The 72089-nt window shown below is 36.7% G+C and overlaps 1 protein-coding gene across 2 annotated transcripts; it reads left to right on the top strand.

Moving 5' to 3' along the window:
• The first annotated feature begins 53696 nt into the window (after positions 1–53696).
• LOC131070444 (transcription factor GTE9) lies at positions 53697–59234 on the top strand. Of its 2 annotated transcripts, XM_058005985.2 has the most exons (11): positions 53697–54485; positions 54630–56451; positions 56531–56582; positions 56685–56840; positions 56977–57050; positions 57149–57218; positions 57472–57549; positions 57642–57757; positions 57937–58003; positions 58114–58244; positions 58379–59234. In XM_058005985.2, exons 2-11 carry the CDS (start codon positions 54832–54834, stop codon positions 58646–58648), a joined length of 2634 nt encoding a protein of 877 aa, XP_057861968.2. In that variant the 5' UTR covers positions 53697–54485; positions 54630–54831; the 3' UTR covers positions 58649–59234. The 2 variants fall into 2 exon arrangements, with proteins under 2 accessions (XP_057861968.2, XP_057861969.2); XM_058005986.2 differs by having other exon boundaries at positions 53697–56451; positions 57149–57209.
• The last annotated feature ends 12855 nt before the right edge of the window (positions 59235–72089 follow it).

Genomic DNA, 72089 nt, shown 5'->3' with positions numbered 1-72089 from the left:
ATGCATCTGTGATGACAACAAATTCACCATATGGTTTGGGTACTTTTAATATAGGAGTTTTAGTCAACCTCTCCTAAAGTTGGTCAAATGTTGCTAGACTTTTTTTCGACCACCCAAGCTACTTCCCTTTTCTTTGTAATAAAGTAATGGGAAAATATATCTTCGAAAAAATTTCTACGAACTTTCGATAATACCTAGCAAAACCCATAAAACTTTGAACTTCTAATATATTTCTTCGTACTGGCCATTCAAGTACTGCTTTTATCTTTGCAGGATCAACTGCAATTCCCTCAATTAAAATCACATGACCCAAATATTGTACTTTCTTCTAAAAGAATGTACATTTAGAGAGTTTTCCATATAACTTATGCTCTCTTAACCATCCTAGAATAATTTCCAGATGTTGAAGATGCCCCTCTTCATTCTTGGAATATATAAGAATATCATCCAAGAAGACCAACACAAATTTATCTAAACAATCCCTAAAAAAATTATTCATCAAGTTCATGAATGTTGCAGGTGCGTTCGTAAGTCCAAAGGGTAAGACTGTGAACTCATAATGACCATACTTAGTTATGAAAGCTATTTTGAAAATGTCCTCATCTTTGATCCTTAACTGATGATATCCTGATCGTAAGTCAATTTTTGAGAGCACCACTGCTCCTTGCATTTGATCAAAGAGATCATCAATATGTGGTAACGAGTACTTTTTCTTTATCATTGCTTTATTAAGCAATCTATAATCAATGCACAAGCGCAATGTACAATCTTTCTTCTTCACAAAGATCACTAGCGCTCCCCAGGGTGAAACACTGGGTTTAATCAATCCCTTTGACAATAATTCTTCCAATTGAGTTTTCAACTCCATTAACTCAATTGTAGACATCCTATATGGTATTTTTGATATAGGTTATGATCCTAAAATGATTTTGGTGGAGAAATCAAACACTCTTTTAGGAGGCAATCCAAGTAATTCTTCTGGAAATACATCCACAAAATCCTTAGGCATGTCTGACTTCCTTGGTTCCCTTATCTCACATTCTTTAGCTTTTTGACAGTCTTGAAGTCCATAGTACATTACATCATCTTGAGTTATGAAGTCTTTGCTTTCCTCAAGTTTTTCCATCTTGACAGTGAAAAGTTGACAACCTTTCTTCTTTGCTTTGTGCATTTGTACGACAGAGATTTGTCGCAACTTAACTTCTCTAGGAGTTCCTTGAATAGATACCCAATTTCCTAGATCATCTAAACATTCTAAGGATTTGGCATGACAATCTACTTTGTCTCTATGTTTCCATAGCCAATTCATCCCTAAAATGACATCATATGAACCTAGGGGGGCTACATACAAGTTCACTTCCATAAGAAAAATTGGAAGTTCTACGCTAGCTTCAAATAAACATTGCTCCAGCTTAGCTCCCATCTGGTTTGCATACTCAACAATCCAAGTTTTTGCCATATAACCAACTTTTATAGAAATATTACTAGCTATTCTAGGCGAAACAATTTTTTTTGTAGTTCCAGTATCAATTAAAATTGAAATGGGTGCTCCAAAAAAAGTACCTGGAACTTCTATGTGAGTGATTTAATACCCCACCTATCAATTGTCTAGAGCTGCATGGATCTTCTGTTGGAATGCTTCTCATTGAGAGGCTAAAGGATTTTCATGTGGTTGTGTCCCTAGTGATTTGTTGGGATATTGATTTGTGTAGTGATTTCCACCACATGTGAAACATCCTCTTAATGGCTCATTCCTAGTCATAGACTTTCCATTCAAGTCTTCATTCCTCCCCATGTTGTTGTTTCCCTCGTGGTCCTTTCTTGATTCATTCCTATTGTTGTGATATCCCTTTTCTCCTTTCCTTTGAAAATATTGTCTGTCTCTGGGCTTCTTAGAAAACTGATTGTCTTGTTACCACTTAAACTTTTTTTGACTCCTTTCTCAATAGCTTGAGATAGACTTAAGCCTTTTCTCTTGCTTAATAGATTTCTCATACACTAATTCTATGGTAGCTTGACCATGTATGTCTACCTCTCCTCTGATTTGAGCATTAAGACCATGATAAACTTCCTTATGTGAAACCGCCCATCCTTTTGGTACATAGGTACATACTTCTGAAGATGATTGAATTTCTCCCAATACTCATTCACCGAAGAGTCGTGTTGCCTTAGGTTTTGGAAATCAATCAGTTTTTTATCATAGAATAGTTGTGGTAACCACCACTTTTGAAATATTTCCACAAACTCACTCCAAGTAAGGCTTAAGGAACTCAACCCAAGCTCCATTTTCTTGTTCATCCACCAATTGTATACTTCACCAGCCAGTTGATAAGCTCCCCAAATAAATTTAGTAATCTCAGAGTAATTCCTAATCTCAAATATTTTTCCATTTCTATGAGTCATGCTTCAGCTACATCCCCACCAATGGTTCCTTCAAATTTTGGAGGAATGACTTTCTTCATGTCATGGGATAACCCACTTGCAAGTCTTTTCCTTGTACTCTTCTCCAACCTAGTTTGTGATTCATCATTATCATGATCACTTGATTGTGATTGGTCATGAGAATTTTCTCCTTCCTCATCATCAACAACTTTTTCCTCTTGCCTTTTTGTTCCCATAACCCTTTTCTCTAGATTATCAATCCTATCTTTGCTTCCATTCATCATAGCCAAGATGCGATATAATTTAGCCTCAGTGTTTTCCACACCTTGGCCTTCTTATTGGCTACCCTCCTGGTTGGTTCTTGTCCTAAACATTTTTCACAAATTTGATTCACCTGGAGGTTTCATTCATATTAGCTCCTAGGAAAATGGTATATATACATAGCATCTTTTACCCAAGCATATAAGTTCTAAAGAAACTTAGGCACATATTTTGAATCCAAAAGTTTATTTATATTTCAAGGATTTCAAATATCCTATCATTTACATAGAATGACTATTCAAAAAGTCAAGAGAGTACCCCTCAGATTCATTCTCAGATACATAATCACATAGAATATATTCCTCTTATTTTTGTTCATATTCATGATTGATGGGTATATATCCTATAGACTCATATTTAGATACATAGCCATGGGGAACATATCCCACCAATTCATTACTAGAGGAAATAACAACTATTTTTGACAATGTGGGTATACAAGGGTCCCTACAAATCATGTCAAGACCAATACTCCATTTCGCAGGCATATCCCTAGAAAGTGGTAAGGAGTTTGACCTGGTAGGGAAGACATGAGGTAAAAAGTTAATTTCTTCTTGCATCCTCTTTTTCTCTTGATGGACATGAGATAAGGCATGACTAAAAGTCCCAGTGTCACTCAGCCAAATCGTGTTATCGTGATTGGTTCCCTCTATGGTTTTCATAATGGCTTCCTTCTCCTTCTTGACCTTGAGGTGGCACTCATTTTTTATTAATGACTTCCTAGAAGTTTTATTGAGATGCACCATTCTAGCAAAGCAATTCTAACATTAGATTCTTTTAATGTTGGTGGGAAAGTATAGCGAGCACATAGGTTCCAAAGCTAAACCCAGTTGCTTTGATACCACGTGTAACATTCCCATTGATCTACCCATACAACTTACTAAGTTTTAACACACAAGTGAATGAAATAAATTGTCAACATATAAGTAATAAAAAATTTCCTTTTTCCACTTCATAAATAAGATGCATATTTGAAATAATTCCCATTTCAACTTTTTCATTTCATCATAAATCATATATAATATCATTTTCATAAACTTATGGAAGTATTTACATTTTTCATTTCCAAACTTCCATTTACTTTGGGAATATTTGAATATATACAAAGCTTCTATGAGCTTAATTAAACATAAGAAAAACAAATGGTCTAGATGTCCTTGTTGGCATACATCCTCAAATTTTGGCCACCAACTGCATGAGGAAGAGCATCACTCAAGTGCTTTTCTAACATTTACCAAGACTTTACAGTCCCTCATTCCTCTTCTAATAGAAGTGACCTGACCCTTCGACGAAGAGATTGGTTTGGTGACCTCAAAATAATAACCTTATGAGCATAGTGTTGTGTCCTAGATAACTAGAGCTACCATACATTGGCTACAAACCTACATGTATGACGTTCCTTCCCTAGTATGTAAAATTGGATCACAAAGAACCAATAGTGTAGATAGTGGCAACCTACACTACTTTGGCCAAAAAATGCATCACCCAGTTCGAGTGTGAGTCGTATGTCCACCCACTTCATTTCTCTATTTGGTAAACTGACCATTTATTATATTCCCATATCATTGCCATAAGGTTAATAATAGAATGACTAACTAGGTAATTTCTATCCATAGATTGACCTAACCCCATGATTAACCAATTCAGTCATTCCAATATATTAAAGATACAAATCATAGCACAACTCTATCTTAGCTATTAAATACATGTACGTAAATCTATTCATAAAGATTATCAATTTTTTATCAACTCAAGGATGCATAATCTACAAGTAACACAATCTCAATCATTGCTTTAATTAAGCTTCTACAATAACTTATTCTATATACATACATATCGCAATATAAAAGAAAAGATAGAATAATCATGTCTAGTTTATAGCTTCCACACAATATCGATTCCTTCTCACAATCATGCTAGCTTCACACCTTATCCACTAACATAGAAATTCACAAGCTCTCAATGATAACAACTAGCCTACTTCCTCACAATAATTGAGTTATCCTCTTTCTCTCACTAATGAAGATCAATGAAAAGAGATTACGGAGACGAAAATATGAGATGTGATGAGATGAGATGCTCCAAGAGATCTCCTCTATTTATACAAAAGTTTGAGAGACTTAATGCTACAATTAAGTTCTCTTGATTTCTACCACTCTCTCTCTCTCTCTCATTGTCACCACTAAGACTATGTGGCTTCTCTTCTAATTACAGAGGCTGACACATAACAGTCCAACAAATACAACTACGAATCATCCTTAATATTATACTTAGTCAATTATGATTAGTTATCATTAATCATTTAACTAAATAAATAGGCTTATAACTCTAAATACTACTATGAATAAAAGTGTTTTCCTTAATAACTAGGTTGATGCCTAGTTAACTAGTTCACATTGCTATCCACTTATTATAGGCGATGCTAACACATGGCTTGCTTCCCATTTGAATGGGTCTAGTGACCTCCCTATCGTTGTGCTCATCCCTTATTAAAAGGGGGGGTTGAAACTTACACTTGGCATATCCAATACTTATGTGTTTCCCCCATGGTTAACACTTCCCTTTAGAATAGGGTGCGCCACCTTTATGGTAGTTGCCCCCTTACACATGTCGACCACCTCCATACTCACCACTATGGTGTTTGACCAATTTGCATATTGTATACGTGGGATTAATAAAATGCAGGCCCACACACACACACACACACACACACATATGATGTAGGAGCATCCCCTGTCTATGAGCAATCTTGCATCAACCAAAAATATTTTCTTAGTTTTGTTCTTCTTCAGTTCATGTAGTAGTTTTTTGTGTTTCTTTCAGTGTATTCCGGTAGTTGTTTATCTTTCATTGCAAATCAAATTTTTGGGTTCTAGGCGTGTTATTGTGCATTATTCCAGATTTCTAGTTCATTTGGGTTCTTTTCTGGTGAGTGTTCCTTCCGAAGTAACTGTTTCTCTGGAGCAATTTTGAGCTTACCGTCTAAGTTGGAGATTTCTTCTTTTCCAGAGCGATTTCTTGGATTACGAATCAGTTTGGTACCACACTCGATATTCTTAGGCCCTTGGTCGACTTTCCTTTATGGTCTGCACTTCCAGATTGTTCTTGGCAGATGAGATCTTCACGTTTTACAGTCGACCTGTCTTACACGTTTCATTTTCCTTCCTTGGTTAGTGCAATCTTTTGTGGCTGACCTAGATGTGTTTCGGAGGATATATATATATATATATATATATATATATATATATATATATATATATATATATATATATATATATATATATATATATATATATATATATATATATATATATATATATATATATATATATATAGTTTTATGTAGTCATTAGAGGGACATCGATTAGTACAAGGTTCTAGATTCTTGATTAGAGATCCGAATAACTCTAAGAGTTCCGAATGGATTGTAATCTGGCATGTTAGCCTACATGTGACCAATTGATTACCAGATGTTTTATGATAAATATATGATTCTATAATATTTCTACGTGTTGTTGTTGCTTCCATTATGTTACTCTTGTTGCATGACCTGGTCAGTTCTCTTTGATGACCCACCAAACCATCGCTGCATCAAGTGGTATTAGAGTTGGTAGTGAACCTTCGGGCATTCCTTTGGGTGAATAGATTGTTGAGTGGAGGCAGGCTACGAGTGTGTTCAATAGATCGTCGATTGTCAGGCAATTGAAACCTGCAGTTAGATCATTGAGTTGAGGCAGTTGCACCAAAGCAAAGGAGGAGATGTCACCTAGAAGGATGAACCCTCAGAGGGTAGAGCAGATGATGGAGGATTTAAAGATTGAGATGAGGAACGAGATCCTGAATGAATTGGCTAGTTTGTGGAGGAATCCAAAGTCATGAGGATGAATATGAAGAAGCTGGAGAAGAGCTTGAGGCAGAAGAGGCTGATGGATCAGAAAATGGGAGAGAGGAAAGTTTTTTGAGAGTGGTGGCACAAGCAAGTAAAATACATAAAGTGGAGATTTCAAACTTTTCTGGGATGCTGAATCCAGAGGATTTGATTGATTGGATTGGAGAGTTGGCGGACTACTTTAAATTTGAGGATATTAAGGACTCGTAGAGGGTTAGGTTGGCACAAACTAAATTGAAAGGGTGTGCTTCCTTATGGTGAAAAGAGTTGCAGAGAGACAAATTGGAGAATGGTGAAATGAAGATCACCTAGTGGAGACAGATGGTTGTAAGATTGAAGGCTAAGTTCATTCTGGGAGACTATGAGTTGGAATTATTCAAGATGTTGCAGAACCTGAAGTAGAGAAACATGAGTGTGAAAGAGTATACTAAGGAATTCTACAAGGTAATGATCAGATCTAGACATAGAGAGATGGATAGAGAGAAGGTGGCTAGATACATAAATGGACTTGCATTTAACATTCAAGATGAGATGAGTATGCTAAAGATTACTATGGTTGAGGCTTACCAATATGCTTTGAAAACTAAGGTGAAAGTGAAAAGAAGACAACAAGATAACCATAGAGAAAAGAGAGATATAAGGGGTAGATGAGTGACAATTTGGAGAAGCGAAAAGTGGATAAAGAATCAGATCAGAAGAGAGAGAGAAAAGGAAGTGGCAGTGGCGGTAGAGGATTTTTGGGCAGATGTTTCAAGTGTGGAGAGACCAGACATAGATCTTATGAGTGCAAGCAAGGGGTGGCAAGAAATTGTGTAGCAAATGAGGATCATGAAGCTAGAGTCACTGAATATGAATGTGCACCAGAGTAGGGAGAATCTCTTATGTTTAGGAGAAACTTGGTGGAGCAGAGCAGTGAAGATACCAGACCTACTCAGAGAAGGAGTCTTTTCCGGACTATATGTAAATTAGGTGGTAAGTGTTGTAAGGTTATTGTGGATAGTTGAAGTACTGATAATTTGGTATCTAAGGAGATGGTGGAGAAGCTTGGATTGTAGAGGCTTAAACATCCTTATCCTTACAAGGTAAGTTAGTTACAAGATGATCAAAAGATAGAAGTGAAGGAGCAGTGTTTAGTGCATTTTAATATTGGACCTTATAGAGATGGGGTCTTATGTGATGTTGTGTCTATGAGTGCTTGTCATGTTTTGTTGGGTAGACCTTGGCAGTTTGATAGAAGAGCTATTTATGATTGTAGAAGAAACCTGATCACTATTGAGAAGGATGGGCAAAAGTTCACTTTGACTTCCTTGAGGGAGAAGGAGAAAGAAGTGAGAAATTTGAGTCTTGGGAAGAGTTGTAGTAATGAGAATCCAGTTGTAGAGGCTACACCAGGTTGTGGCATGGATTTGTAGAAGGATTTAGTAGATAAGTCTGATAACATGATGGAATCGGATGGTCATAAGGTTATGGTGGCAAACCAGATGAAGTCTTGTGGCAGAAATAAATTTGAGTTATAGAGTAAAGAGAGAGGCAGTAAGTAGAAATAGTGTGCAGGTAAGAAGCAAGGAAAGAAGAATAAAGAGAACCTGAAGTTGGAGAATATGGATGAGGTTCCGGAAGAGGAAAGGAAGTGGTTTGCAGACAAGGAATATGTTTGGATCATAAATGAGCATGGGGTTTATATTCTGAATCCTTTTCGATGTTCATGAGTTTCCATTCATGGAACATCTCTTTCTACCTAGGGTGTATGATGCAAGAGCATCCCCAATCTATGAGCAATCTTGCATCAACCAAAAATATTTTCTTAGTTTCGTTCTTGTTCAGTTCATTTAGCAGTTTTCTGTGTTTCTTTCAGTGTATTCCGGTACCTGTTTATCTTTCAGTGTGGATCAAATTTTCAAGTTCTAGGCGTGTTATTGTGCATTATTCTAGATTTCCAGTTCATTTGGGTTCTTTTCCAGTGAGTGTTCCTTCCAAAGTAACTGTTTCTGGGTACTAGACCGGTTTTGAGCTTACCGTCTAAGTTGGAGATTTCTTCTTTTTTGAAGTGATTTCTTGGATTGTGGATTAGTTTGGCACCACACTCGGTATTCTTAAGCCCTTAGTCGACCTTCCTTTGTGGTCTGCACTTCCAGATTATTCTTGGCGGATGAGATCTTCACATTTTGGGGCTGACCTATCTTACACGTTTCATTTTCCTTCCTTGGTTAATGTAATCTTTTGTGTCCGACCCAAATGTGTTCCGGAGGATATATATATTATTTTATGTAGTCATTAGAGGACATCGATTAGTACGAGGTTCTAGATTCTTGATTAGAGATCCGAATAACTCTAAGAGTTCTGGATGGATTGTAATCTGGCATGTGAGCCTGCATTTAACCGATTGATTATCGGATGTTCTATGATAAATATATGATGATGTGAATGTCTGATTTTGTAATATTTCTATGTGTTGTTGTTTCTTCCATTGTGTTGCTCTTGCTGCTTGATTTGGTCAATTCTCTTTGAGGACCCACCAGACCATAGCTATACATATACATATACACGAATATATATATATATATATATATATATATATATATATATATATATATATATATATCTGTGTGTGTGTGTGTGTCAAATAAATCAAGTATTAATATAAACAATTAAACTATATGTATGTATGTATGTATGTATGTATGTATGTATGTGTACATATGATGATATGTAGATATGTATGTACATATGATGATATGTAGATATGTATGTACATATATGTACATATGTAGATATGTACATACATATGTATATGTGTATATGTATGTATGTATATATATACATAGACATAGACATATACACATACATATACATACACATATACATATACATATACATATACATATACATACACATACACATACACATACACATACACATACACATATACATACACATACACATATACATATACATATACATATACATATACATATACATATACATACACATACACATACACATATACATAGACATATATATAAATATGTGTGTGATGCTAAGAACGTGGTATATAAGAAAGGCATACACATATAACGAGACAATACAAACATAATGGAAAACTTAATTGAAAACTAAATTAAAGATGCAAACCATAAGCCTTCCTTGAAATGTCCCATTTTCCTCTATTCTTGAGGACCTTGAAGGTGTTGGATTTATTGGCTCTCAATGGAGCAATGACCTCCAAAGTGGCAACTCAAGAGTTGAGTAGCTATTTGATCATGATTGATTATGAAAATGATATGAAATGCATGATCTAAGAAACTAGATTAACATGCTATGATTAATCCAAAATGCTAATTACTAGATAATTGAAATGTAAATTGCCTATAGTAATGATGCTAAGAATATGAATGCAATGGATCCTTATTGCTCCAAAATGGGGGGTATTTATAGGAATTCCAAGGCCAAAGTTGAGGTGGCAGGAATCAACGGTCCAGATCTGATCTGAAGATATCAAGGGCCAAGATTGAGGAAGTTGGAGAAGAGGTTGGAGGAAGGGACACTTGTCATCTCTGTGGTGACAAGTGTCAAGGAGCCTTTCTCATGAGAGGGCAAGTGTCCAAGGGAGGATACATGTGGCAAAAGTTCCATGTGTCTCAAGGGAAAAATATCCACACCATAGGAGGTTAGGATAAGGAGGTTAGAATGTGCAAGATAGGATAGGGTTAGTTAAACCCAGGGTTAGGTGGAATGTGGTAGGTTAGGGGATGGTTAGGTTAGGTGGTTAAAAGTTTGGAGTCATGTGCTCATTTGAATTTAGAAATTCAAATAATAGGAAAAGGCTAATTAACTTTCAACAACTCATAAATTGATTTGTTTTAATTAATTAGGGGATTAGAAGAAATGAATTTATTGGGGGGGGGGGGAAAGGGGACTATTTAAATGAACTTAATGAATAAATCCTAAGATTTATTGATAAGTAGATGAATGGGGAATTAATCAAATTGCTAGTGAATTCAATTAAATTGGAAAGGGGGATTAATTAAATAATTGATTATTTAATTAGTTATCTTCAGACCATTTTTAGGTGTATACATTTTGCCCCTCTTTGAAGTGAGGTGTGATGACACGTTGATTCAAAGAATAATCTCAATATGATGATGTTGATGTGATATTGGTTCAATAGGATGCCCCAACCATTGATTGCTAAATTGTGATACGATGATGCCCCCTCGGGAGATCAATTGAGATAATTGACCTTTGGAGTTTTTGGATCTTTGCGAAATTGATTTCCCAAAAGATTATGATTTGATTTCTGCAACATTGATTGATGAAAGTGCAAGTTATTTGATCACTTTGATGTGGTACTTGATGTGATGATTGATAGAGTTTGATTGAATTGATAAGATTGATTAGATTGATGAGATTGAGATCAAGTCTAGTTTCAGGAATGACACCTCTTGTATAAGACAAAGATGATCAAAGCGTTTGGTTTCAAGAATGATATATCTTGTATAAGACTTGATCAAAACGTCTAGTTCCCATAAGGATTCATCCTGAATAAGACACGATAGAATGGATCAGATGAGATGGATTGACATAATTGATAAAATTGATTGGATAAAGAATTGACATTTTGATGATATCCTGTTGCAGGAAGATTTAGACGCACTAATGTTGGTGCATTCGGGGGAATAGCATAAGATTCGCTTTGGGTTGACAAAATATGGAAAGAGATTGAGTCATCATTTTGATTGTGTATACACCTATGATGATACATTGATGATTCTTGCGATAGATTTGGCCTTGAATAAGATGGACTTTTGTGATCCTATGCAAGCTAAATGCAAATGTGAATGAAATGCAATGCGGCGATCGGATCGGTCATGTGGTCATTGCTTTGTTTCATCATTGAGCCTTTAAAATGTGGGAAGTGAGTGCAAACATTAATGGTATAATTGAACCATGATGACCTGAGCACTACTTTCATGGGTTTTGATATTGCAAGTTAGCACAAGCATCGAGGTATGATTGAACCAAGATGACCAGAGTGTTGCTTGCATAAAACGGGCAGTATTAACTATTTCTATATGCAAGTTCAAAATGTCTTCTATGATACTCTGATGATCATGTCCTTAGACAACTTTGCACATATTAACGATTAATTTCAGACAGTAGACGAGAAAAATATCATGTTCCTTCCTTGTTCCTCTAGTCAAAGACATCCTGGAGTCACTTAGAAATCATGATAGCGAAAATCAAGATAAAATAGTTGAACCATTATTGTCAAAGTGTTAAAATCATGAGTCAAGATATATCATCCATTGATATGTGTTTGTCATGTTTAGACTGGTATGTGATAGTTGATGGTTGACAATGTGATCTTATGTTCAACATTGGATGTGTTTAAGTTTTTTGCTTGACAAGTGTTTTCTAACTGTTGTTCTACCTATTTGATTAAGCTCAAAATGATGAATTTTTTTTGCCCCCACCTAGGTTTAGGATTTTGCACCTAGTCTAGAAACAAACATTATTATGATATATACAATGATCCAAACCATGACGAGAAAAAACTTGGGATGCATGCGTATGTACAAAGGCTTTATGATGGATATGAACAGCGCTGAAAGAAATGAATGCAAGTGGAAGGATGCATGAACCAATAGATGGAAGAGCTAGCTGACAGATAGCGCCTATTTGCCAGGTTTTCACCCTCTATTTTTATTGCACTTTTTCTCATATTTGATTTTTTTAATTGTTTTTGGATTTTTCTGCTTTTTCACTATTTTTGGATTTTCTGTTTTTTTCACTGTTTTTGGATTTTTCTGCTTTTTCACTGTTTTGGGATTTTTCTGCTTTTTCACTGTTTTGGGATTTTTCTGCTTTTTCAAACATAAAACTTCTTCAGATGCATGCTATTGATGGGTTCCTCAAGTTGATCCCTGTCCTGTGTTGATAGTTGATATGTTCCTAACCCAAATACTGTTGTGACCACAAACGGACCTAACCAGTTTGGTTCAAACTTTCCTTTCTTTTCTCGATTTGGTTGATTTCGTGGATTTTCCTTTTGTACTAGTTCTCCAACTTGAAAGACTCATGGTTTGACCTTGTGATTATAACTTAGGCACATTCTTTGTTGATATACCTTCAAATGATCAAAGGCATTTTGTCTTCGTTCATGGATCAATTATAACTCTTGCAATCTAGATACTCGTTGTTCTTCATTTGGGATAAGGCCTTTTAATGAAACTCGTAGAGAAGGTATCTCTACTTCTATTGGCAGTATTGCTTCTGATCCATAAACAAGAGAGAAAGGTGTGGCACATATTGGTGTCCGGATACTGGTATGGTAGGCCCATAGAGCAGGGTTCAATTGAATATGCCAATCTCTTCCAGTATCATTCACTGTCTTTTTGAGGATTTTCAAAATAGTTTTGTTTGATGCTTCAGCTTGCCCATTTCCTTGTGGATAGTAGGGTGTGGAAATTTTGTGTTGGATCTTGAATTTATCACATAGTTCTTGGACATCCTGATTCTTGAATAATCGTCCATTATCAATGATAATGGTCATGGGTATTCCATAGCGATAGATGATGTAGTTCAAGATAAATGCAGCAATTTGTTTTCCTGTGATATTTGTGAGAGGTATTGCCTCAATCCATTTTGTGAAATATTCTGTAGCTACAAGGATGAATTTGTGACCATTGGATGAAGAAGGATTTATCTCTCCTACTATATCAAGACCTCATTGACAGAAAGGCCAAGATGTTTCCAAAGCATGAAGTTCTTGTGCTGGAGCATGAATCAAATTCCCATGGATCTAACATTGTTTTCATGTTTTAGCTATCTGAAAAGAATCTTGTTCCATAGTTGGCCAATAATAGCCCAAAGTGTATGAGTTTTTTTGAAAGGGTAAGACCACTTGAATGAGTGCCATAAATGTCATTATGGACTTCATGTAAGGCCTTCTTAGATTCTTCTTGTTCGAGACATCTTAAAAGTTTACCATCTAGACCTCGTTTAAATAGGGAATCCGCGACAAGAGTATAATGGGAGGATTGGCGAATAAAGTTTCTCTTTTGATTCTTTGATAAATTAGGAGGTAGGGTGTTATCTTTCAGGTATGTATAAGTTTGGCCATAGCGGGAGGAATCATGTCTAATAAGGTGATAGATAGTTTGGGAATCAGGACAATTATGAGCAGGGTAAAACAACTTTTCCACCAGGAATTCATAATGCTCTTGATTTTCTTGTGTCTGAAGTAGAGAAGCAAGTGTTTCCATGGCATCTACTGCTTTGTTGTCATTCCTTGGAATCTGCTGAAAAGTTATTTCGACAAAGTATTTCTTGACATCATCAACCATCTGCTTACAAGGCATTAGCTTTTCATCTTTTGTTTGATAATCGTCATTGATTTGATTGATGATTAGCTGAGAGTCTCCAAAAACCTGAAGTTGTGTAATGTTCCATTCTATAGCCATTTTGATACTTGTAATCAAAGCTTCATATTTTGATGTGTTGTTGGTTCATGGAAAGCTTAATTTGTACACCTTTGAAATTGTATGACCTTGTGGTGTGATGAATAGAATTCTTTCTCCTGATCCATGTTGTGTCCCATTATTGATGCCTTCTCCTGGACTGATATTTGGGTGAGGTATTATAAGATTTGGATCTAAGCCTAGAATGTTTGCATATGACCAGGTAAAATTGATTTTCCATCTTTTGAAGGGTTCCAAATATTTTTGCCCTTCATGTTTTGATAGAGAGATTGTTGGATGTAGATCAATTGCACCAATGGTAACTACCTATGTTGGTTCTATCAGCATAGATGACCTCTCTTGATAGTATTTCAGTAAGGTGTCAAATCTCCCATCTTTCGGTGCCTCGAGGAGGTTTTCACCATTAGATGCGTCCTTTCTTTTTACTTTTTCCAGGTCTAGTGTTGCCAATAAATGGTTTTCAGCAGTAGACATGATATTGTTTTCTTTATTTTCATTTTTGCGACTAGGAGATTTGGCACCCACGTGACTCAAAGATACGTTAGTGAAATCCCTGGTGGAATTTGGTGTAGGTTCAATTACATTAAGATATAAGGATATGGCATGGTCATTAGGAAAGGTATCAATGGTGATATGTCTTTCATTTTCCCAGTCCATAAGTTCAGGATGGATTAAGGGTAAAGGATCCTCAGGGTGAATTGTTTCAAAGATATTAGGGGTCATGATAGAGATGGTAGGGCTTTCAATATGCATTTCTATGTCTAGAATGATACTCTTGCCAAAATGACCTCGCACAAGTAGCTCCTGATTGTCCTTGATTAAGTCCAAGTCAACCGAATGTGATCCTAATTCAAGTGGGCTAGTTCCTAACATTTGTCCTGCGTATGCATGAACTAGATCAACATCTACATATGCTTCTTCCCTTTCAATTTCAAGTTACTCTTGTTTGTTTATCCATGATACTGAACGTTCTCCATTCCCTCGATCTCTTAGATGCATTTGTTTTTCCATGCTTGACATAATTGATGCAAATGATTGTTCCTTGAATTGTGTGGTTGAAGATGTTGCCTCTTTGTTATGTGGAACAATGACCTCTTGAGCTGGTTTTAGATTACTATAGCACTGCAATGGATTTGAGTCTGCTGAGATCATGATTTCCTGCCCATTGTATGAAAATTTTAGGCATTGATGACATGTTGATGGAATAGCTTGTATGTCATGTATCCATGGTCTTCCCAAGAGTATGTTCTATGGTAAGTCCAAGTCTAGAAATTGGCATGTTGTCTCTTTCTGCAAAGGTCCCACTCTGATGGGTAATATCACAATTCCTTTAGAGGAATGCTCTTCCTCATCATATGTTTTGATTGTGATCTTTTTCTGGGGATCAACTGCATCTTCTGAATAACCTAGAGCATGAACAAGACTCAATGAGCAAATGTTTAAGCCAGATCCCCCATCTATTAGGACACGTTTAACAAGCATTCTATGAATGAGGACTTCAATTTGCAAGGGAGCGTTATGGGGATGTTGCAAGGAATCAATATAATGCTTAGATATGAAGGAGATGGGCTTTGAATAGGATCCTCTGAAATAGGTTTGATGGTCAATATGGATATCCTTTGGGGAGCTTCATCCTTGGGTGTATTGTTTGGTGAGGATGTTATGGAAGGTTCTTGCAAGTTTTTAAGAGGTGTAGGAATAGATGCCTTTGGAGAGTCAATTTTCTTATGGGGGGATGAGCCATTCCTAGACGTAGGTGTGCGATTTTGATCTTCCTCAACAAAATCCTTTAGGGATCTCTTTAAGAGTTGCATAAGAGAGCCACCTTTCTTTGGAGATGCATTTGAATCCTTGTGAGGTTTTAACATAGTTGGATTTTGATTTTGGACTTGTTTGATTTCTCTAATATGTTGACCTATTATATCTTCTTCTTGTATTTTGATTTGGTATTCCATGTTTCTATGCTCTTCATCTATTTTGAATGTTTCTATTTCCGTTGCAAGGATTTGAGTGTCTAAAAGGTGTTTCGATAAGTGACCAACTGTCAAGGTAGGTATGATAGAGTGATATGACATGAAAAGATAATTCAAGTATTTGTAGATTTGTAAGTTTTTCGATCTTAGTTTGGAGTGCAATGATGATGATTTTGATAAAACCAAGTCCAATAGGAACAATATATCCTATGATGTGGGACAAGGTTATCCTGATCAAACATTGCAGTTTCGTGATAGAGGATGATAGATCCTGATGAGAAACTATGTTTTGAGTGATCAGTTTATCAAAGAAGGTGTGATGTTGCACTTTGATATGTTAGATCTTAAACTTGTTGGAGATGAATACTTGAGAACCTTAGTGTGTCTTGCTATGAATCTATTTTAGCAAAAGATAACCTGACTAAGTGACCCGAGAAGATGACCTAGTCTCTATGTTTGACTATCTGATAAATGGGTTGTTTTTGTTTTTTGATTTTGGTGCAGTTTACCAAAAACGCTGACAAAATGACCATAAACACTGCTATACGGACCAGAAACGCTGCTAAACTGATCGAGAATGCTGCTATACTGACCAGAAACATTGCTATACTGACCAGAAATGCTGACAAACTGACCAAAAACACTGTTATACTAACCAAAAATGCTGCTATACTGACCAAAACCGTTGCTATATGGACTAGAAACACTGACAAACTGACCGAGAACGCTGCTATACTGACTAGAAACGTTAACGAACCGACCAAGAACACTGAGGAACATACCAAAAATGCTATTATGTAGTGTAGTGACTTTAAAGTTCAAAACAATGATGTTTAGGCTTGGCAAATTGGGTGTTTGAACTTAGGAGATTGTTGTTTTGACCTAACTTTTTGACTTTTAGACTCAGATAACTGAAATTTAGACCTAGCAAGTGCATACTATAACATCTAGTGTTGAAACATGAGCAATTTGACATTCAACCCAAAAGAGTTGACGTTTAGACCAAGAGAGCTGAAATTTAGACTATAAGAGCTGACGTTTAGACCAAGAGAGCTAACGTTTAGACCAAGAGTGCCGATTAGACCAAGAACTCTGAAGCTTAAACTAGTGATGTTAGAACTTATACAATGATTATTTTGACCCCAAGAGTTAATGTGTAGAATGAGAAAATTGATGTTTATACCTAGCAAGCTCAACCTTAGAGAGTTAATGTTGAAATATGAAAAAGCTAACATTCATACCAAGAGAGATGACGTTTAGACTAGAAGAGCGATTGTTTGGACTGAATGTGCGACTATTTGGACCATAGGTGCGACTGTTTGGACTGTAGGTGCAACTGTTTAGACTGAAAGTGCGACTGTGTGGACTGTATGTGCGACTGTTTGGACTATAGGTGCGATTGTTTGAACCGTATGTGCAACTATTTGGACCCTGTGAGTTAATCTACTGTGAAACTTGTAAATTTGACAATTTGAGGTTTGAGTTTGCAATTTTTGTTGTATTTCAATGGATGATATCTTGACTTGACTGAAAGTGTGACTGTTTGGACTGTAGGTGCGACTATTTGGACCGTATGTGCAACTGTTTGGACCGTATGTGCCACTGTTTGGACCGAAAGAGCTAATCTGTTGTGAAACTTGTAAATTTGACAATTTGAGGTTTGAGTTTGCAATTTTTTGTTTTATTTCAATGGATGATATCTTGACTAGACTGAAAGTGCGACTATTTGGACTGTAGGTGCGACTGTTTGGACCGTATGTGCGACTGTTTGGACCATAGGTGCGACTGTTTTGACCATATGTGTGATTGTTTGGACCATATGTGCGACTATTTGGACCGAAAGAGCTAATCTGCTGTAAAACTTGTAAATTTGACAATTTGAAGTTTGAGTTTGCAATTTTTGTTGTATTTCAATGGATGATATCTTGACTTGACTTACAAACATAGAAATCGGATTGTATTTTTGTCCTAAAGGACACATAAAGTGTATGTTCAAGAAGCTTTAAAGAAAGCCCAAGTTTTCACGGGTTTTGAATAATTGAAAACACATCATTCAGTCTATCCTAAGGAGATTGGCTTCATTATTAGTTCTTAGCCCACACTTGGTACCCTGTCAGCTCACACAGCCTTGTCACCCCCTAAAGGGCGTCTGTGTTTTTGTCTTTGTGAGAGCTAGTGGAGTCCCATTATGAGCCTAGTAATAAGGTCTCAAAAGTGGAGTTCGCACATATGCTCAAGAGGGACATATGGTGAGTATCTTAAGGAGAGATTCTTCCCCCTCCGTGCACTAAGAATTTAATAATGTTCGGAGGTAAACCGGGTCGCTTCTAATTTTAATTGGAACTAGTAAGGGATCCGTTTAGTGTGTTGGGGTATAAACTCAATTAAGAGGTCTCCCAGCCTTGAAAACCAAGGTTTGATATACCCGAAGGTACAAAGGAGAGCTATTCCCAAGCACTGCCATTGACTTGATTTTCATCAAATCAAGTTTATTTTATAGTGGGGTGGAGTACTTGGCGTTAACCGTTCCCACTTGAGTCGTTCCCCTCTCACCGGCCTTAATGGCTCCTCGAGAGGGTAGGCCCGCTAAAGATATGCACTATTGAAAGCAAAAGATGAGTCTGACTTTTTGATCACCTAAGAAAGATGAGAGCATACTCGCCTATCATCAAAATACATAAGACATGTTTGTTCATTTCCATAATAATTAGTCTATGTGCCTAATTTAACAAAAATAAGTGCAAAATCTCACGGCTGCAAACAAAGTTAGTAGTTTATATTGCATTCTTTGATGGTGAAATAGTTTATGACTCTGGTTTTCATAGTAAAATAAGTACCTGCAAAACCAATAATCTGCAAATTAGGTTCAGGAAAATGACAATCCAGAAGCAGGAATAAGGAATGCAACATACAATATTTGCCAAATCAATAAAAAACTGAAAACACCATCATATGTGCCAAGAACGCTGCCAAATGGACCCAAAACGCTACTCTGCACACCAGAAACACTGTTAAACAAACTGAAAATGCTAAAATAGAGAAACGTAAAAATAGAGTTGAGAAGTCTCCCATAAACACCATTTGAGATGTTGGGATGCTACAATAAAGACCAAGAACGTGATTAGGGAGCCCAAGAGAGCTAATCTGCCCACCGAAAAAGCTAATCAACCTGTCAATGAAATTTCCTGCAAGCAAACTTATTAAAGATCAAAGGGGCTAGGCCCCACGGTGGGCACCAATTAATGTGATGCTAAAAATGTGGTACATATAAGAAAGGCATACACATATAATGAGACAATAAAAACACAATGGAAAGCTTAATTGAAAACTAAATTAAAGATGCAAACCATAAGACTTCCTTGAAATGTCCCATTTTCCTCTATTCTTGAGGACCTTGAAGGTGTTGGATTGATTGGCTCTCAGCGGAGCAATGACCTCTAAAGTGGCAACTCAAGAGTTGAGTAGCTATTTGATCATGATTGATTATGAAAATGATATGAAATGCATGATCTAAGAAACTAGATTAACATGCTATGATTAATCCAAAATGCTAATTACTAGATAACTGAAATACAAATTACCTATAGTAATGATGCTAAGAATATGAATGCAAGGGATCCTTATTACTCCAAAATGGGGGATAATTATAGGAATTCCAAGGCCAAAGCTAAGGTGGTAGGAATCAACGGTCCAGATCTGATCTGAAGATATCAAGGGCCAAGATTGAGGAAGTTGGAGAAGAGGTTGGAGGAAGGGACACTTGTCATCTCTGTGGTGACAAGTGTCAAGGAGCCTTGCTCATGAGAGGGCAAGTGTCCAAGGGAGGAGACATGTGGAAAAAGTGCCATGTGTATCAAGGGCAAAATATCCACACCATAGGAGGTTAGGATAAGGAGGTTAGAATGTGCAAGATAGGATAGGGTTAGTTAAACCCAGGGTTAGGTGGAATGTGTTAGGTTAAGCGAGGTTAGGTTAGGTGGTTAAAAGTTAGGAGCCATGTGCTCATTTGAATTTAGAAATTCAAATAATAGGAAAAGGCTAATTAACTTTCAACAACTCATAAATTGATTTGTTAATTAGGGGATTCGAAGAAATGAATTTAATGCGGGGGGGGGGGGATAAATCAATTTAGATTAATTAATCAAAGGGGACTATTTAAATGTACTTAATGAATAAATCTTTAGATTTATTGATAAGTAGATGAATGGGGAATTAATCAAAATGCTAGTGAATTCAATTAAATTGGAAAGGGGGATTAATTAAATAATTGATTATTTAATTAGTTGTCTTCAGACCATTTTTCGATGTATACATTTTGCCCCTCTTTGAAGTGAGGTGTGATGACGCGTTGATTTAAAGAATAATCTCAATATGATGATGTTGATGTGATATTGGTTCGATAGGATGCCCTAGCCATTGACTGCTAAATTGTTATACGATGAGGGTGCCAATTAATGTGATGCTAAAAATGTGGTATATAAGAAGGCATACACATATAATGAGACAATAAAAACATAATGGAAAGCTTAATTGAAAACTAAATTTAAGATGCAAACCATAAACTTTCCTTTAAATGTCCCATTTTCCTCTATTCTTGAGGACCTTGAAGGTGTTGAATTGATTGGCTCTCAGTGGAGCAATGACCTCCAAAGTGGCAACTCAAGAGTTGAGTAGCTACTTGATCATGATTGATTATGCAAATGATATAAAATGCAATGTTATGATTAATCCAAAATTCTAATTACTAGATTATTGAAATGAAAATTTCCTATAGTAATGATGCTAAGAATATGAATGCAAGTGGTCCTTATTGCTCCAACATGGGGGATATTTATAGGAATTCCAAGGCCAAAGCTGAGGTGGCAGGAATCAACAGCCCAGATCTGATCTGAAGATATCAAGGGCCAAGATTGAGGAAGTTGGAGGAAGGGACACTTTTCATCTCTGTGGTGACAAGTGTCAAGGAGCCTTTCTCATGAGAGGGCAAGTGTCCAAGGGAGGAGACATGTGGCAAAAGTGTCATGTATCTCAAGGGGAAAATATCCACACCATAGGAGGTTAGGATAAGAAGGTTAGAATGTGCAAGATAGGATAGGGTTAGTTAAACCCAGGGTTTGGTGGAATGGGTTAGGTTAGGGGATGGTTAGTTTAGGTGGTTAAAAGTTAGGAGCCATGTGTTCATTTGAATTTAGAAATTCAAATAATAGGAAGGGGCTAATTAACTTTTAACAACTCATAAATTGATTTGTTTTAATTAATTAGGGGATTAGAAAAAATGAATTTAATGGGGGGGGGGGGGGGGATTAATCAATTTAGATTAATTAATCAAAGGGGACTATTTAAATGAACTTAATCAATAAATCCTTAAGTAGATGAATGGGGAATTAATCAAATTGCTACTGAATTCAATTAAGTTGGAAAGGAAGATTAATTAAATAATTGATTATTTAATTAGTTATCTTCATACCATTTTTGGGTGTATACAATATGTATATACATATATACATATACATATACATATACATATATATAAATATGCATATACATATATTTATGTATGTATGTAACAAATAAATCAAGTATTAATATAAACAATTAAACTATATGTATGTATGTACGTATGTATGTACATATGTATATACATATGTATATGTATATGTGTATATACATATACATATATACCTATACATATATATATACATATATACATACACATATACACATATACACATACATATACACATATGTATATGTATATGTACATGTGTATATAAATATGTATATGTACATATGTGTATATACATATACATATACATATACACATGTGTATATGTGTATATGTATATACACATATACATATACACATGTGTATATGTGTATATGTATACACACACACACACACACACATATATATATATGTGTGTATATGTACACACACACACATATGTATATGTATATGTATATACACATATACATATACATATGTGTGTGTGTGTACATATACACACACACATATATATGTGTGTGTGTGTGTGTGTGGTGTGTGTGTATACATATACATGTGTGTGTATATATGTATATACACACACATGTATATGTATATATACATAGACATATACATATGTGTGTATATATACATATACATGTATATCATTTTTAAATATTCAAAATATCACATCGATTCCATATTCATTCATCAAATTTCTAATCAAGATAAATATATTCAAAGCATATTCATGTGCTAAAGTATTTTTAACTAAACCAAGTAACAACAAATAGTAATATCACAATGGGGTGTAACAAGGAGGCATCTCTAAAATTGCTCAGACTTTTTTTGGATCTACCTCAATACCTCATTGTGAAACTATGTATCCTAGGAGTTTCCCAGAGGTCACTCCAAAGATACATTTCTTGGGATTCAATCTGACTTTATACTTCTCTAAACAATAAAAAACCACTACTAAAACATCCAAATGTTCTTCCCTTGTAACTGATTTTCCTAAAATATCATCAACATAGTCATCCATGGTAACATGCATGATGTCATGAAATATTATTGTCACTGCTCTTTGATATGTGGCACCTGCGTTCTTCATTCCAAAGGGCATGATGTTCCAACAAAAGGTATCCCATAGACATGTGAATGTTGTTTTGTGTTGATCTTTAGGTGTGTAGTGTCATAGAATTGCAACCCTAGCAATTTTAACCACATTTGAAGTCCTTGCCTTGGCAACGACACCCCCCTTTCTGCACTTTTACCTTTGGGTTCTTCCTTGCTCAGGACCTGTTCTTGCCTCCAGACCCTGTCCGGGCCCCAAAATAGGGCACGACAGGGGCGTGGCGCCCCTGTCCCCACCTCTTAGGGTGGCCCTATGGTGGGTTTGTCTAGTTTCCTATGCACAATTTGACTTCGGGTTTTACAATTCTTATTTGTCGGCCTTCAGTGATTGAAAATTAATCCTTGATGCATGTACAAAAGGAGATTCAATTCCCTCATTTGACATAGGGAGGATAAGTATAATAAGCGAAAGGTCTTCATCAAACATTCAAGTCTTCAAGCATCCATCAAGTTCTCTTCTTCATGTGTCTTCTTCATTCATCCATTGGAGCAACATTACAACATTCATTTGCAAGCATGTGTGTGTGTTAGGGTTTTTTCATGTTACATGCCATTTCATACAACATTTGTGATTACATTCAAGAAGCAAAGCAATCATCATCAACAAATTGTAAATCTACAAGGTATACATTTCCATTATTTACATTTCAGCATTTGCAATTACTCTATTTCAAGGTTGATTCCTCAATTGGGGTTTGACTGAGGCAAACCCCTATCCACAACCCTTCTCCCCTTCTTTTCTATGTGTAGGTTGCAGGTGCGCAGCTGTAATTTCAGATTTGGACTCCACTTACAAAGGCAGAAAACCCCTTTTTGTTTTGCGGATTTTTCGGAGGACCATGTACACTTTTGCCATAATCCCGACGACTTTTCTCCAAATTTGCAAGGCAGATCCGTATCAATCTAATTAACTCAGATCCGAAGTTACAACGCGATCCCGAACTGGTAGCTCCTCATTTCACTCATTTTCTCTCTCTTTTCCACATAGTCAACAAGTCAACTTTCTTATTTACAAAAGAGGGTAAAACATACTTCAACCCTTGCAAATCACTTAGTATTTAGATCCTTGTTCACTCTAGGTTTTGGATCTAGTGAATTCAACCCCTCTTTTGAATGTAAAGTATCTCCCAAGTGAAAATCATCCTAGTGATTTCCTTTCTCTCTCCTAGGTGGGGAATCATTGGGGTTTAATTTTCCACTTTACATTTTGGTGAACCCGACGTCTTACACATTAATTTTGATTTCTCATTATTAGATCTGATTAATTGCAATTTGTATTTCATTTCCAACTTTGATCTATTTGCAAATTTTAGAGGAAACCCTAATTTTTCATTTTGAGAAAATTAAGTTTGTGAAGTGCAAATTTTTAATTGTTTGTTTCAGATCTGATTTCATCTCAAAATTGCAATTCGATTGTGTCTCATTATTCTAAAAATTCAATGGTTAAATCATAAAACCCTGATTATTAAGATCTTTCTATTTTCGACCTTTGACTACAAATTTGACTGATGTAGACATCTCCAAATCAGCTATTTTTTTGGATTCTGCAATAATCTCATAATACCTATCATCCCTGAAAATTTCAAAAAAAGTTGGTCGGATCGTGTACACTTTCGCCACGGTCCTCGACTTTTTTCTTGAAATTTCAGGAGACTGCTATGACTGTATTTAATAACCTAAATCCAAAAGATTGGTTGATTTTGTCGATTTTTGATCCCTCTAAACTCGAAAATACCTCCACAATTCAAAATTTCAAATTTCAAATTTTTAAAAAAAATTAAGAGGTTAATTATAATTTGCCTTGATTTAAAAAATATATGTTTTTGTTAATTTTAAAATTAAGTGGTATCCCCTTGGCCCTAATTTTAAAATTCCAATTTCCTTTGATTTATTATAAAATTATTTTTGGAAATTGTGTCATTTTCTCCCTCTAACAAAGTTCAAATTGTTTAATCATTCTTTTATTAAATTTTGCATTATTCAATTTTTGTAAGCTTTGCTCCCATAATTCAAAATTCAAATTTCAAATTTGCAATTTAAATTCCATTTTCCCTCCTTTATTAAATTTTCTATGCATGTATGGGGTGAACATTATTATGGCTAAATGACATATGACTTTCTTGTTTGATCACAAGTGCATATGGAGTTCTTATCTTATTTTGCTAATTCAATTTCGAATTACATTAAAGATGTTCATAATGTCCCCTTTTATGCATATGATGATAATTTAGTTCTTCCTTTCATTCATAGCTATTATTTACACTCTTCCAAAATTAATCTCATTAATGAGGGCACATTGGTGCAAAAAGGGAATATGGACACTTCTTTCAAAGATCTCCCTCCTAAAGATGAATCTTTGGAGAATTGTGTTACTTCTCCTAAAGATTAGCTCCCTCATAAGGATTATTTGATGCAAGATGATGATATTATGACAACTTATCCTAGTGATACCATATCTTCTTTTCATGATCTTCCCTCTAAAGATGAAGCAAATTAATTACATATGATAGTCCTTTTCCTAATGAGTATCTTGAACATAAAGATACCTTCGAACAAGAGGATGATATTATTTCTTATCATAATGCTCTCTCTCCCAAAAATCAAGAGCCTAACAAAAATCAAATCAATTCCATTCATGTTCCTAAGAAACCAAAAATTCTTCCCGATTATCATGTTGTGCCTTACACATATACTAATGAGGCAATTGATGAGAACATAAGTGAAGCATCATATGATTTCTTAGTTCCTACAATCCTCTCTTCAATTCAATCAAATACACCATCTCCTACCAAAAAAGTTCCTAAAGAAGAACTCTTAGAGGATGATTGGGGGTCCTTATATTTCACTCCTACCTTTTCTATCAAGTCTAAGATGCTTGGATTTCATATTCCAAATTTTTCTCTTAACACAAATCTTGAAATTGATTGGGTGTCTTTAAACTTCAATCCAATTCCCCCTAAGAATGAACCCTCTATTGAACATACACATGGATGCAATGGACAACTGCTTGAATGTGAGGGACAAAGTCACGAGAAATCACACTTTCCTTTGTCCATATCTTCTTCTCCATTGTCTTGTAAATCCACACCTTCTCATTCTAATTTTGAATTACAATAAGAACATGTGTTGACCAATCTTCTAAATTCCAAATTAATATCTCCTCTTTGTCCTAAACGAAGAAGAAAACATAAACAACATTCTCAAGATTGGTTTTTTTGTAGATGTCATCAAACCCATGGCCATTCTACTAATGAGTGTCAAGCATTGAAAACACAAATACAACATTACATTGATTCCGACATGTTAAAAATAACATCTAACAATGAATGGCATATTCATCATGATCGTTTAAAATAACATTCAAGTTCCTATTATGTTGCTCCTCACTATGTGACATAGTTAGCCTACCTATTGGGGGCTCCTTGTCATTCATGGTGGTACAATTTCAGTGGAAATCATACTTAAGTGAGCAACATAATAGTATATTTATTCTTGCCTCTATGCTTGGGGGGCAAGAATATTCCTTTTCCTCTTTCTAAGGTTTCACTATTTTCTTTATGGAGTACATTATTCATAACTTGATGTTCTTTCTTGAATGGAGTTTTCCTTCATGTGAGCGCATGTCTGTTCCGTGAGTGGGATTTTCTCCTTGCTTGAAACAATACATCTATTATGAACAATCTCTCCTCAGAGAACTTTGTGAACTTTCTTCTTCTTTCTCTCTCTTTGCAAAATACCTCTTCTATCGTGTTATTTATAACTTAATGTCCTTTCTTGAATGGAGTTATCCTTCACATGAGTGCATGTCTATTCCTTGGTTAGGATGTATTCCTTGCTTGAAACGGTACGTCTCTTATGAGTAGTCTCTCTATAGAAGTTGTGTAATTATTCTCATTTTCCTACACTTGGGGGGCAATGATCTCTCTCTCTCTTTATCTAAGGATCCATTCTTTCCTATGTTGTGGATGGTGTGAGTTTTATTACTTGATGTCATTCCTTGTGTGGAATTTTTGTTGTTCACTTAAGGGTTCTCTCTTATACAAGAGGTGTAAGTCCTTGACTACAATCTCTTTCACACTTGGTAATGCACATCTATAATAAATTCACCTATCCCCATTGGGATAAAAGTGATTCATCCTTCATCAAGAATCCTTTTCACTTAGCAATAAGCGGAAGGATTGAATTCTTGTTCTCTCCTTTGCCTCGTTCTAGAAGATGTTATATTTGTCTAAGACAACTCCTCTTGGAGGTAGATGTCTTTTGAACAAAGATATCTGCTCCTCCAAGTATCTCCTTTACACTTATATCAAGATATCTCTTTTCAACTATCTTATCCTTGCTTGGAGAGTATTCCCTCACTCGCTTGGATTTATGACATTGTTGCATAATGGATATCTTATTTGTGATGAAGGTAGGTATCCTTGTTCTACTTTCCTTAAAATATCAACATTAAACTATGTTGACATCTTAAGGGGGGGGCACCCACACTGATCCTTTGTACTATACTTCTCTTATGCATTGTACAGTGGGACATTCTTGGAACCAGAGGGAAGCCTCTTAGAGAAAGATGTCATCACTTTTCTCTTGTACAGTGGGTCATTCTTGGAACCAGAGCATGGACTCTTAGAGCGAGATGACGCCACTTTTCTCTTATGCAGGGTGATTATTCTCGGAACCAAAGCACAAACTCTTAGAATGAGATGTCACGTCTTTCTTGACACTTGTACTATACATCTTAAATAGGTTGTAGTGTGCTTGGGCATAGAATCCTATGAGGTGCTTCGAACCTCACTTGCACACACGCGCATGAGGTTGGGTGGAACTAACGGTGTTCTCACTCTCCTCCCTTGCATGGATCACCTAGACAGACTCTAGGGGCTATATTCCCATGTCCTTTTTCCACATGGATCACCCAGACAGACACTGGGAGCTAGATTTCCATGTCCTTCTCTCCATGGATCACCTAGTTCTAGGGGTGAGATGTCCATGGTTTCTCTCTTCTTTGCCTTTCTTCTCATGGATCACCAAAGTGTGTATTCATGCCCTCTCTCTCCTTCCTCTCATGAACCCATAGTTTTACTATTGATGGTTCATGGATGATGTCATCTTTTCTCTTTTATGTGATTATATGTGTTCATGAGGTGGCATTTTATGTTTCAAGAATGATATTAGTTGATTGAGACATTTTTCATATCGAGGTCTCTTTAACTAGTTGAATTAAGGTCTTAAGATGTTAGCTTTTGTTGCATGCCTTTTTATGTGCACTTGCATATGTTTGAGTGAGTTAAGATCCTAAGATTGGGGGCTTGGTTCCTCAAGATTAGTGACATCTTATACTCCTTGTGATCTTGCTCTGCATCTCTCATCTTCATCTCTCTTTCTTCTACTTTACCGGTAGTATTGGCGTAAGTCATACTCTCGCTAAAGTGGGGGCTAAATGTAGTGTCATGAAATTGCAACCCTGGAAATTTTAACCATGTTTGAAGTCCTCACCTTGGCAACGACACCCCCCTTTCTGCACTTTTACCCTTGGGTTCTTCCTTGCTTAGGACTTGTTCCTGCCTCTAGACCTGGTTTGGGCCCCAAAATAGGGCAGGACAGGGGCGTGGCACCCCTGTCCCCACCTCTTAGGGTGGCCCTATGTTGGATTTGTCTGGTTTCCTTTGCACAATCCGACTTCGGGGTTTGCAATTCTTCTTTGTCGGCCTTCAATGATTGAAAAATAATCCTTGAGGCATGTATAAAAGGAGATTCAATTCCCTCATTTGACATAAGGAGGATAAGGATAATAAGCAAAATTCAAGCGAAAGGTATTCATCAAACATTCAAGTCTTACAACATCCATCAAGTTCTCTTCTTCATGTGTCTTCTTCATTCATCCATTGGAGCAACATTACAATATTCATTTGCAAGCATGTGTGTATGTTAGGGTTTTGTCATGTTACATGCCATTTCATACAACATTTGTGATTGCATTCAAGAAGCAAAGCAATCATCATCAACAAATTGCAGATCTACAAGGTATACATTTCCATTATTTACATTTCAACATTTGCAATTACTTTATTTCAAGGTTGATTTCTCAACCGGGGTTTGACTGAGGCAAACCCCTATCCACAACCCTTCTCCCCTTCTTTTCTATGTGTAGGTTACAGGTGCGCAACTATATTTTCAGATTTGGACTCCACTTATAAAGGCAGAAAACCCCTTTTCATTCCGCAAATTTTTCGGAAGACCATGTACACTTTCACCACGGTCCTGACGACTTTTCTCCAAATTTGCAGGGCAGATCCATATCGGTCTAATTAACTCAGATCCAAAGTTACAACGCGATCCCAAACTGGTAGCTCCTCATTTCACTCATTTTGTCTCTCTTTTCCACGTAGTCAACAAGTCAACTTTCTTATTTATAAAAGAGGGTAAAACATACTTCAACCCTTGCAATTCACTTAGTATTCAAATCCTTATTCACTCTAGGATTTGGATCTAGTGAATTCAACCCCTCTTTTGAATGTAAAGTATCTCCCTAGTGAAAATCATCCTAGTGATTTCCTTTCTCTCTCCTAGGTGGGGAATCACTAGGGTTTAATTTTCCACTTTACAAGGTGTTATCTTAATCTGATTCTATCTGGAGAATCCATCCATAAGTGATAACATTGCATGGCCTATTGTGAGATCAACAATCAAATCAATGTTTGGTAATGGGAATTCATCTTTGGGACAAGCCTTGTTTATGTCTCTGAAATCGATACATATCCTTATGTTGCCATTTGGTTTGCTGACAAGTATAAGATTGGAAATCCATTTAGGGTAGTCAATTGGTCTAACGAAGCCCACATTCAACAACTTTTCAAGCTCAACTTTCACTAGTAGTGCCACCTGTAGATGCATCTTTCACAAATTTTGCTTGATTGGTTTGGTTCCTGGAGTAACTATCAAGTGATGCATAACCAAATCAGGATCTAGTGCAGGTGTATCTGCGTACGACCATGCAAAGTTTATCTGTCTCTCTATGAACTTTGGCTGCTCAATTTCTGTCAATGATTGTGCAAGAAAAATGTAATGCGAGTTTTCTTTTGTCCCAATGTTTGTTTCATGGTCTCTTTAATCAACATGGATGACTTCTCCTAATATGATGTCATGGGGAGGGTGTCAAACCTTCCATCCTCTAGCACCTTTGAGAGGTTTTCACCATCAGATGCATCCTTTCTTTTTACTTTTTTGGGGTCAAAAAGTGTCGTAGCGCGGTTTTCACTAAAAGACCCATTGTTTTCTTTTATTTTAATATTTTTGTGACTGGAATGTTTGGCACCCTCTCCAAAGTACGCCACACTTTTGATTTTAATAGTGTATCCTACATGGTCCCAAGAGGGAGATCATCTCTTATGTCGAGGTAATCAATGAAGGCCTCATCGCTTTGGAATCAAGTTGTGGAGGTCCTTGTTGGTCCCAGTCAATGAGTTGAGGGTCAATGAGGGGAAGGCCATCGGTGTATTCAAATTTGGCAGGTGTAAGGATAAAGACACAAGAGTATTTGAGGATGTCAATAAGTCATCGAGGTCATCATTTGTACTCTCTCCATCAGCCTCAATTGTAAGAGAATCTAAATCAATATAACTGGAAGGACACTCAGCAACAAGAGTTCTCACTTTTCACAATTTTCACATAGAGCCTTGAGACATAGAGTGTTCAGATCCTAAAAAGTCTTTATCCATGCTTCACCACTATCTTTCTTATCTTGGGATGTATAATTCAGTGGTGTTTCTTGACCAACTTTGAATGGTTCTCTAAACTTCTCTTCTTCAGTGGGTTCACTAGGTTCTCTGAAAGTATTTGCAAGCTCATAATCACTCGATGATTTTTTTGAATCCCATTCCCATTCATTTGAATTTGTAGAATAGCATCTTTCTTTTTGTTGATCATTGGTGGAAGTAGGATAAGTGATTTGCAATGTTTCTTGGGAATCAAGGCCATGTAATCTCAATGGTGCGAAACCAAGTCCCTTAGTTCTCTGCTTCTTTAGTACTAACTTAGGTTGTAATTGTTCTAAAATACCTTTCTTTGTAGGCCAGGAGGACCTTTTCCGTCATATCCCATCTTTTGTAGAAACTTGAAGCCTTTTCCATAGTTTTCAACTAGTATTGTGATGTGGTCTTGATAAGGTTGTTCTTTTGGTTCTTTGTAAAGCATTTTGTAAATATCTTCTTCCATTTCACCCCATCTTTTGAAAGTGGTGAGATCCCATTGTATAATGATTGTTGATATTTTCTTTGAAGGATGTGGTCTACCATAAATCTTGGGCAAGTCCATTGATTGCCTTAGATACATGGTTTGATTAAGATTGTATTATCACATGCCTTTGTCTTTGAATTTTCCTTTAAGCTTTGCTTTCTTTGAAGTGGAAGCCTCTAATGATTCTAGATCAATATATGTTGAAGATGAAATATCTTTTTGATTGATTGGGACTATTGTTTCAGGTCTTGGTTGAATATTGTTGCAATATATGTATGGATTTGGATCCCCTTTAACTGTGACCTCAGTTCCATTATGTGGGAACTTTATGCGTTGATGGCAAGTTGAAGGCACTGCTTTCATTACATGTATCCAAGCTCGTCCCAAAAGCATATTGTATGTGAGATCAAGATCAAGGACTTGGAAAACCACATCCTTTATTATTGACCTGACTTTTAGAGGTAGAGTGACTATTCCTTTTTCGAAACATTCTTTATCATCATAGGCTCGTCTAATGATATTCTTTCTATAATCCACAACATTTTCAAAGAATCCCAATGTTAAGACAAGTTTTAAAGTGCAAATATTGAGACCTGCTCCTCCATCTATCAAGACTCGTTTTATGCGATGTTTATGGAGGAAAGCTTCAATGTGAAGTGGTGCATTGTGTGGTTATTGTGGAGATGCGTCATCTACTTTGGTGAATGTAAGGCAATGGGGTGTAGAAAGGTGTCCCACCATGGCTTGAAATGGGTCCATGTTTAGATCAATAGGAATGGATGTCTCTTGCAATATTTTGTCCAAAATAGCTTTGTGCAAAGGTGAAATGTGAAAAAGTTCAAGGATCGAAATAAGAGCGGGTGTCTTTCCTAATTAATCTACAAGGTCATATTGGCTATTGGACGATGAAGTTGTTTTGGATGGAGCACCTTGTAAAGTAACTTTACTCCTTCAAGTAGTGACATTGCATTCGAGGCCTTTTCCTTTTATGGTTATGGTAGGCACATGGTTGTTCAATTCGATAATATGGTTGACGGTGTAATCGTAGGCCGCATTAGTATAATTGGTATTATTTTTTGTCTTAGGGGCCTTTCCCTTATCATGTTTTGAAAATGGTTCCTTGAACATCACATGATCTTCATTAGAAGTATGACCATCAACTTTTATTATGCCATTGTCAATAATATCTTGAATGAGATTCTTCAATTTGTGGCAATAACTAGTCTTATGGCCTTATTCTTGTGATATTCATAAAATTCATTGTCATTCCACCATGAAGGTTTTAAAGTGGCTCAAATGGTTGATTATATGGTAATGTAATGAGCTTATCAAGCAACCAACTTCTTCAATTCACTTTCAATTGGCTCTCCCAAAGGTGTGCACTTCCTTGGAGGTCTTGGTGCTCTTTGTGTATTTACTTCATTGTTAGATGAACTAAGACTGGGAAAATTTATCTTTGGTTTTACCATATTAGTATCCACAACCCCATCATTGACAACATTCTTGTTCTTGTTCTAAAATTAGGGTTTGTATTTCCCATTAGGATCATCTTTGTTCTCATTAAATAACTTGATAGTGCTTTGCTCAATGAGGACCTTCTCGATGGATAGACCTTTTTCAATAACTTCCTTGAAGGTAGACAAAAATGCTTTACGTAGTTCATATCCAATGTCTTTTTTCACATTTTGAGTAAACATCTCAACCATTTGTTTTTGTGGAATTTGACAAGGGCATCGATTAGCCAAAATTCTCCATCACTGTAAAAATGACGCAAAAGATTCTCCATTTTTCTGTTTTGTGTTGCATAAAGTGGTCACTGATACTTCACATTCAATGTTGTTTGAGAAATGTTGTATAAAGGGCTATGCCAATTCACCCCATGACTTGATCCCAGATGATAATTGTGAAAACCATTCCATGGCTTGTCCACCTAGACTTTGTGGAAATAATCTCATTAAGTAAGAGTCTTCTCTTGCCAAATCCGTCATGAAAAATTCTCTAATGTGTGCCTTGTGATCTCCTTTTCCTCTATACTTATCAAAATTACGTAACATGGAATGCAAAGGAAAAGGAGGCATTGTTATGCTTCTATCAAACAAATAAGGACATATGTCATGAATCATGCAGTCCTTTGTTGGTGTTTGCATACTTACTATTTGTTGTTGCAATTCCTTAATCTGTTGTTGTAAATCGATGCTAGGTGGTGCTTTGTCTCTTTGAGATATTCCCATGCCTGAGCCACCGGGAGGAGGAGGGATGTATTGCATGTAAGGATGATATTGGTCATATATGTATTCAGGTGGTGGAGGAATGTAGTTATTGTATGAGCCACCTGGTATGGTATTATGGTGGGGTATATTGGGCCTAGGGCGAGTGTATGAGTCATGACCATGTGTGTAATTGGTATTGTAAGCAGGATCTTGGGTATGACCATCAAATATGACACGTGGTCTTCTAGTATAGGTATTATCATGATCTTGAATATTCTCTTATTGTTGAGTATATGCATTGATATTCCTTTGGCCTTGGAAAGTATGTGCACGAGGTTGTTCATGAGTTTGTCTAGCATCATTGGTATAAGCATGATTATTGGTCATTTTTAATTTTTGAAATAAAGAGGAAGGTGACTCAAGCATGGTATGATCACATCTATGTCCACCATCATTACCATTATCTTGATTGGGATCTTCTACCAAAATTTGTGTCACATCAAAGTCATGGGGTAATCTTGCACCTTCTTGAATTAACATGTGGAAAAATATTTGGCGATCTCTTCTCAAAATTATTTCAAGCAATCTATTGAATCTCTCATCGGGCATGTGATCTTGAATCTTTGTAGTTATAAAGGGCTCATTGTTAAATTCTTGTGTGTTACTGCGATTTTCAAATGTTCGTGTGTTGTAAAATTCTTCCTCATCGAACTCATATGTATCCATATTTAGAGATATTTGAGCTTCTTCAACTTATTTTCTAGAGCTTTGGGATTGACTTTCAACCATGAAAAGACCTTGGCTAAAATGGAGTGTGGAGGAATATGAGGACTATGAAAGATGAGGAAAGTTGTGAAATGGATAATGAATCTAAGGTTGTCTTGCATTGTCCCAAAATGTTATACCGAGATAAATGTGATGATGTAAGGAAGGTGTGGCTTCTACTTGAACTTGAGATACACAAATGGTACCCAAGATGATAAGTTTGATGCAAGAACCACCTAGAGATGTATGTAATGTGTTTGCAAGATATGACAAGGACTACTAAACAACCTTTTGACTCTAGTTGAAAAATGTGAAAGGGGAATTGAAAGTGAAGTCTGAATATGTCTGAAAGTGAATGAAAAGTCGTGAAAAGATGATGGTTGACTAAATGAAATCCTATGGAATCAACCTCAGAAGCTCTTAGAATCTCATAACCACAGACACTGTATGAATCCATAGACGTATCAAAATATATCAAAATGAAGTTTCAAAGTCCAAAAACGTAGTTTCACAGTTGTAGTGTAAATCTTAGTTTTTCCAAATACGCAATATAATGTCCTAGAAATGCACCAAAAAGTTGCCCAGACACGATAAGATGAGTCAAAAATGTCTTTTCTCAGTTGATAATGTTTCCTCAATTTTGTTTATAAACGCGCTAGGAAGTTACACATATGTGACAATACGAATAAAAAATCCACTAGAAATGAACACATACATGGCTAGAGTAATCGTACACATGCTGAAAGTGAATAAAGACGTGTTTCTGAAAAAATCTTAATTCTGACCAAATTTTGAAGTTGTTGAAAAGTGACCAGATCTTAATGTTAATATTTTTGTGGCAAGAAAACACAACAAACAAGAAGACTCAATGTTTGAAGGTGTTGGTCTCAAAATATGAGTGCAATGTGTATGTTCAATAGGCCGAAACAACCCAATTTCCATGGGTCTTATCACAATCAAATACACTTCAAACACTTATTAACCTAATGTAAAGGTCTCATGGCAATAACTCCAACCCACATCTTGGAATCTCGTGATAGGACAGATATATTTTGTACTCCACTATTGTGTCTTTCTGAGTTTAGTCCTTCAAAGCCAAACTTTGAAACAAATTTGTTAAGTATTTTAGCACAAGGGTTGGTTACGTTTGTATTTTACTATTGACTCTTTTAGCTGGTCAGATCTTTTATAGGCTATCTGCTTCATGGGTATCTGATCATATGGTGACTGACCCCTTGTATGTCCCCTAGGATATGATCACCAATAGGCCAAGTAAATTTTTCAATTCTAATGTAAAGCATTACATGACCCCTCAACCCTTCATTTAGTCTTGGATTCCCACATGGTCAAATATTTTCCTTATTACATGCACACGTCTTCCCACAATAGTATTTGAATTCCCTAAATAATCGTGCGGGTATACGGGAGGATAGGAGCAGGATGAACACGGACCTCAGAGTCCCACAAAGTGAGAACAAGCTATCTAGTGAAGCATGTGAGTATGCAGGATGGAATGGAAAGAGTAAAGTCTAAAAGGATATGACCCTGCAATACTACGGGTGTTATAATGATAAAGTATTTCATTACGGGCGCACGAGGTCAAGGAAGGATGTTGTATAGTGAGACCCAACGATGACATGGAATGTGTGCATTAATCAAAGGGGTTAAATGTATTGCTGCGTGCAAAGGGATAATGAGATTCTATTGCTCTATGGTGCCACATTCGACAAAAGGGGCTATGATCAGGATAGTCAAAGTTTGTGAATTTGCTAGGGAGGATGAATACTGATGGATAAGGCATACAAGGAGAGGCATGCAAAATGTGTAGGTAATGCAAGAGATAATACTTTAAAATAAAGGGGGGAAAGCAATCAGTCCTAGCAAATCGCCTACCCAAGATTTTCTTCGAACGGGATGTTCAAAATTTTTTACGTGTGAAAAGCTTGAGGGCTTAAGAGTGGTGACATGAGAAGTGCATGATTTTGGGTTGTTGGAGTGCTATTGAAGAAAGCCAAGTCGGTGGATGTGGTTGATAAGAATGATTATTAATCTCCTGAAAAGAATAAAAATCTGAAAAGACTGCTTGCATGCATAAAGCTAAGCTATTTTAAGAGGTTGTGAATCCCACAAACTAAGAACAACGAGCATATATTTGAGCACTATGTTGGGGCTCTTATTGGCACTAGATCAAACAAGGTCTCTAAGATGAAACCTTCATATACAAAGAGCTGTGAATTCACAAGATGCAAATTCTATGATACAGGTTGGAGAATATTCTAGTAGGCCGCTCTATAGCTAAATGGATATTGAAAGCTTAGAAGGTAACCAAAGGGACATCAAATAGTGGTTTCAAATGGAAAACACATTTCATGAGTTACCTATCTTCATCACTTCACCATCAAGTGACTAGGAGGAAGCGGGAACGAGAAAGAGAACAATGAAGGCAAGGGATGGATGGTTGAGATGTAGAGCATCTGAAATTCATCTTGTGTATGGAAGTTGTGCCCCCTGCTCTGCTTACAATATTGCTCTATAAGGTTCTCCTTCCATTTTGCATGCGCTTCCTTATGCTCTATATTTTCATCCTCTAGTTTTGAGGGTATTTCTTTGGAAAGATTACAAAGCTCCCATTCTAATCTGATGAGTGTCTTCACCAGCTTGTGTTATGCAAGTCTTCCACCGGTGCGAGGATGACATGGCTCAAAGTATCAAGACTTCAACAAAGTATTATTCTCCACCCAGACATCTGCTAGTACACGTGGCCCATTTTTATCTTATATTGGATGGGCGAAGCGTGTTCTTTTCTCTATATATGGTTTAAAATGTGTCAAAAAGGAAAAGAAACAAGTGTAAGCAACTCAAAGCTTTTAAGCATTCCTTATTGTTATAAAAGGAATACTAGGGTTGTTAAGAGGAGATTATGAAATTATTTGCATTTAGGGAGGGTAGAATCAGGGCTTTGCTAACTTAGGGTTCCTAGTAGTCTCATAGAAAAGATGGACATTACTTCTATGTTGTAAATATCAATTAGTAATGGAAAGAATGCTTTCATGTTGCAAATACTATCTCCTTGCATATTTTATGAATTCATACAAGCCAATGTATTAAGAATATGTTAGTTTGTCTTGATATTTTTTTGCTATTATGTGATTATGCTTATGAGTCTTCCTTAAGGGGGGAATTAAATTTTGTATGCAAATCAAAATGGGTTTAAGAAATATTCATAGGATTAAAAAGAATAGTTGAATGCAATTAACCGGTGGAATTATGTTAATGCTAGGCATTAACATTATGAAGATTCCCTAATTTGAGTTATTTTGCAATGTGGGTTTGTTCTTTGATTTTGTGAGAGTGAATTTGTTGCCTTAGATGTGCATTGGACTGTGTATTTTGCCTAAGAAATGTTTCAGGGGCATTCTTTTAAGAAAATTCTTCTCCCTTTCTTTCTTTCTTTCTTTCTTTCTTTTGGAACCACAAAGGGCTGATTTTTGAATGCGTGCTGGGTATTCCCTTGTACCTCTTGTGCACTGCATAAGCAATTTTCTCAGCCAGATTTTAAAGATCATGGAATTAGGGATGCATTAAAGATATATGAAAGATCCCCTTTGCAACTGAGAAATATCTACTATATGTATACCTGCATGACTGCAAATTTTAGAAGTTATCATGCATGCAGGTCCAAAGTAGGAACACCCTCCTGAGTCAGGTAGAGATCAAAGTGAAGAAGGTTTAATTATGCCTTGTTATGTTGTTATTTCTTGTCTTCAACCTAATGATAGCTCAAATTAGATGCTATGGGTTTAGTTCCTAGACCTAGAGTATTAAGGTTTCCTTAGGGTTGGAGGTAGCAAGAAAAATCCACTAACAGATTGGTCGAATCGAATGTAGGGACACCTTAATGGGTGTATACACTATTTTGTCTTTACATGAGAGGATAGGTAGGGGCCTATAGGACTGGAAGGATGACCCAATCACCCTCTACCCGGAAAGCTACAAGTAGCTTATGCTAAGCCAAGGATTTATGTCTCATCTTAAGGGAGCCTTATGGTGAGTATCTTGGGGGGAAAACTAGCTATCCCCTTGCACTAAAGCTATCACAATGTTTAGAAAAAAATCTAGTGGGCCACTACTTAAGGTTTTTAGTCACAATCCAGGGTATATTGATGTCTATACATGCAACAATTCACTCAATGAAGAGGCTTCCCAAACCTTTGAAACAAAGGGATTCCACACATCACAGGGATACTGGAGGAACATATGTCAGTATAAAACATCGACACCAGGTGGATGATGGCTTTCGTCACAACCACATTATTTATATAGCGGATCAGAGGAAAGTACTGGTTGTGTTGTTCCCTTTGACATATTGGGAGACATACCCTCTACCAAAAAAGAGATGCTTAATGATTTCTCTTACACCCAAAACCTGCGAAGGTGAGGGGAGAGAATACTTTCATTAAACACCTAGGGTTCTACAACAGATTGGGCAAATGCCTCAAACACTTCAAACAAATTAAACTTTTTAATGCACCAATGGAAGTGTTTTCTAATCTAATAAAACAAGCACACTCCTAAATTATCCCTACAAGCACAAATATATTAGTAGTTTAAAAAATTACCCCAACTTGCAACCACAAAGGATTAGATCACAAAATGAAATCAAAAGGGGCCTTCTACAAATGATTTTGAATTTTCAATCTTCAATCAACTTGTAGGACAAAAATGCGACAAAAATAGACCAAAAACGCGTTAAGAATTAGCAAAAATGCAATAATATCTAAACCTTAGATGCGGCATGACAAGCCACAAACACGACAAAAAGTAACAAAAATCTAATAAGATCTTGTAAAACAAAAAAATTGTCAGAACCAAAAACGTAATAAGATTAGCCACATATGCAATATTAGTGCCCAAAAACACAATAAGATCAATTGAAGACACGACTGAATTAGATAATGTAGAAAGGCTCATCAACCAAAGACACAATAGGATTAAACAAAACCACAATAAGAATATCTAGAAACACAATAAGAACAACCACAGATGCACCAAGGTGGGAACCCCAAAATCTTGCATCAACAAAAATGCGACAAAAAAATGAATACACGACATGATGAACGATAGACTCAATAAGAGTGAAAATCATCACAAATTTCAAATCTACAAATCTGGAAACACTAAACAATGCTAAACTATTATAAAATTAGGGATTAGGTCCCACCAGATGTGCCAAAATGTGTGCGATGAAGACTAAATTATTGAAAAACCACAAAGATTCAACCACATAAAACCCTACTCTATATTGAAATCCACCATACACCAATGAAGAACCTAAAAAGATGCAAAATAATAAATATGAAAGATTATACCATCACATGCTCATTAGGGTTTGATCTCCATTGTTTCCTATTTCCATTGATCTTGCTTTGATATGTTGGTTGCTCTCAAATTTTGTATAGTGCACAAGAGCTCAATAAAGAATGGATCATTGTCGTGTAGTTGCTTGAGTGATTAATCACTTATTAGGACATTAACATTAGCATTGGGGATTGATAATGATGAAAGGATCCTCTTTAATAGAGAGTATGCTAGAAATGGAGGGATAGAATTAAGAGGTGGAGGGATAAATGGTCGTCTCAGATTATAGGCTAGGTATACCATAGTAACATATAAGTTTAACAAAGGAGTCCAACTCCTAGAAACCAAAAAAATAGTAAAAAGAAAGACACCTAAGCAACTAGATATTACTAGATTTTTTAACTACTTAGCCAGGTTGTAGTAGGGCATTGTTCTAGTCCTCAATTAGGAAATTGAACAATTCCTTGTGAATGCCTTCTTCACCTTGTTGTATCGCCAAGAATTTTTTCCTATATCAAACAAAGAGAAGTAACAAAGTTGTGCATGACTTTGAGGCCAAATTTGCAAATGTTGCTCATCTTTGATTCCAGGTCAATGAGTTTATCCTTAAGTCTACGAAGCACCTCCCCCATATCCCTCAACTCTTTCTTAACCTTCTATCATCCCCTACAACTCACATCCACAATGCTCCTCTTCACATCTTCTTCCATTGCCACCTCTTCCAACTTTTCATCTCTCGTTGGCCCCCTGCTCTGCCCAACTGTTGTTGATTGACTTTTCAGGGTTATCATCTAGATTTTCAAGGTTCCCATCTAAATTCTCACAATTCTCATCCAATTGTTCTCCACCACCATTAGTATTCCCACCATCCCATTTTTCCTCATACTCTCTGCCTTGCTTCCCTTCCTCCTCTTCAAAGCCATAATCCACCAATTTTAAGCTTTTACCGTTCCTAGACTCATGGGAGGAAATCTTGTGTGATCGTTGCTTGCCTTCATTTCGACTACTTTCCCTTTCCTCATCTTCTTGCTTGCTCTAGTCATCAACAATTGTGATCCTTTTATGGTTTGAAATCTACCCTTTCTTTTTACTAGTTGAGGCCTTTTGGGCTTTGGGCATTTCAATTTCTGTTAAAACCACAAAAGTGGAAGGGGTTCTAGGGGAGGCCATAAAAGCAACCTCCGAATGAGGAATGCAATGCTTAGTCCAGGCGTTGGGAGCACCAATTAGCAAGGGGGAGGCACTCATGGCAGGGGTTCCATGACAACAATGTTTCTCGGTGAACAAAGGGCAAGATGGAAAAAATAAAGCCTACAAATCAAACCTTGGTGTAGAGGCACCGACCTTTTGTCTTGTTTTATCGGGTCAAGGACTTCTTTAACTGAATACTCTGAGGATTGGAATAGGTAAAAAGGAAGGAAATGGTATCATGGTTCCTAAAGTGGTTCAAGAGTGGATATGATAAAAATAATACACTTTATGGCGACCTTCGAGAGTGAAACATTTCATGATCATTAAACATATTGTTTTCCACTGATCTTAGAGTTCTTCTCTCTCATAACCACCTTGTAGATTCATAGGGGCTTACTTCCCATGAAAAAAGTGATTCAATCTTTCACTTTTAGCAACATGGCCATCCTCTTCCACTTCCTTCATTCCATAGAGAGACTAGTTGCCTGCATAATCACTTTCTCAATAACCTTGAACAAGATGCCACCCAAAGTGACCGTTGAGATAGTCGTTGAATCCTCCTTCGCTCATGCCAACATCACAACATGCACTGTGAAGTGATAGTTGAATTGAGATCCATAGGCATTCTTTTCTTAGGGGTTAATTTGTCATTATTATTGTTGGACAGTTCAGATAATCAGAAGACAACTGAGAGGGGGGGGGGGAATCAGTTGTCACAAATTACAAGAACCATTAGCAATTTAAACTTTAATACTGAAACCCAAAACATTAATACCGGAATAGCAGATAAACCAATTAAACATAATAAAATCCATCCACATAACACCAAGAGTTGTACGTGGAAAACCCGGTAAAGGGAAAAACCATGGTGTGAAGCCTACTCATAGTCAGATAATACTTTTGCAGTAAGTATGTGAATTACAATGAAGGGGCCTGCACTTGCAGGAAGGCCAACAACCTAGAGTGCACTGCTCATCACAAAAGGAGCCTCACTGACTACATACAAATCCAGACTACAATCCGGAGAAGTGTTGAACAACAAAAGATAACATCTTGAGTACAATTCTGGTTAAGCTCAATACCAGAGGACAAAATCCTCTTACATAAACCCAATTCGATCTCCAATGATCGACCAACTCCTATTCTTGAATGATATTACATTATTCGCACATTACATTCCTTGACCATGACCTCTTACAATAACCATGATGATCTACAATAAGATCTTACATCTATATATACAAACCCTCGACCATAAACAATCAGGTCGACCACCAGATAATAAATCGATTACATAATTACAAACCATGTCGGCCTTAGACCAAACAAATAATATTAACACATGAGACATCCCGAAAATACATCCATAGGTCCTATCCACACATTACATTAAAGTCGGTCCATAACCTAGATCAACCGGGACCAAGTATAGGTCCATATGCTTCAGCAATGATCTCCAACTGCCAAGTCTTGAACATGATCACCAAAAGCATCCTGAAACTCCATCAGAAGCTGCGCCAACACCACTTATGCAATTCATTAAAGATCTCCATCAAAAGCTCTAGCGGTGAAACCCTCGTCGAAACTAGAAACCAATCTTCTAAGCAAGCAGGATAACATTCGATCTCTAGACCAAAACCAACTAATCAAATATGAGTATAAGTATCATGAACAAGCCAATTCCATCATCAGACTATACCAGAGCCTACCAGATCATGGCGGATCCAAGTTAACCAAAAACCATTCAACCTACCGGGACCAGAAAGGTGTCGGTAAAGCATCCAAACAACTAGTGTTGGCATCAATGACAAAACATCAATGCAACACATAATCAATTCCACCAATTGGCCAACAATTACTCGTAGCGGTGAATTGTTAGTTGGTATAATTATAATGAGATTTGTTAAAGAAATAGAGAGAACATTGCAAAATTGATACATAGAATGAGATCAAGATATAAAAATGAAGGTTTATCTACCTTAAATTTAAGATAATTTTTAAGAGAAAAACATTTATAGACGAGTTCTTAGCGTACAATATGATAAATTTTTTTATAGAATGAAGAAAAATGATGAGAAAATATATGAAGCTAAAAAATACTAGGTTCCATCCTCCCCAATGCTCAAACATTGTCTTGGTCTTAAATCATTTCTAACATCCTAAGACTCGGTTCTTGGATTTTCTACCTCTTATACCCATTTTGAAGAAGGCGCCACGTTTGTTCACTTGCCAGAGATCATCCTCCTACAAACCTGTAAAAGACTTCAATGTTATCAACATAGCCATGCATGGAATCCAAATAAAAATTGGACATTGAGTGACTTGTATATTGGTAATGTTTGATAATGAATGGTCCATGAAGAAGCCAAGTTTTCAAGGAGAATTTCATACGAGATATGCTAGTAGAGCACACAATTAGTAGTCTTTCCAAATATTTAGATGACATAAATGCATTTAAATATAATGATAACAATCTTATCTGCCACATTGAAAAGAGGATTTTGATCGCAAAAAGTTGTTTCACAATTTTTTCGACATTGGAACTTGTACTTGAAAATGGTTTAACAATGATCTAAGGTTGTTTTAAGGCGTGAGAAAGGGTTATCAACAAACCATGGACTAACAAGTCCACAATAAAAGCCTATTGACTAATTAAGAGGAGAAGGAAGTATCTAATACAATTGGATGTTGTGCACATTAAATTTTTAAAAAAGTAGAAGGAAATAATCTTATTATTTTCAATTTAGAAAAAGCTAAGAATCATAAAAATATATAGATATCTAATATGTAGGTAAATAATAAAAAGGGACGAAAATAAATTAGAGGATCTGATAATATTGAAATCAAGAGATTAAATTTGTGTGATTAAAATTATAAACTTATTATTTTTGCTTGATTTTAACTTTGGTTGTAATTTTTTACAAAATTGTGTGATTGAATTTGAAATGATATATCAATTATTTCTTATTTGCAATATTTTATTCTGATAAATTAATTTTTTTTATTTGAAATTTATTGAATATTTTGACATATATCTAATATATAGTCACAAATACTAAATATTGTACTAGAAAATCATATATATATTAATTGAATAAAAAATATAAACAAATAAAGATAAGAAACAATATAGATAGAATATAGAGAAGGGGTTGTAAGGAACTAACAAATAGAAACTTGCTTTAAAGTAATATGTCCAATCTCACATATTATTTTTATTATGTCATATCAATTTATTCCATATTTACATTAATCCACTCACTTTTAAATCCAAAATAGAAAGAAATAAATTTAAAAAGAAAAATCAAACCTTAAAAATAAATACATGTAAAGGAAGTAAAAGGAAAAGCAAACATCTCTCCAAAAATACAAATTTCACTATCAACACGTTATAACTTGGAAAATATCTAAAAGATTAAATCTCACTGAATTTATTTATTCTCTACAAAAATCAATTCATTTCAAGTAGGAAAAATTAAGTCTTTGTTTATGTATAGTTGTATATAAAAGATTAATTTCAAGTAGTCGAAATTTTAACTTTTAATTAGGTCTTGTTATATGCATGATTATGGAAAATTGAGAAACTTGATGAAAAATCTGATTTTGTAGATGTAATTGGTAGTAATCTATGTTGATTTTATAAATGTTATCGATAATGATTACTTTTATCTTCAATCAACATATCAACATCTAGACAATAAGGAATGCAACTTTTTGCACAAAGTAAAACATAAAAAATATAATTTTTTTTGGTAAATTTATGTTAAAATATCATCATTGATTCTTTCAAAAAAAAAATTGAAATTATTTTAATTGGAAATCTATTATCCTCGTACCGATATTTCTAAAATTTAATAAAATTGGTATTTTTTCATATTTATTAATATCAATAGAATATCAAAATTGTTATCAAAATATATATATTTGTTTCCTTTACATTCAATTCTCAATTCCATGACGTTTCTATAATTTAATTATTTCAAATAATTTGAGATTATACAAGAATTATCTTTTTGTATTTATAAATATGAAGATAGTGATAAAATTATTATTTTGAAAAAATCTATGTAATCTTTCTTTCTAAGTTATATAAAAGAATGAGAATAAAGATGTTTTTATATTTTCAATTCTATGATGTTTCTAAAATTTAATTACTTAAATATATTAAAATTATGTCAATGCATCAATTCATATTTATAAATATTAATATAGTAACAAAATTGTTATTTTCATATCTAATATATCACTTCTCCATCATCATATTGTGAGGGATTTTGAAATGAGGAGTGCAGGTGTGAAGGCAGGAGGACTGGTTGTAGGGTAGGTTGAAGGCGGGGAGGATGAAGGTGGCGACGATGATGAGGATGCGTTTGTTCCTCTCTGCTAGCGTTTGCCAACTTGGTGCATTTGGTCAGAGGGTTCGTTGGATTCAAGGCTGTGTTGTTTGCTATCCCCTGATGTCGGTTTGGGGTTTGGAGGGAGAAGAAGGAGCTACGAGGCTAGGTTTTTGGCAGGTGGGGTTGCTGGAGATTATTCTGACCCAGCTGCAGATGGTTGGAGGGGAGGTTTTTCTGCAGATGTTGCTTTGAGCTCGGGTATGTGGTATGGTATGGCTGTTGCAAGCCCCTGTTTTGGGGTTTTGTTTTTCTCTCATGTCGTTGTTGTTGCATCTTGCCTGGGCCTTTGTTTGTTCTGGGTGAGCTGATTGTTGGTGATCTTAGGAGGCTCTAGTTCCCCTCTTCTACGGCTATTGACAATCATTAGTTCAGTGACTATCCTTGGTCTTTTCTCTTTCTTCCCTCTCATGGGTTTTCTATTGCTCTTTCTTTTGAGGTGACTCCATCTCCTATAGAGCTAGAGATGTGTTTTGCTTCTAAACCCTTGAGTGGATGCAGGGAGTTGTGCTGGGTGGATTATCCTTTGGTCATGCTTTGGTAGCTCCTCTGGAGGTGGAGATCTCATCCCAAGCTAATATTGTGCTTTTGTGGTTTCCCCTTGTTCTTTCTTTTTCTTGGTGGTTGTTATGGCTTTTCTTTGTGATGATTTTGGAAGCCATGATAAAACCCAATGCTTTTGGTTTGGGGAGCCTATCAAAACCCCATGGTGTGAACTTTCTAGGTTACGGGATCCTTATGAAAACCCTTGTTCCTCTATTTTAGATGAATGTTAAGGGAGCCTTTTCAAAACCCTTGTTTTTCCTATTGTTGGGGTCTGGTCTTCTATGTGTTTATCTTTTGTCTTTTGGGTATCTTTGTGAGGAGGGTTTTTTTGTCCTTCTCTTTCTTAGTTCCATGACTTTATTGTGTGCATCTTAGGGTTACTCTGGTCTTTCTTATTGAGGTAGTCCTATCTTCTATGGAGGGGGAGATGGATGTGGCTAAAGGTGACCTCTTTCCTATTGAGGTGGAGTTGGATGCTACTAGAAAGGCCTGGAAGTGTTGTTGGGGGCCTGTGGATGCCATGTTGTTTGGTTGCAAGGAAGTTGTTGATGGTGTCTCTACTATATTCTTTCCTTTTCATCCTTTGGAGGTGGAGATATTGAAAAGCATGTTACCTATAGCAGGGATTACTCTCAAGGATAAGGTTGTGGGAGCTTGGACAAAACCCACAATTTTGGCTAAGGGAGCCTTCTTCCCTATGTTCATGTTTGATTAAATCTTCTTAGGTGGCTTAGACCTTCTTCTCTTGCCACCAGGACTATAATGTTTATTTTGTATTGTTAGATTGTGGTTGGGCTGCTTCTTGTCTATGTTTTATCTATTGGAAGCATTCCTTTGGTGGTTCCGAATCCGTGGAAAATCCGAGGGTTTCGATTCCCTTCAAAACCTATTGTGTGGGGTTTCGTGTCCCCTCAATACCCGCTTTACCCTTAATCAAAACAAAATTATTATTTTCTTCAAATATCTATATATTGTCTTTACATTCAATTTTCAATTACATAATATTTTTATAATTTGACTACTTAAAATATATTAAGATAATATAAACCAAATTAAACCTTAAACTTAAACCAAATTGACCTCTACAACACTAAAATAAAATAAACCTTTAACCATAAACTAAATTGAACTCTATGAATAAATTATAAATAATTAATAAGAATAAAGATATTTTTATACTTTTAATTCTGTGATATTTCTAAATTTAAGTATGTTAGAACATAATGTTATTAGGGATCACATCCTTGTAACATTTATATATAATGTTCTAATATAAGGTTATAAAACCTTATATATTATATTCTTTATAAGCATATCCCATTTGAAATAATTATAATCTAATAACTATTAGATTATTAATTATTTATGAGTGGGGGTTATTGAAAAGGTGTGACTAGTGAAGTCACTCTTTCTCCTATATTTAAGGAGGTTCTCTCTCATTTGAGAGATGTGTGAATTTGGAGCTTTATGGTGAGTTGTATCACTATGCATATGAGGTATTATTGGCCATGTGGAAGTATTGGAGGAGTGTCCCCAGGTTCATGTCTATTTTATGATAGACTATATTTGTAAGCGTTTTAATTAAATGATGCTTTATGGGGTTTTTTACCCGAAAGGGTTTTCCCCATGTATATCTTGTGTAATGTGTACATTTATGCATGTATGATTCTCATTTCATTTATTTTATATTTTGTTTATAATGATTAGTATCCTAAGATCCTAATTTCTAACAAAGTACTTAATAAACTAAGATTATGTCAAAAGTATTTATTTATTTATTTTTTCAGATTTATAAATATCAATCTAGTAACAAAATTGTTATTTTTCATATAACTATTACTTGCCTTTACATTCAATTCTCAATTCCATGATGTTTCTATAATTTAATCACTATAAATAAATTAAGATTATATTAGACTTATTTTTCCTTATCTATAAATATGAATACAGTCTTTCTTCTTATCATATATAATCTTTCATGAGTTCCCTAGAGTGAACCAATATGATTAGCAAAGAAAGTAGGCAAACATTTCTATATCTTTCCATGAACAATAAAAATAATTCAATACTAAGGCTTGGTATGTGATGAAGGATGGTAAACTTTCTTGATCTTTGCATATACATAACATAGTATATCATAAAAAAAAAAAGATCTACAAATATTGATTCGTTAATTATCACATAATTATTATTAAATTCTTTCAAATTTAGTTAGGTGATAATTTTTTGAAATTAATGTTTTGTATCACACCATAATCTATAAAAAGAAAGAAAAATAGACCAAGAGATCGTCCCTTGAAATATTACTCTAAATCAAGTTGAACCCAAACCCTAAACTAAATTGATACTCACCTCTAACATTAAACCAAATCAAACCCTAACTCTAAAACAAATTAATTGTAACCCTAACCCTCAATTGACCTCTAACCACAATCTTAATAAAATATCAAACCTACAAAAACTTTAACCCTAACCATTAACCAAATCCTACCATAAACCTAATACTAAACCAAATTGAACCCTAACCCTAAATCTAACTAAACAATAAATCAAATTTAACCCCAACTCTAATCCTAATCCTAATCAAATCAAATTGAACCCTTAACACAAAACCACTTTGAACCTTAACACTAGACCAAATTGAACTCTAACCCTACCACTAAACCAAATTGAACCCTATCACTAAACCAAATGGAACCCTAAGCTAAATTCTATTTGAAATCAAATTCAAACTTAACCTATACCAAATTGAGCCTAGACCCTAAATCAAATTAAACCCAAATCTTTAGGTCATGAAGAATCCTGAAATAATTAGCTTGAAAACCAAATTTAACATTGAACCAAATTGAATGCTAACCTTAACCATAAACCAAAATACACATTAAACTAGATTGAACCCTAACCTTGACACTCAGCCAAATTGGAGCTTAATCTCAAACCTTGAATTGAGCCTTATACTAACCCTATTTAATGATTTTTTTAATTAAATGACAACCCTAATTAGTGTCTTATTTTAAGTGATCTCATTTCTAATTAATTTGTCCTCATTAAACTTTTTAAACCAATATAATCTAATCCTTTAGGTATCTCCACCCAGCCCATGAGACAATCTGTAGAACATCCTCCACATCTAAGAGAGATTCAACACATGAGATTGCATTGAGATGAGGTGAGCACAAATGTACAAGGAGCCTTGCTTGAATATGCAAGAGTAGCTGATGAGAGTACACAAGATTTGGACAAGTGTCCCCATATGGAAGAGTTAGATTCCAAATATAACTCTACAATTATCCTTCTACCTGATAAATTTTGTTACCTAAGTCAAACTTAAGAAGTCTCCAAAATGATGTCCTAAAAGCATCAATAACATCACTAAAGCTCAAAGTTGTAGACAATTATCAAAGATTGATATGGTGTTGTAATTGAAGATCCTCCTCGAAAAAAGATGATGATCAAAGATCATGAAGACAACAATCTGCATGATTGCCCCAAACGATACTACTCAAACAATGATCGGATAACAACAATCGCAATAACATTTGTTAATAAAAAATACAGATGACAAATAAATTTGCATGAGTGATCCTAAAATCACTATGCAACCAATGAGGTTGCTCGAGTGATCCCATCATCACTACTTAACAAATTCAAGTTGAAAATGCAGGTGCAATAGTCTAAAGATCCAAGATCAACTGAGGATGATTGCCTCCACAAAATATGAATGCAAGAGTATGTCGATTCACTTCAAGTGAAACCAAGGAAGCATTGACACGAATAGTATATACCCCCCATAATGTTGATTAGGGAGAACATGACATTTCATTGAAATTGTGTCACCAACCAATTCGAGGTCCGAAGTAACCAAGATAGTACTTGCAACTGAACAAAGAGTGTGCACCGAACTACACACACACATGAGGCATGAATCCCATTGATTCATCTGTTGTCATTGAGTTACACTCGCTTTGACAAAGGTGTGATTGGCAAACATAAAAGGCTATACACAACCCCCTCACAATACTTTATAATACAATGTGAGTACAATAATATGGCACAATTTGTGCAAACTCCCTAAGTACGTGATGTTAAATTGCATCTCAATATGTTCTTGCAAAAAAAATTGCATAAATGAATAGTGCACATAATCACCTTTCTAACAATACTTTGTTTGCTAAAAATAGACTCTAAAAGTCCAAGTTATGGTTGTTTGAAGAAAAAACGTGATTAGGGCCTAAAGGTGAAAAAAATGGCCCACCCCTCTTAAGCATCAAGGGGCAAGGGTTTGGTTCTTCATGGGACCATCAACTCAACAAGTTAGAAAAAATCCCCCCCTAATAAAAAGGGCACCAAGAAGAAGGGTAGTGGTAGGGTTTGGTGGTGGCTCTACGTGCCACCCCTATACTCATAACCACTTATAGACAACATTTCCAGGAAATCGCCACACTCAAGATTTGGTGTCATTGAATATGAAGGTAGACAAAGCTGACCCATGATTAAAGTGAGATCAAATCTTAATGCTCTATCGTAACACATGCTATAGGCAATGATAGTAAATGTACTGATTGGACACAAAAAATTATTCAAATCTTGCAAAAACTTAAAGTTGATCCTTATTGGCAAGGAAAATAACTAGCAAATATGAATGCCTGCTAAGACAAATGTGAAGGTACTACAAATCAAAAACACTTAAGCCTAAAAAATGCCTCAAGCCACAAGCATTAAATGTAGGCCCAACGAATAAGCAAGATCGAATCACATCACATGGAGTAACAAATTACATAATAAATGCACCGACAAAGGAGTGAGGTAGGACATATATCAATGTCGCTCAAACAATATGTTGCAAGCAAAAATGAATGCAAGAATTCACAATGAATCTGCCACTATGATGAAGATGTTGGTCCAAGCAAATGAGGGTGCAACTCAAATCTTAAACAACAGACAATCAAATAAAAAATGACTCAACTATACTCATTGCAAGGGTCTCCACCACGTAGGATGATAAGATCCTCATCAATAGGCCAACCACAAAGGCATGCCTTTCACAATAAATGCATTGACCTCCAAGGAAAAGTTTATATGCCCGGCTAAGGAAAAATGCACCTTGAAAAGGAGTCTCTCCACCCAATCACGTTTTTTAGATTGATGCTAAAAAACAAGATGCCCAAAAGCTTTTGATGCACTAATGAAATGAACGATATGGGTCTGATGTAGTCAATCAGTCAAACATAAAATCGCATGGAAAACATGGAGGCTAACCATTGCATTTGAGTACCAAACCAAATGAAGGTCGATGTAGTTACATGAATAGAAACAAGTAAAAGCACCTTCGGTGAGTGTTCATAATAGATCTCATAAGCCAAGCAAGCTTCCTCATGACAAAGTGTCTCTCTTAATTATGCAAATCCACAATCAAGTGAAATACTCCAGTGGTGGGAAATACAACCTCTCACAAAAAAAATGATGCAAATAAGGGCCTTTGACCAAACAAATAATTAGTTTGATCCCAAGTATATCGTTCATGCTCAACAAAGAAATGACATGAGACCGACACAAATCCCACGTGCTTAAACAAGAGATTGATGCACACTAAGAATCACCACGACAAAACTAGTCCGCATTCTTCCACTTATAAACTATCATCAATCGCTCTTGAAAGAAAGAACTAGTGCCTGTTAGAAACACACAATCTATTGCAACAAAGGTGCATGATTGACAACTGAGGGCAGGAAAATTTGATCACCAAACAAAGACAAGCCACCAGTGAATGAAATCATCTAACAACAATCAAACATGCCAAGGCAAATCCAAGGATGAGGCACTTTAAGAATTGAATGCCTCTAATCACCAAATAGATCAAGGCAATCTAGGACCTCAAAACATAAAAATGATGAAGGTTCCCTAATTAGGAAGGAGTTGCATAATGGATAGCTTTGATACTATGTAGATATCTCCACCCAACCTAGGAGACAATTTGTAGAACATCCCCCACAACCAAGAGAGATTCAACACATGAGATTGTATTGAAATGTGGTGAGTACAAATGTACAAGGAACCTTGCATAAATAAGAAAGAGTAGGCGATGAGAGTACACAAGATTTGGACAAGTGTCTCCATCTAGAAGAGTTAGAGTCCAAATACAACTCTACAATTATCCACCTACCTACTTAATGTTGATACCTAAGTTAAAACTTAAGTAAACGTAAATAGTCAAAACTATTTACTCCAACAAATCCATCATAAATCTTAAACCAAATTAAACCTTTACCCTAACACCAAAGAAAATTGAACCCTAATACTAAACTAAATTGAAGCCTAACTCTAAACCTAAACATAAATTGCACACTTACACTTATAAAACCTTAACACAAATTAATTACAAACCTTAAACCCAATTGAACATTAAATTGAACTTTAATGATAAATATTAAAGCCATCATCATCAAGTTTATCTACTCTAAAGTTTAGAGTATTTGACTTTCCAAAATCTATTGCTATAAATGAAATTGATAGAATATTTAGTTTTGTATATGATATGATTGAATCATGAATTAAGATCGATTGATTATCATATTCACATATATAATACAATTAAAATAGTGATAAGGAAAGACCATAGAGCATAATGATTAATAGATTAAATTTGATTGGTTATTATCTAAAAGCAATGTTTTATTAGATTTTATTGCTAAGTTGTAGGTTTTATCTATCTTCTAAATAAGGCTTCAATGTCTCATCAATTGATCAATGCAACATGCTCCTTATGTATGTTTTGATTGTTTTATAATTATGAATGCTATTTTTTTTTTGATATTTGATCTCTCTCGATGTCCTCTACATTAATTTTATTTATAAAATATAGGTATGCTAGTATAATAAGAGGAGAGGGAAGTATCCAATACAATTGGATGTTGCATGCTAAAAATATAAAAAAATAGAAGGAAATAATCTTATAATTTTAAATATAGAAAATTGAAAAAACATTAAAAAATATATATCTAATATATAGGGAAATAATAGAAAAGGAAGAAATTATATTTGGGGATATGATAATATTAAAATAAAGAGATTAAATTTGTGTGATTAAAATGATAAACTTATTAATTTTGTTTGAAATTTTAATTTAGGTCTTAATTTTGAAAAAAATTGTATGATTGAATTAGGAATGATAAATTAATTTTTTAATTTAAAATGGTTAGTTTTGATAAAGCATAGTTTTTTATTTGAAATTTGTTGAATATTATGACATATTCTATGTAATATATAGTCACAAATGCTAAATATAAAATCATAAAATTTATTAAATTGAATAATAAAAAACATAAACAAAATAATAAAAATAAAAGACACCATAGATAAAATATATTGAAAAGGTTCTAAAACAAATAGAAACTTGCTTTAAAGTAATATATATAATTTCATATATTGTTTTTATTATGCCATATCAATTTATTCCAGATTTACATTAATCCATTCACTTTTAAATCCAAAATAGAAAGAAATAAATTTTAAAAGAAAAATTAAACCTTAAAAATAACTACACGTAAAGAAAGAAAAAGGAAAAGCAAACATCCCAAAAAAAAATACAGATTTCACTATCAACACGTTATAACTTGGAAAATATCTACAAGATTAAATCTCACTCTATTTATTTATTCTCCACAAAAATCAATTCAATAACTATGGTAATCAATGGACTCCCAAAGTTTAACGAGTTGCGATGGTGGTTACATTTTTATATCAATAATATTTTATTAATTATTTAGTTTTTATATTGTATTAATTATTTAATTTTTACCAATCGAGATTCTCTTTTAACACGGGTGGATATGCCGGCCACCGTCTATAGTACGTGGCCAATTAGACGTGCATCTCACCAACGGCAAGTATTCACTCCAAACATGTTGGAATGAATTTTGACCGTTAGATGAGATGCATTTACGCTAGGGCAGTTAATGGAAATATGCGTCGTCGGTGGAGAGCCGTGACAGTTCAACTTCAAGTTCAAAAGTTCGTTTTCTAAACAACGCGCAACTCTCGACCATCGTGACCGTTGATTTTTCCAAAGTGCGCACTATTTAGTATAGTTTACCGGCACAAGCGGGAAAGCCCTAACGAAGATCCGACCTCGGCGCCACGTGGCAGATCGTCGTGAACGATTGAATCTCAACCGTCGGATAAAGGAAAAGGAAGGGCTAGAGAGGGTTGTAGTCAAGGAAGCTTCTCTCCTATTTGCAAACGAAAGGGGGCCGTTGGATTCGGGAAATCGACGGCCACGATCGAGGGGAGTAGCGGCGGAGCTGGGGTTTGCCGCCTTTAAGAAGAGGTTGCTTGCCCCTGCCTTTTGCTCATTGCCTGGGAAGGGCACACATTTTTTGAAACCATTCGTTGCAGGCCGCTTCCAGGAAGGAATTTCTTCGTAAGGAAGAGGAACGAGGAGGAGACTCGTGCTTCAAATCATCATTCTTTATATGAGGTGAGATAAGATGATAGCGGAGTATGGTGAATCGAGAGGGCAAGTGGCTCCCGAGGAGTAGAAGGGCGATCTTTCACCTCGCATCTGGGCAGGTTTCCTTCTTCTTTTATCTCCATTCGGAAGGCGATCGCGTGGGCGGTGTGCTTTTCTGAATCTGCCCGAATCCTTCAGGCCGGCTGTTTTTGAACGTGTTTAGCGGCCCCCGAAATTAGGGTTTGTGGTGAAAGTTCATTGCTTGCCAAGGCGGAAAGATCCCGGAGAAGGTCTTTTGTGTTGTTAGATTGTAGATAAGTAGCCAAAGCCTTTTCTTTTCCTTCAAAAGGATTTTGTAGCCGGAGCCCTAGTTAAGTAGGGCTTTGGTGGGGGAAATATACCAGCAGGACGAGTACGATTGTCTTGATTGAACTTCCGTTTGGCTGTATTTAGCCAACGTTGAAGAAACTAGGGTTTCATTGGTGTCGTGTCTGTTATCATGTGTCAGACAGCCGTTGTATGAATGCCGAAGGTGTATTTTAAGTCGAGGTTTTCTGGCAGTTGGTTGGCGGCGACCCTAAGTGTGGCAGCTATATAGTTTGTTGTGGCGTACGATCTTTTGAAGTATTTAGTCTGGTTTGCAGTAAAGAAACATTTGTTAGGATACTGCTCAAGGTTAGCTCTCTTGCCTTTGTGTTTTATTGTACGTCCGCTCTGTTGGCGTCCCAGCTTTTTTATTTTTTTCGCTGCTTCTTTAAATCGCCCATAGTGGGTAGATAAATAATGATCTGTGTGATGTTCGTTTTTCCTGGAACGTAGAGGGCAAGAAGAGGGCGAAAACCGGATTCTTAGACTACGTTTTTCGTCGAGCTTGTTTTTCTGCTATTTTAAATTATTGCTCAGAGATTAGAGAAGTAGTGCTCTGTTGTGCTATATGTAAATTTTGAAGGAGAGGAGTGAAAATCAGACATGTAAAGTATGCCTTTGCGGCTATTGATATCCTTTGATTAACATTGACCGTATGGCATCCGCTCTCTATGTAACGTATGAACAGCACCAGGATCAGAATTTTATTTCACGGAAATATAGTTTCGATATGAGGAAAACAAGTAAGGGTGTATATGCTTCTGATTATGCTGCCCCAGCGGACTACACGTTGGAGACGACTGGGGATTCAGAGGGTTTCAGGGGTCACCGTGCGTTTGGGAGGTCTGGTAGTTTTGCTCCAAGGGTCGAAGTTGACAAGTCTGGTAGTTATGGAGGATATGGGGCATCTAGCAGGATTGATCTAGAACCCACTCCTTCTGAAGATTCCTGTACTCCCAAGAGGAAATCAATTAGCTTGAATGTTGAAAGAAATGAGGGTTTCAATGTGCCCGTGCAGGTTTATGCTATTTCTGTAATGTCCGGAACTGAGCGGAGGGAGTTGGGGAAAAGATTTAAAGTCGAGTTGGAGCAGGTGCGATCAATGCGTAGAAGAATTGAAACCAGGGTGATAAATGCCGTAGCCGTGTCTTCTTCCAGCGATCTGCCTAGTTTTGGATCTGGGCATGAGAATTCAAGGCTTGAGAATGGCCGAGTTAATGGTGGTAATTTAAACACTCTTAGCATTCAGATACCTCCTCCGGGAAATCTTAGTGGCAAAGATAAGAAAAGAACTCCCAAGGCCGTTCAGCTCTACGGGAGTTCAGAATTTGTGTCTCCAAAAGACAAGCCAGCAGCAAGTCAGCTGGAGAAACAGAAAAGTAAAGCTATGGCCGTCATCGGGGTCAAACGCAGCCATTCAGGTAAACTTAATGGAAGAGAGGAGAAAAAACCCAAAGAAAGTCACCCTGTGCAACAGCCAAAAGCAGATCCTATTATTATGAAACAATGTGGCACAATCTTGAGGAGGCTTATGCTTCATAAGCATGGCTGGGTTTTCAACACACCTGTTGATATTGTTAAGCTTGAAATTCCTGACTATCCTAAGGTGATTAAGAAGCCGATGGATTTGGGAACTGTTAAGAAGAGGTTAGACGCAAATTTCTATTCAGACCCGCGGGATTTTGGTGCTGATGTTAGGCTGACATTTGCAAATGCAAGGAAATATAATCCACCTGGTAATGATGTTCATATTATGGCTGTTCAGTTGAGTGAATTATTTGAAAGCAAATGGAAATTTTTTGAAAAGAAACTTGCAGAAGTGGCCACACCGTCTTGTTTTATGAATAAGGTTGCTCAGACAAATTTGCTACCAAAACAACCTAACCACCAGCAGCAACAGCAGCAGCAGCAACAGCAGCCGACTCATGATAAAGTTACAGAAAAACCTAAACAAAGTAACAAGCCAAAGGCTGCCCCTGCACCATTAGAGCATAAACCGAAATTGGAACCAAACAAACGGCCAATATCCATGGAGGAAAAACAGAAACTCAGCAGAGATCTTGAATCATTTATTGATATGCCTGACCTTATAGTTGATTTCCTTAGGAAACACTCCGATCTGAGTCAGAGTGAGGATGAAATTGAGATTGATATTGATGCTTTTGATAATGACACGTTATTGGATTTACGAAAGCTTGTATCCAATTGCCTCAATAGTAGAAATCAACATTTTGCTGCAAAGAACCTACCAAAAGTGGAGCCTGCTGAAGTTGAGGTGGGTTCTGTTTCAATAAGTTAAGTTTGAAATTTTTTCCCCGTTTGTTTTCATGTCTGATCGATGGCACCCTTTGCAGCTTGCTAATGGAGTAAGGCAGGACACTAGTTCTCCAGTGTACAACCGAAAAGGTATTGCGTTTAATATTCAGCTATATTTTTTGTTTTTTTGTTAACATTTTCTTATTATTTCTCAACTTCATTCTTTTTTAATTGGTGCTTCTTGTTGAATAGGTGGGGATCCGGGAGAGGAAGATGTTGACATTGGAGAGAATGATCTCCCTGCTTCAAATTATCCTCCTGTGGTGATTGAAAAGGATACAGCAGGCCGGAATAGTAAATGTAGTAGTTCATCGAGCTCTAGTAGTGACTCAGGGTCTTCTTCTAGTGGTTGGTTTCCATATTTTTATTGGTTATTATTTATTAGTTTCTGAGGTTTTATTTTTTTGGTTGGTTTCGACAAGTTACTTATATTGGATTCAGGATATCGTATGGAATTAGAGTTTTTTTGTTTTTTTATTTGCAGATTCGGACTCTGCAAGCTCTTCAGGCAGTGATTCTGAACCACCCAAAGCACCATCCCCAAATGCAGTTCTTAAGGTAGGATGGAATGACGTTTTGTAGTTTTTGAGCCTTTTTATGTCACAAGCATCCTATGTGAAATGTTTTATTTTGGGTTGTTATCAATTTTTTTGCAGGAGCCAATGGGAAAAGGTGCTGAATGCAATCAAAGAGCTAGCCCTAGCGTGGAAACCCATGGTGCGAAAAGTGCGTTCTCTCTTTAGGATCTTATTGTACTCAGATTTGCGCATAATATCCATTATGACATTCGAATCTTAAGTTTCTCATGTAAAATTGTATTGCGCAACCTACATACAATTCTTTGTTGCTTTTATACAGTCAAAATATTTGAATAGTCATTGTGACATTCGAATCTTAAGTTTCCTATGTAAAATTGTATTGCTTAACCTACGTATAATTCTTTGTTGCTTTAATTGAGTCAAAATATTTGATTTTGCAGGAGCCGTGAGTGAGTTGGATGAGGAGAATGTTAATTCAAAGCCAACTTCTGCCATTGAAACAGAATGTCATCAAGAAGGTATGGTTTAGAACGTGTGAAGTAAAATGGTGCCAAGTTTTGAAATTCATGTCACTCTGGTGCCTTATGCTTGCAATATGATCATTTGATAGGGGAGAGTGCTCCATCTGAGAGGCAGGTCTCCCCAGACAAGCTATATCGTGCTGCATTGTTAAGGAGTCGTTTTGCTGACACAATCTTGAAAGCTCAAGAGAAAACCCTTAACCAGGTTGGTTGACAGGCCTGAAAATTGGGTGGGTGAGTGGTAGCATAGCCACTGTTTGGGAAAGCCATTATTCCATTCATGTGTTGGATATCCATGTCCATACAGAGGTTGAATGTTCTTTTTGAGAGTAGGTTGCTTCTGAAGAATCAGAATGATTGTTTATTAAATGTCCTATCCATCAGGGTGACAGGGGAGATCCAGAGAAACTGAGGCGTGAGAGGGAGGAACTAGAAAGAAGACAACGGGAAGGTAAGTAATTGTGGCGTGTCACCATAGTGACTGTGAAGGCTGGTTAATGTTTTGGCTGCTGATTTTAGTTAGGTACTATGTTTATCGTGTTGTTGTTTTACATATTCTAGAGAAAGCAAGGCTTCAGGCAGAAGCAAAAGCTGCTGAACTGGCTAGATTGCAAGCTGAGGCAGAGGCTGCAGCTGAAGCAAAACGGAAGCTGGAAATTGAACGTGAGGCTGCACGTTTGGCCTTACAACAGGTAAAGCTGATGGGATCTTGGTGTTCACTTGTTTTTACACATTCCCTGCTAAAAGTTTCAATTGTTAAGAGTGAAAGCAATCTTGACATTGAAGAATGATTATATCTTTTTATCGCTTTGTTAACCGATGACAGATGGAGAAAACTGTAGAAATTGATGAGAACTCACAAATTCTGAAGGATCTGGAGATGCTCAGAAGTTCACAACAGCTTGATCATGTTGCCAGTTCTGGGGATGAGACTAGCCCTGGTCATTCTCAAGATGGGCTGTCATCCTTTCCACTGCATGGAGGGAATCCCTTGGAGAAATTGGGTTTGTTTATGAAAATGGATGATGAAGAAGAGGAAGAGGCAGCCCATTCTGCACCTGCAATTGGTGATGTGGAGGAAGGAGAGATAGATTAAGCAATACTTCAGTGAGCTGTATATTATTTTATTGCTTTATTCTTTTGTGAGAGGTAATGGGATTTGGACCTCCTAAGCCCCTTCTAAGTCCCTAAAGCAATCACTGTGGAATTTTGGAGCCAGGGGGACCTGACTGTTGATATGGGAAAAGTGTTATGTGGATTGATTGCGTGTAACGCATCAAGAGTTTATTCAGTTGCTCTTATGTTTTAATGGGGATGGAAAAATAGATAGACATTCCACACTTGGCCATATCGTTCAGGCCTTTGGAAGAAGTCCATTATACCAAAGTCACTCTGATAGTATCAAAATTTTGGTTAGATCAACTAGTGAAAAGAATGAAAGAAAAATTTGTTGGTACCAGGTGTATTTGTGTCACTTGATATGCATGCCAATTTTTCATCCACACCAATTTAAGCTACTGTTGTACGGCATCTTGTTATATTTGAGTTTTTTGGAATCTAAATTTTAGAAGATATGCAGAAAATCAAAATGTATGGATATCTTTCTTTGGACTAGTAGACAAAAGATCAGTCTGAGGTGCGATCTCTCAATGTTTTATGGGAGAAATTAAATCTTGATGATATGACTAAAATTTTCAAATGGTAATCTTTCCTAAACAATGTTGATATACTGGATGTAAATATTGTATATGGTCTATTGAGAAATTGGAATGGACTTGTTAGTTTGTAACCTTTTTCGCTGGTGATATTGTCCAGCAGAGGCCTGAAACTCTTGTGAAATATAACTTGCTACTATTTAATTATCCAGAAACACATTTTATTTGTAAATACTAAATTAACCAACTCCTAAAAGGAAAAAATAATAGAACTGTCAAACAGGTAAAATGAGTAATAGAAGGTTGACATTGTAATGATGCTCCTGTAGAATCACACTAGACAGGCGCCACTTGTCATTTGATAAGAAAACATGCACCTACACATGAAAAGAGCAGTGATTTTTTTTCCATGTCGTGCACGATGGGATTGTGTGACATTTGTGCCCTCTGACATTTTTTCTAAGTTTGTAACCTTTTTCGCTGGTGATATTGTCCAGCAGAGGCCTGAAACTCTTGTGAAATATAACTTGCTACTATTTAATTATCCAGAAACACATTTATTTGTAAATACTAAATTAACCACTCCTAAAAGGAAAAAATAATAGAACTGTCAAACAGGTAAAATGAGTAATAGAAGGTTGACATTGTAATGATGCTCCTGTAGAATCACACTAGACAGGCGCTTCTTGTCATTTGATAAGAAAACATGCACCTACACATGAAAAGAGCAGTGATTTTTTTTCCATGTTGTGCACGATGGGATTGTGTGACATTTGTGCCCTCTGACATTTTTTCCTAACTTTTTGTACCTGAGATGTTTTCCAATTCATGCAAGGTTCAAAGATTTAGCAATGCATGGTGGTTGCACTCTGGCATATACCATTGTCTGGCTGCTTGAAGTAGAAGCAATCTTAATCTCCATTATTTTACAATATTCAGAATCCTCATCATATACACGGTTCATATTCCTATCAAGAAGTGGAAATAAATGCAGATGATTGAATTTTATCATATCATCGTGGAAAAATATGTTAATGGCATTTCTTTACTTTCTCTTGTCTGTGAAATCAGGCTTCTTGATTAACTTTGTTTTGTTGTTGAAGTTGATGCCCTCCAATTTACTTTAAGATTTGCTAATCCATAGTTGATATGCCCTGCCAAAGTTTTCGTCTGGCTGCTTGAGGGAGAAGGAATTGCAATCTCTATGGTTGACCAATCTTGAGAATCCTTAAAGCATATCCACCTTCCTTTGCCTTGAAGTGTTGATTGATTCAAATGGTGAATATTATCATATCCTTGTGTAAACACATGTCATGGAAATCCTTATCCTCTTTCTTTTAGAAGTCACGGTTCTTGGTATTATGTATGATGCCACTTTATAAACCTTGCTAAAATTGAATTGATGAGGGAAAATAAGAGCGCATCATCAAATAGCACAGCATTGGCATAGAAACTTTGAGGGACGATAACAATCTAAAATTTTATTCTTGTCTTTGAATGCCGTTTATTTACTGTGATGCCACTTCATAAACATATTGCTATAATCGTATTGGTGAGGGGAGAAGAGCATATCTTTAAATAGCACAGCATTGGCTTATAAACCTTCTGGGACAACAATAATCCAATCATTCATATTGTTTTCCTTCTTTGTGCTGGGGGCCCTCTTGATTGATTGATTATCCTTGAATTGAATCACCACTGTGCTCAAGTTAATTAGTATGTTTAATGCATATTTATGGTCGGGTGGGGTATTCCAACGCATTTCAGTTTGCAGATTGGGAATCTAGGTTCTCAATCCATTCACTGTTTCTCTTGAAATTGTAGCCTCTTTTCTGCATTTCTGGAACTGTTCAACAGCTCCTAGCAGAAATTGGTTAAATAAAATTAAGTTGAGATATGGCTTACGAGTCCGTTTGGGGTTTTCTGTGGTTCAGAATGTTGAAGGGACTTATTCGTATAGCTTTACTGCAAGTGTGTCCGGTATTTTTTCCACTTTAAGGCTAAGGGTTAGTACGTTATGTATGTTTTCAATAGTATTTTTGTTTGCTGCTATACCATCTTAATCTTCTTCTAGACTTGAAAACTAAAAATATCATTATTTGTGGTTGCAAATATAACCACCATTTGCAAGCATAAAATCTGCTGCTATGAGAGCACAAAATTTTGTTATGCATTTTTCTCATGCATTAATCCCTACCAGAAGAAAGCTGTAAGTCAAATAAAATGGTGGTACCAGAAGCAACAGGAGAATATTAGAGATTCAAAAGACGAAGTCAGTTAGAAATTTATGGAGTCATTTGAGAGAGATCGAGGTGAGGATTGTGCATTGGTTTTTTGGATTGTGTCCAGGTTTTGATCAAAAGGCTGGTGATGATAATTTGCTTAATTTGTTGTCATGTATTTTATAGGTTAATTAGGGAGTTATTTTGTAATGGCTATTTCGAATATTGTTCCAATTACATATTCAAACTGAAATGCAATTCTAGAGGAATTTATGGATGATTGTTGAACACTGCTTTATATTTGCAATGACAAATAAGTGACTGGCCTGTAGATGTTATGTAACATTTATATTCCAATTCATTGGTTTAACGGTGAAGCTCTATTAGGAAGAAAAGAATCATTTCCTATTGTGCCCTTTATGGGGTCGAGTCCTCTTGGCACCGGCAATTTGTAGGTGTCTTAGGGTGAGTTTATTTTTGCGTTGTTCAGATGTGTGCCTTGTTGTCTGTGTGTGTTCCTATTAAATTTTGGGGTTATGCAAAATCATTTACAAAATGGTATTGATTAAATGCAAGCTGTGATGGCGGATCTTTAGATTCTTTATGATTTTAAGAATCAGAATGCGTAGTTGGTGTCTTGTTGAAGGTGAAGCTCACTTTGGAAGAAAACGTTGGCTACATCATATTTATTATGTCAATAAAGGTTTAGAGAGCTCTTATTTGATCAAGAAATGAGGGGTTTCAAACATTCCTGCAATTTGTAGATGGTTCATTTTTGTTTTGTTTTGAAAGTGTGCCTTGTAGCTTCAGTTTACCTATAATGATTTATAGACATTTTCTGGATTTTAAGATTCATTCGTACACCCAAATTGGTGTTGTGTGAAATTTGTTACCATATGTTGTTTTATTGAAGTGATGACTGCTCTTCTTTTGCCCTTGGTGATGTTAAGAGTCGTCTGCACTGTGGATGGCAAAGATTTGATTCATGCTTCATGAAATTCTTGAAACGTTAGCTTAAAGGATTACTTATAATCAATAATGCTGGTGATTAAATTGTAAACATACAATGGAGTTGAAAATGAGCATTGTCAAGTATAGTTTTTGAAATTATTATATGGCAGTCCCGTTGTTTAAGTATGGCTTTTTGAGTTGGATAAAACTGTATGCTGACTGGTGACTTTCTTCTGGATTTCATTCACTACCATTTGAAGAATCTCTTTGGGGAAACTTTTTGGCTTATGTTTGAATACATCAGCTGTTTATCTGACATTTTTTCAACACTGCATAGTTTACTCACATTGAATGCTTAAGATTTTGTGCTCTTTGGATGTCAACTTAGTTCTCTATTTTATTAGAGCATATCTTTATGTGGTCGAGTAAGGGCTGCCGAAAAGTACTTAATATGTTTGACACGGGACACAGCCTCACTGGTTTGTGCCTCTGTCATGCTTGTCTTTATGTGGTTGAGTAAGGGCTGCCAAAAAGTACTTAATATGTTTGACACGGGGGACATGGCATCACTGGTTTGTGCCTCTGCCATGTTTGCCACTTAAAGACTGTTGATTTTTAGCAACTTTGAATATCCCAGTAACAAACTATTGGCAAAATATAGAAATGATCACCTGTTTCCAATTAAATTTGTCTGCCTTACTCTGCAGGATTCAATGAAGGACCATTGATTATTCACTGATCCTGCTGGATGATTCTACAGAGGCGCCACTGTCTGTGGGGTTTATCTCTTCTACAGGTCTGCAAGCAATCTTGGTGCAATACGTTGCAATGTTTTGGTATATACTACAAACTTTTCCAATGTGATGAACGCTTTTGGCCATGCCTTGCGATTTCCATTGGTGATTGTTTTTTGAATTAGTGCTCGTCTATCAAGCTTTATTCCTTTTCATCATGATTACTTGCTCAAGTCACTTTTACTTCTGTGAAAAGTGTTTGTATCTCCATTCTACCTGACTTTTATTCTTTGAAGTCCTGTAGAAGAAAATCTCTTGAAGCCCTTTTTAATGCCACAGGTCTCCAATATGTGAACGAAATTACGCTGCAAACCCTGGCAACCCTGGCACTCTCTTCTATCTGGCGTTTCTGGAATTCCCATGGACTTTTCAGTTTTTATCTCTCCCAAAAAGCTCAATATGAAAAGCTTAATAAGAATTTTGGTCTCCTCTCCACCAAATCTAATAGGAACTTCTGATATGTTTCCTTCCATACAGGTATTAGGTGTGTAACTAACCTTTTCTACCTCTGAAATTTGCCTGTTTGGCATAGCTAAGAATTTTTTCGTTAGTGTTATCTCTGAAATTTGATCTTTTTGAACTGCCAAAAAATGTTTGTGTTAGAAATCTGATTATGATTAATTAGATAATATGTGGATACGAGTGATCATATAATATCATTTCACTGAAACCATGCTTTGCCAATGAATCTGTCCCTTTATCAGAATTTTCCGACTGGTGCCCAGGCCCCAATTTTCAATTCGGGCTATATTTTTTATTTTGATATCTTTAAGTTTTATACCAATTGCAAGCTTGTTTCCACTAAAACCTTTCCTTCTACAACTTCTGGAACCAGTAATTAAATTGCTTGAACACCTTTACTTCCAAATTCATTTGGGATCAGCTACCTTCATACCTGTGGTGGCCATTGGCAGGTGCATAGAAATTCACTCTTACCATTTATTTGCAGCATAGGTTGCCATTTTGAATTCAACGAGTTTGTATGCATAAAGTTATGTGTTCAAATGGTTGTGGGGTCACTTATAGTGGCTTCTCTGTTGTGGTCTCTATGTTAACTTATGTTACACATGCTAACTTTTTGTTCTTGCAATTGCTCTGCTTTAGTTGGACAGTTGTAGAAAATATCGTTCTTAAGTACCAAGAGCAAGCCTGATATATAACAAATATAGGACTTGTGCTGTGCCACTTGCTCAGAGCCACTCTGGTTTATCATGTAATTGGCTGGAAGTAATTTATGAGAATATACGTTTGTCTATATAGAAGATCCAACCTGGTTTGTTATGAATAGGTTGGAAGCAATTTTTTGAAATATACTTTTGCCCTAAATAGGAGATCTTCAAGTGTCAAGCTTCTTGCTGGATAAAACTTATGTTGCTTAATAGTGGAGGATTATGTCAAACCCCCTTGGAACATTGGAATCATGGCCCTTCGAACATTGGAATCATGGCTTCATATCCCCAGTAACAGTCAAGGCCGTTGCCGCATATTTAGCCAAGTATAGTTAGTGTGTTTGAGATGTAAACCCATTATTACATTTTTTGAGTTTGTTGTTTTGCTGGTATGTGACAAAGCTTCCTTAAGAAATAGGTCTAGCTCTTAATGGGGGTGTAGCAATTTTTTCAGATTCTGAATCTGGAAATACGCTACAAATTGACACTAGATATCCAGATATTGAAGTAGAGGTCTCTCTGTCTTTTTTCTTCTTTATAAATGTCATCAAAATATTCCCGTTAATCCTCCTATAGATGAGTGATTATTATTTGAAAAGTCAGTTGACATTAGCTCTTGGATGAACATTATTTGAAACTGTCAAGTGCACTTTATTTTCTCAGGATGAATGATCATATGTTTTTGATCTTTTAAGTTTATATGAGGACAGCAAGCGATTGGTTATGGTTTGCTAAATATACGATTCATCAGGCTGAGGAATCAGACACAAATGATAATACACAGCCCTGCACCAAGTTAGGTGCAAATCCATTCAGCAAGTACTAAGATAACTTGCTATATTGATGCATTCCAGTTCATGACAACTGAGAAGGCCTCTCAGCTGACATTCAGAACAGCAGGCGATCAGTTATGGTTTCTTAAATTATGTTTCATTAGCATGAGTAGAACATCTAGCATTCAATCACAAAATACAGTACTTTGCAACAAGCTAGGTGCAAATCCATTCTGCAAGTACAAAGCTAACCTACTCTATTGACATGCGAATTTATTTATAATAGTAAAGAAAATTTTAGTAAGTACAAAGTTGTTAAGTGGATGGTAGGAATGTGTATTTATTTATGTTTAATAAGGAAAATTTTGGAGGTTAAATTTGAAGGGAAATGTAAGAGAGGGGGATAAAGAAATGCGTGCAGACATGGCATTTCTTCATAATTTTAGCCCATTCAATTATATTTTCTAAAACAATAGCAATTCAGAATATTCTAAATTATCCCGTGTGTTTAATTTACAACTTACATAAGACCACCTATGCTGCTAAAATTATAGTAAACAAGATAAGCAGCTGCACTAAACCCCCTTGTAAGTCTCTTATGAAATTGTCACACTGATCTGTGTTTGCTTTTAAGTGATGACAGTGTGAGCTTACATGCCAGCAAATAAGCAAAACTAGACCACCTGTGCTGCTAAAATTCAGATAGTAAACATGATAAGCAGCTGCACTAAAACCCCCTTGTAAGTCTTTTACGAAATTGTCATACTGATCTGTGTTTGCTCTTATTTTTGGTTTGTAAGTCTCTTATTTTTGGTCACCCTAAAACCAATTTCATATGAAATGACTGCAAGAAATATAAATAGAAGAGGCGGTGATGAGGGAACAAGGGATTATCGCCTTCTCTTGTTTTGAGGGGCGATTGGTTTGTTGAATAATTTCCTGCCCCATTGTACAAGAGCCAACTCATGGCTGCAGAAAAGCTTGTTTTTCCCGAGTATCAAAAAATAAACACAAGATCTGATTCAGGTTTACCCAATAAAAGGTTTTGATCCAACCTTTATTCAGTTAGGGCAAATACTTTTGTGTGGTCTATGCAGGCTATTCAGAGGTGATGGAACCTACCTTGACCATTCACATACAGGAAAGGTCTACTTCAGATTTTTAGGAGTGCTAGACCTAGTCGTTTGGCTTACGCTTGCAATGTGGAAGATAATTGTATCTGGGTAGGTGAGAAGTGCAGGTTGGGGTTAACAACTCTTAATGACGCGTCAAGCACGGAGAGAATGATGGAGATGGGATATTTTTGTTATTTTGTCAAGTGGGGGCCTATAATGATCCTCCATTGCATTTTCAACCACAAACTTCTGGATCATGACGGTCGTAACGCGGATTCTGGATCTAGGTTTTATTTGGAGCCTTCTAGAATTTTCTAGTGAAAAGCTTACTTTACTCCTTTAATTACGGTATAATTTGTTTAATATATGAAACAGCTGTACTCCAGCGAAGAACAATTCATCAGACATCCAGACTGGCAAAACTGTCAAAATTTGACTATAATCGGACATGAAACCTGTTCTATTCTTTTTGATAAATATTATAAAGGGAAATTAAAACACGCTTTTCGAATAAATACATTTTTGTGTGAAATAAATTAGCTTGCTTATTTAGATAAATTTATGTAAAATGGACCTTTTTTTTGATATTTCTTAATATTTTATATTTTAAGAAAAATTAAAATCATAAAATCAAAATTTTAAGAAAACAATTAAAAAAATTTGGAATATTATGTAGAACCATAAGTATTATTATTTATAAATATAAAGCTGAAAGCAATAAATAAAAAATAAAGATCATATTCTAAAAAAGTTATACTGTAAATATTTTTTTAAAGCAAGCAATGGTTGAGTGTATAAATTGTTGGACTTTTTTTTTTATATTTTAAAATATTTATATTTAAAAGAAAATTAAAATCATAAAATCAAAATTTTAAGAAAATAATTTAAAAAAATGGAAGTTTTAATATTATGTAGTGCCATAAGTATTATTATTTATAAATATAAAGTTGAAAGCAATAAATAAAAAATAAAAAGTTATCAAATTCTAAATAAGTTATATTCTAAATATTTTTTTTAAGCAAGCAATGGTTAGAGAAAACAACCAACCCAACCACAAATCAACCAGCTTCAAAAACCATCCATGTCCTCAGTGAAAATCTTCTGCAATTCTTGACAGTAGTCCCCAGAGAGATGCTCCCAACCTTCCACTTTCCAATCACTATCATGATCTGAGGCCCACTTGGCCAAGCAGTCCGCCACACCATTCCATTCACGGGGAATATGGATGAAGGACACCTGCTCCATTAAAGAGCTAATTTGGAGAATCTGTTGAACAATCCCTGCCAATTGCCACTGAATCCCACTCACCTTCTGCTCAGACAACAAGTTAACAACAATTTGTGAATCCAATTCACAAATCACCTTCCTACAACCCAATGCCAAAGCCCGCTCTAGTGCATAAAGAATCGCTAAACCCTCCATAAAATTATTAGACTGCCATCCTTTATGCACCGAAACGAAGAAAACAACCTCCCCCCTGTTGTTCCTGCCAACACCCCCTTCGCCAGCAGGGCCTGAGTTACCCCTAGATGAGCCATCAGTGTTAATCTTGATAAACTCATCCTGAGGGGGTATCCACCTTCCCACCATTTGCACCTTCTTAATAGCCTATCTACCTCTCCTGACACAAGCAGAGGTCGGAGATAGCTCCTGCAATCCAAGCCTACTCACAATATCTGCCTCATCTCTACCTAGCGGGAAGTTCACCTCACACTTAGCTTCCACTGTCTCCCGAATCATAACAGTGATCCTATTTCAAACTTATTGAACAAACAATTTGGCCTCACGAAAAATCCTCCTGTTCCTTTCGAGCCAGATCTGCCACAGAATGAAGATGGGCCCAATATACCAGACAGTTTGGATGAAGGAGGACGAAATAGGAGGTCTGCCCAAACTGCTCCAAAATTCCACCAGAGAATCTACATGGACACAAGGATGCTTCCACACCCCCCACCAATAGTGCCAGATAAGCATAGAGAAAGGGCATCTGAAGAACAGATGAGAGGAATCTTCCTCTCCGTTACCACACAAAACACAGATAGAAGGCCCCAAGAATCCCCGCTTACGGATATTGTCCCAAGTAAGACACCTATTCCAAGCTAAAGTCCAAGCAAAGCAGTTACACTTCAGCCAAGAAGCATTATTCCACACCTGTTTCCACCAGTTCACTTCTCTTCCCTCAAGTCTTTGACTCATCAATTCCCAGTAACCATTAGCCACAGAAAAGATGCCCTGAGGATTTGGAGACCAAGCAAGCCCATCCCTACCCTTAAGAGAGCTACAGTGTCTATTCGCCAAAATGCCCTGCAGCTCAGCACATTCTTCCTCCATCCCAACCACCGACCACTCATTAGGATTCTTCCACCGCTCCAAATCCAGCTGTCCGCACCTATAGACAACCTTAAAATCGCTCACCCTTGACCATCCCGTGTCCAAAAACCTCTGGCCCAGGTTTCCAAGGTTAGGAAACTGATCAAGGATGGGAGGGTATCCATCCCAAGAGTCCTTCCAGAAAAGGACCTCTTCCCCCCTTCTGCAAATCCAGAAAAGCCCTGCCTTAATGACAGAAGCCCCCCTCTTTAGCGTGTTCTAGATCGATGAGCCCTTTCCTTCAAGCGGATATCTAGGGATTTCCTCCAACGGGATCCTTTGCATAAATTTGTTGGCCAGAATCCTAGCCCAACCTCGATCCTGCTCAACACACCACCTCCAGTACAATTTAGCTGCAAGTGCCTCCCCAAACAAAATAGACTACCTTAACCCAAGCCCCCCCGACTGCTTCGGGCTACACACCAGGTCCCAATTGACCAGACTCCACTTGGAAGAGGAGAGATTTCCTGCCCATAAGAACTGCCTAGCCAGAGATTCCAAACCCTTCAAGAACCACTTAGGAGCCACCTGAAGCATACATTGATAGGTCGGCAGAGCCTGAACCACCGACTAAATCAGTTGAACCCTCCCCGCAAAGGATAACCATCTATGAGTCTAGTGATCAACCTTCGATCGGAATTTATCCAAGATCCCCTGCCACGACTCTCTAGGAGGGTTGCCAGGAGAGATAGGAATTCCTAAATAGGTCAAGGGCAAGGAGCCAATTTGGAATCTCAGAATAAAAGCAATCCTCCTTTGGATAGCTTCAGGAGTGTTGAAAAAGAGGATAGAAGACTTGTCCTCATTAATCAACTGGCCAGACGCTGCAAGATAAACATCCAGGACCTTACGCATATTAGAAGCTTCATTGATCCGAGCTAGCCCCATAAGGGCTGTATCATCCACAAACTGCAAGTGAGACTGCAGCTGCAAGTCATTACCCCAACTCCAACCTTGAATATTACCCAGGCCCACATTATGCTTAATCAGCCTCCCCAGACCCTCAGCAAGAAGAATGAATAAATAAGGGGAGAGGGGATCCCCCTGGCAGAGACCCCTTGAAGCCCCGAACAGCTCAGTATGGTCCCCATTGATAAGCACCGAGAAAGAGGTGGACGTAACACAACTCATAATCCACTGGATCCACTCGTCAGAAAAACCAAAAGCCTCGAGGATCTTCTGAAGGAAGGACCACCGAACTCTATCGTACGCCTTAGACATATCCAACTTGATAAACATAGCCTTTTCCTTGGAGGTTGCCATAGAGTGAATGGTCTTCGTAGCAATGACCACCCCATCTAGAATTTGGCGGCCTTCCACAAACCCACTCTGCTCCTCTGAAATAACATTCCCCAGGCACTTCTTCAATCTATCTGCTATCAGTTTAGAGATGATCTTATAAATTACATTGCAGAGAGAGATAGGGCGGAACTGGCCTAACTGCTCGACCCCTTCACACTTGGGGATTAGAGCAATGAAGGTCGCATTCAAAGCCTTAAGCATCTGCTTATTTCTCTGGGACTCCTGGACAACATCCAATAAATCTAGCTTAATAATATCCCAGAACTCTTGAAAGAATTCAACCGGGAACCCATCTGGTCCAGGAGCCTTCCCTTTCCTCATATGGAAGACAATCCTCTCAAGTTCCTCCATCAAGATAGGACGCATAAGCTGCTCATTCATCTCCCTCGAGACAAGAGAAGGGATGCAAGCCAGAACTAGATTCTCCTCCACTGTTTCCCCCTGAGATTCTTCCCTAAAGAGGGACTGGAAAAACTGAAGGGACTCCCTAGACATCTCCTGCAAGGATAAGCACTGCTCACCTCTATCATTAACCAAAACAGGAATGGAGTTTCCGTGTCTCCTTGCTTTCACAGAGTTGAAGAAGAAAGTCGTATTCTTGTCCCCCTCCTTCAGCCAATCAATGCGAGCTCTCTGCTTCCAATAAATTTCTTCCCTAATCTCCCATTCCTCAACCACCTTGACAGCCTTGTCTTCCTCTCTAAGCAATTCCTCCGACAACCCATGCTCTCTGATTTCCCTAGTGATCTCATTCAACACAATTTGGGCAGCTTTCTTCTCATGAAAGATGTTCCCAAACCCTTGACAGTTCCACTGTTTAAGTTGACGCTTAACAAATTGCAACTGCTTGGCAAAAGAGAACATGGCAGTGCCAAAGGCCGACCTACCTTTCCTACACCAGTCCGCGACAAGATCCTGTAAACAGTGGTCCCGAAGCCACATAAGTTGAAATTTGAATGAAGGCAAGCGGGCACCCCGGGCCGAGGACGAAACCAACTTGATGGGCCAATGATCCGACCCGCTCCAGTCAAGAATCTCAGAAGTTGTGGACCACCCCCCACCAATCCAAAAGCAAGAAACCAGGAAGCGATCCAACCGTTCAACAATCTAATTCTCTCCCACCCTCCTGTTGTTCCAAGTGAACAAGCCATTGCTAGGTTTCATGTCAACCAGCTGCAGCAGGGAGATACTATCCTAGAAAAGGACTGAAGAAGGTTCCAACCACATTACACCCCCCTTCTTCTCACTCAACTCCAGAATGGCATTGAAGTCTCCTGCCATAATCCAAGGATGAAAAGGGGCCAACCTTCGCATACCAGCAACATGAGACCATAAGTTTTGCTTACCTTGAAGATCAGTGGGAGCATAGATATTTGAAAACAAGATGAATTCCCCAGTCTCAAGACTAGATAGCACCCCGGATAACGAGGATCTGGAGGCGGCCCACCAGACAGGGTGGAGCCTTAAAGGGTTCCAAAGACAGGCCACCCCTCCCGAGGAACCAGCTGCCCAAACACACTGACACTCGCCTCACCCCCACAGCTTTGGCACAAGACCCATCATACTCTCCACTGAAAGTTTAGTTTCTTGCAAGAAAAGGACATCAGGTGAATGATTCCTAATCAAATCCCGAACAACTTTTTGTCTAGGGCCGCTGTTCAAGCCCCTTACATTCCATGAGAGTACAATCATTTGGGAGGGTTGGAAAAGTGAGAATCTAAGGTCTTTATTGACCCTGACTCAATCAAATTCTCCCCCATCATTTTGATTTTATCCACATCCTTCTTTCTGCCAACCTTTGAGATTTTTTCTGAAGCACTTTTCTTAATATCTTTCTGATGAAGACCCAGGTGAACAGAAGACTTACTAGTCTTAGCTCCAGCCGGTTCCAGTTTCAAGGCTATCGGAGACCCCTCCCCCCCACCCAAATTCACCTCCGAACCAGGAATGAGTCCCAACTCGGCCCCTACAGCCTGCTCCATCTCCATTTGTTGGCTTCCAGTCACTACCAAGGCTTGGGAAAAGTCCTCCATAACTCTTTTCGGTGCCCCCCCTAAAGCCCCCTGATCCAAAGGGGTTAACCTCGGATTCACTTCCTATTGGCTGAGGTCGTCTAATGCTTCAAATCTGTTAAAGGTATCCTCCTCCTGTCTCTCCTGAAGGGACCTCTTCTAGCCTCGATTTCT

The sequence above is a fragment of the Cryptomeria japonica genome, chromosome 3 (assembly GCF_030272615.1).
Source record: "Cryptomeria japonica chromosome 3, Sugi_1.0, whole genome shotgun sequence".
Taxonomy (NCBI): Eukaryota; Viridiplantae; Streptophyta; class Pinopsida; order Cupressales; family Cupressaceae; genus Cryptomeria; species Cryptomeria japonica.
This window is presented reverse-complemented; position numbering and strand designations above follow the sequence as displayed.

Excerpts from the sequence above, each read along its gene's own strand:
- LOC131070444 (XM_058005985.2), top strand. The coding sequence starts at position 54,832 with ATGGCATCCGCTCTCTATGTAACGTATGAACAGCACCAGGATCAGAAT. Across the intron at positions 57,051-57,148 it reads CCCCAAATGCAGTTCTTAAG|GAGCCAATGGGAAAAGGTGC; the intron begins GTAGGATGGAAT and ends ATTTTTTTGCAG. Across the intron at positions 57,550-57,641 it reads AACAGAATGTCATCAAGAAG|GGGAGAGTGCTCCATCTGAG; the intron begins GTATGGTTTAGA and ends ATCATTTGATAG.